The sequence below is a fragment of the Cricetulus griseus genome, assembly GCF_003668045.3.
Source record: "Cricetulus griseus strain 17A/GY chromosome 1 unlocalized genomic scaffold, alternate assembly CriGri-PICRH-1.0 chr1_0, whole genome shotgun sequence".
Taxonomy (NCBI): domain Eukaryota; kingdom Metazoa; phylum Chordata; class Mammalia; order Rodentia; family Cricetidae; genus Cricetulus; species Cricetulus griseus.
The window spans coordinates 270,660,467-270,732,555 of record NW_023276806.1 but is presented as its reverse complement, the minus strand read 5'-3'; positions in this window follow the sequence as shown (position 1 = coordinate 270,732,555).

The window sequence follows — 72,089 nt, the reverse complement described above, 5'->3', positions numbered from 1 at the left end:
CCAATGACAGTTTATGCTGGAGAGGATGTGGAGAAAGAGGAACACTCCTCCACTGCTGGTGGGAGTGCCAACTTATACAGCCACTTTGGAAATCAGTATGGCGATTCCTCAAGAAAATGGGAATCAGTCTACCACAAGATCCAGCAATTCCACTCTTAGGCATATACCCAAAAGCAGCACATTCATACAACAAGGACATCTGTTCAACGATGGTCATAGCAGCATTATTTGTAATAGCCAGAAACTGGAAGCAGCCTAGATGCCCCTCAACCAAAGAATGGATAGAGAAAATGTGGTACATTTACACAATGGAGTACTACTCAAGCAGGAAAAATAAAAAACAATGGAATTTTGAAATTTGCAGCAAAATTGATGGAACTAGAAGAAACCATTCTGAGCAAGGTAACCCAATCACAAAAAAAGGCAAACATGATATGTACTCACTCATATGTGGATTTTAGACATAGTGTAAAGGATTATCAGCCTACAATCCACACTGCCAGATAAACTAGTAAAGAAGGAGGATCCTAAGAGAGACATACATGATCCTCTGGAGAAGGGGAGAAGGTCAAGATCCCCTGAGCAAAATGAAAGCACAGGAAGAGGTGGGAGGGAGCTACGAGAATGAGAAGGGAAGAAGAGGAAGGATGCAGAGGTCATGAGGGAGCAGAAAGGTTGAGTCAGGGGAAGAACAGAAGAAAGGATATGTGATAGGTAGGGTTTTAGTTGCCGGTGGGTGTTAGGGGAGGATGGGAAGGAGAAGGGAACTGGGATTGTCATGTAAAACAATCTTGTTTCTAATTCAAAAAAAAAGCTGTGGGAAAGCTTTCTGGCATGGAAACAAAAAAAAGAAGACAAATACCAAATGATGGTGAGGATGCAGACAAAATAAAAGCCTTACTTGCTGCTGGTAGGGATGTAATCCATATTCCCTGGTGGGAATCAGTTTGGGAGTTCTTCAAAAGACTAAAAACAGACTTACCAAATGACCCAGCTGTACCACTCCTGGGTATTTACCGAAAGGATACCAAATTGATATACCACAGAGATACCCGCACATGAATGTTTATTACAGCACTAGTCAAAACACACAAGCCATGGAATCAGCTTAGGTGCCCAAAAACAGAGTAATGAATAAAGAAGGATGAAGTGATACAGCTTGCAAGAAAATAAATGCAACTGGAGATAATCATAGCAGGCAAGTTAATCCTGTATCAGAAAGACAAACATATTTTCTCTAATATGTAGTTCCTAGGTTCAACACAGATACATAAAATCATGTACACATATGACATGAAAGCAGAAAAGAAACTGTTTACAGGGACAGAAGAGACTAAAGGAAGGAAAGAGAAGTGACAAGAATATATGAGTGTGTATATCTCTTACAGATGGTCGCTGTACCAGTCCTGGTAGCGATCACCTGGAAGAGTCAGAAAGCTCAAGGAAGTTATAAATCTTTGCACTTCAGATGAAGTACACACAAGTTATCAGGGCCCATCTGTTTCATAGTCAACACTTCTCTTGACTTTTCTTTAAGCATTCTGGTGCTATTGTGTTGCAATAATGACCTTCCAAGAACAGGGAAATGGCTTCTCTGAGTTTGTTATCACTTGCTACATTACCTCTGAAACTGCCATGAGGGTCCTGCAAAGAGAAGCCTCTCTACTCCCATGGAATTGCCAACAAGTCCCTCCCAGATAAAGAGACTTGACCCCTTCCTGACTACCCTAAAATTCGAAATTATGACAACAGAGAACTGAAAGGGGCATTTAAGAAGAGCTTTCTTTCCCTCTTCTTTTTATGTATTATACTCCAGGAAAAATAAGTAAATCTGGAGAGGGGCAGATCCTGATGACAGCAAAGGTTTCTGACCTTGGACAGAAGAATTCTCTTCCTGGGATGGAGCAACTGAGTATCAAAAGCAGAGTCCCGCTCTGCTCTAACAACATGAAAACCATCACAATAAATCATTTACCCATGGAAGAATCTTTCATAAATATAAAGCTGTCAGAAGTCCCCCCTTGTACATGGAAAGGGTACCACATTACACACCAAAAAGGAACCCCGTGAAACTAACTCGGGAACAGGAAAGAAAACTCAGCACCCACAACAGGAGTTGGACAGTCCCTAAACAGCAAAGGTCAGGAAAAATTCCTGGAGTTAAGACTTTGATGTATTTCCGTTCTCTTCCTGACTGAGTATGTCCCAGGAATGCTCATCAATAAACGTCCACGGGGGTTTTATAAAGAACTCACTTTTGCTGATTCCAATTTCTATCAGGTTTTCAGAGAAAATCACCAACATGCCACTGCTCTGTAGGTGAAGAGGCATGCAGCTCCTTTTTGTCCTGGTGCTTGGTAGCTTTTCATCTGTTTACTTGTGGTATTCCATGGTTGCAGTGAGCATCTCCTTCCTGGTTAGTATATTCAGTGTCTATTCTACTTGGAAAGGTTTCCCTTCATGAATCTGTAATTAAAGAAATGTTGTGGTTTGGCATGTCCCAGCCCCAAACCACGGAAGCCATGAGGTTCGGCCTGAGTGGGGGAGCGTGGACTTGGAAATTCCTAGCAACCCAATGGCGATAAAGACCAGACACAGGCATCTTGTCATTTTTGGAGAGAGCTTTCAGTCCCATGCTGCGAACTGGAGACTTCCATTTATTCTAGGATTTTCCTCAACTGCTTTCTAACCATTATCCCATGATAGCAGAGACTATTCCCAGCACCTCTCTCTAGGCTCTCTCAACAGAACCCCCAAAACAGTCTCTGCCCAGTAGATTTGGCCCTCTGCCCAGGTGCAGGCCTATCCAAATGCTATGTTCTGTAGAGATGCAAACTAGGGGACATTCTCCACTGAGGCTATGCCATTCAACAGCAAATCAGCTAGCATCTGCAATACAATGCAGACTGGAGCTCCAGAGGTTTAGACCCTAAGAAATAATCTAATGGCATAATTTTCAGCTCCAGACAAACAAACCACTGGAAAATGTGGTAACCCCAGGGTTGAGGTTGGTGTTGTTGTTTTTTTTTGTTTGTTTAGTTTTGTTTTGGTTTGGTTTGGTTTGGGGTTTTTGGTTTTTGACATATTTCTGCTCCTTTTGCAAATGATATTGAAATATTCATGGGAAATTAGCATAAGGTGCATCCTGCTTTGTGAAGAAATGTTGCAGAACAATATCTATAACTGATGCATAAAAGATAAGTTTTCTATTTTTATACACCAAGAAGTAGACTCACATATATCAACAGTTTATTACATGAGGTTCCTTAGTCCCCAGACTTCCCCCAAAGGAATCCAGAGCACAGCATAATTAAGTGTCCTGTGATTTAAACATTAAGGTCTTTAAATTTGTATAGGATGTTCCTTCAAGTTCTTTTTCTTGTTATATGATTTTTGAAACATAGCACATGCAAAAGAAGATGCTGAAGGGGATCTTTATGGTGGGCGATTTTTCTTCTCTTACTAATAACTAAGAGTAGGTGTTACGTTTTTGTTTAAATTAGATATAAAGAAAAAGAGGAAAAGAGGAGGATGAGGCATATTAAGCAGTTTATTATAGGGAGACTAAAGAGAGAAGAGAAACAGGGTAAATGGCTGACCGCCATGGCAGGTCGCCATAAAGGGGCAGAGAGAGCGCATAGGTGAGAGAGAGAGTGAAGAGAGAGAGTAGAGAGTAAAGAGTAAAGAGTAAAAGAGAGTGAGCATCAGGGAAGTTGGGACTTTTAAAGGGAAGACTGTGCATGTGCACTGAGGTTCCACGCATGCCCAGAGTCCTCAGCAGGTTGTAATGGGTGGCAGGTGACTATGACATAGCATGTTTTCCTGTGCATGCCCTGACTGTTGTCAGGGGGCAGGGTCTATCTCTTAAAGAGATATTGCCAATCAGTATTAAAGCCTGAACCTTTCAGTAGGGAAATCACACTTGCCAGAATTATAACAAATAAAAGCTTAGCTATTATATTTTTCCTTGTTATTTATGAAGAATATAAGTGGTACATCATGATCAGAGAAACAGGGGAGATGGGTTTATTAAACTGTTTTCCTAAGATAAAGGAGACGAAATGAAAGAAAGTTAAACTTTTCTAAGACTGGATCTTAGAAGAACACCAGAGGAACAAATTGCTCCACTATTCTAGGGCTGGCAAGATTGCTGGACAGGTAAAAGCATGTGCTACCAAGTGGGATGACCTGAGTTCAATCTCCAGCTCACACTGGAGCACTGACTCCTGCAAATTGTTCTCTGACCACCACATGCCCCGTAGCAGACACAAACTCACACAGACACATACACAAACACACAGACACACACACAAGCATACCCCCACACACACACACCACACACCTAAACAAACACACCACAAAAGTAAATGTAATTTTTTTAAATGAAGTTCTACTTCTGGAGTACCTGTTTTGAGAGGAAGAAAGAAAAGTGGCAATAGTATTACATATTTTTTGCATGGAAGTTTAGGGTAAGGCTTGGTGGGGTGGGGCATGTTGATTGCATATGCTTCTTGCCAACCCCAAGTTCTATAGCTGTCAAGTTGGGGACTTGAAATTATCTACCATTCATGTACTTACATCACAGAAATCTGCAAGCATTACAAATAGGGCTTTTCTCCATCCTCTCAGCTCACTATACAATTGAAATGATATATATATTTCAAATATATTTCAATTATTTCAATATATATGGTGATGGATTCCATAGATTTCCACTGTGCCCTTCCAGTTCCTAGAGTATCCATATGAGACACAGATGCACTGAGATAGTCTACATACTGAGCTTGAGGAATTTCAATAATGATTTAAGGCAGCATAACCAACCACTTTACTATTTGCTTAAACCTGAAAGATGACCAGGGATGACTCATCTCATTTGCTGTCCCTTTCCAGAGCACAGTTCAAAGGACCTCCTTATAGCAAAAAGTGTGATCGGTCACTAGAAACCAGGGATGGTATTTCATTGCTGCCACAGGTGAGGGGAGTAAGCGCATACAGTGCCTCTGTTGGCACCTGTCACCAGTGGGTGGACAAGTCCCATGACCTGTGCTGAAGTCTACAAGCTACACAAAGCTGCCTGGCCTGAAGAGGGAGGGCTCGGTGGCAAGCAGGAGAGATTATGGTTTAGACATATGGGAAACATAATGGGAAAATTGAGTCTAAGCAATCCTGCTGCAGAGTCAATAGCATTTTCAAAGATTCATAGTATCCGTGAGAGGACTGTGCCCAAAGTCAGTTCAACAAACACAGCTGCACAATACACATTTATATCACTAGGAGACGCATGACTTCCAAGAGCCAAAGCCATTTAATTTTTTTTCCGTTTTCCATTTTCTCATGAATATATTTAAAAAGGGGAATAGCTGTCCATGTGCTGACTGTTAGCAGAAGAAAAGTTTTGTACACGGATACTCACTTTATAACCATTCCATCAAGTGTTTCAAGAGGAAGAATTCATTCAACTTAATTCCATTAATGCTTCCCTGTATTTTTTTTTTCATTCAGTCTTCTGAACTGAAACAAAGCTTAGGAAGTTCTTTCTGTTAAACATCTGACATCCATACAAATAATACAAACCAAATTAAAAGGTCAACTATGGAAAGATGTTTTCAAACATGGAGCATGAAACAAATTTGGTTAAATGATGCTTTTACCAAAGTGTGATACTTAAGGGAACAGGGATGCTTTTATCACCATGTTATGCATTTGATCCACAAGTACCTTCAAGGAGACTGGGAATCTGTCAATCAGGGTGGAAGCCATGGTGCTTTTCATCACATATAGAGAGGAGCTCATATACTAAACAATGTTGAATGAAACCGAAACAGACCATAAACTGGACTTTATAAAGCTTGGACTCTTGTAAAACTGTTTCATAATTCAACCTACCTGTGCTTACGATGGTACTGATCATCTGATAGAAAAATACTCTGTATTTTCCATGTACTTTACCAAATCTGCTTTTTAAATTAATTTTAAAAAAACTAATAGAAGGACAATTCAACCCTTGGAGACTTGGCAAATGATAGTGATCATTAAAACCAGAGCTTTCGGGGCTGGAGAGATGGCTCAGTGGTTAAGAGCACTTGTTCTTGCAGAAGACCCAGATTTGATTCCCAGCACCCATGGGGCAGCTCATGACCATCCATAACTCAGTTCCAGGAAATCCAATACCCTTTTCTGACCTCCTCAGGTCAGAAGGCATACATGTGGTACACATGCATATAGGCAGAACACTCACAAGTATAAGAGAAAATAAATAAAACTTTAAATATATATATTTATTTTTAAGATACAGACTGGTAAACAGGAAGGCATTTAAATGTTTCCTAGGAAATTATGTCCATGTTTGTTTGCTTGTTTGCTTTCTTACTTGCTTAATTGCAACAAACTCTCACTCTACAGCCCAGGCTGGCCTAAAACTCACTACATAGTCCAAACTGGAACTGAACTCACAGTCATTTTCCTGCTTCCATTCCCTGGGTGCTAGGATTACAGGTGGGAACCACCACACCCGGGTCAGTGATTTAATTTGAAAATGTTGCAGTTGTCTTTTGGAGTAGGCTAAATTTTTTTCAGCTTTCTTGAGGTTTAGTTAGCAGACAGTATGTCTTTATGATACATGACATAATGCCTCAATATGTGTAAATATTTATGATGATTAAATCAAAATAACTAACATATATATAACCCTGTACACTGATTTTTGTGGTGGAGACTTTAAGATCTACTCTCTTAGAGACTTCCAAGCGTGCCACATACTATTAATAATCACAGTCATCGTGTTGCCCAGTATAAAACTTATTTGTCCTTCATTGTAAATTGGACTTTTTGACTGTTTCTACCTCCTTTCTTCAACCTACAGCCTGTGGCACTCACCACTTCATTCTTTCAATGAGTATAAGGTTTTAAAGATTCTGCACATGAGTTAGGTATCATACAGTGTTTGTCTTTCTTTCCCTGTCTTAATTCATTTAGCATATGTCTTCCAGATTCATCCACATTGACAAATGATAGGAACTCCTTTTGTGGGTCTTAATAAAATCCTACTGTATATAACATACCACATTTTCTTTAGCCATTCATTTACTGAATGGACTCAGGTTGGTTCTACATCTTGCTATTGTACAATGAACAACCTACTGACTTCACTTCATTTGACTATATACTGAGCAGTAGGATTGTTGGATCATATGGTAGCTCTATTTTTAATTGTTTTTAGGAACTTACAGATTGGTTTCCATGATGGCTTACAAATTTACATTTTTCACTAACAATGTACAAGGTTGCTTTTCCTCCACATTATCATTGCAATATTTTTGTCATCCTGCCACAGCCTAGAATCACCTAGGATGGAAGTCTCAGTAAAAAGCCATATGGATCGACTTGGCTTATGGGTGTGTCTATGGGTTTTTTTCTTGATTTCATTAATTAATCTAGAAAGACCCTGCCTGGATTGCACCATTCCCTGTATTTGAGGCCTGGATTGTATAAGGATATAGACAACTAGATAATGCTAAGTATGCAGACAGTCATTCTCCTACCCCCCTCCTTCTATTCCTTCCAGCTGCACTAAGTTCCTGCCTTGACTTCCTTCCTCATAATGATAGATAGTAACTAGGCTTATAAGCCAGGTAAACCCTTTCTTCCCTAAGTTGCTTTATGTTGGGATATTTTATCATAGCAACATATATGAAACTAGGGCAGGCATCACACTTCTCATTCTCTCTTATCTTTTTTGGCAATAGTCATTCTAACAAGTGGTCAAGTAATATGTCACTGTGCTAGCACCCTGTTGACTAGTGATTTTGAGCACTTTATCACTTATCTGTTGGGCATTCGTGTGTCTTCTTGAAGAACTGCCTGTTCAGACTTTCTACAGTATCAATACTTAATATTCACCAAAGGTCTTTGTTAGAGGACTGGTTTCCTACACGGGCTACTAATAGAAGTGGTTGGTACAATGGATGTGATGAACTACACTTAAGAACGGGGGACAAAGGCCATCTGATCATCTCAACAGATGAAAACTGATGAACCTTTGGCAAAATCCAACAAGTGTACATAATAAAAATCCTCAAAAATTAGGTTTAGAAAAATGTAACTCAATAAAATAAAGGCCTCTAATGATAATCCCAGAGCTAACATTACATTCAAAGACAGGAAGTTGATAGATTTCCTCTAAAATCAGAAGAAAAGAACAAGGTTTCCCACTCCTACTACTTCTTTCCAATTTAGGGCAAGAAATCCTAGGAACAGCATTCAAGCAAGAAGACTTGAAAGACATCAGGCAGAAGTTAAATTGTTATAGTCCAAAGATGACATGATTTTTACATAGGAAATAAGAGGTGTAGCTTAGAATTCCAGGGGCAGACCCCATTTGGGCATGATTTTATTATCCTTCTCCTAGCCCCTTGATTTTATTGAGAGTTTTGACACCTATATTCATAAGGGATAATGATCTACAATTTTCCTTCCTTCTAGTGTTCTTATCTGGTCCAAATATTGGAGAGATACTAGCCTTCCAAAAATTAATTTGCTAGTACTCCTACCTAGCTCATAATTCTTTGTTACAAAGCCCTGGTCAACTAACACATGAACTAGTCCCTCTGAGCTTCAAATATCTCCTATGAATAGGGAGAACTCAAGGAATATCCACTCTCAAGCACATGGTGAGAATTAATACTTGGGGAAAGCATTTTGTTAACTATAGAATCCTAAACTCAGGGCAGAGACACTGTCAAAGAGACCAGTCCCAAACTCCCTTCTTTGTGACCTTTCCCATAGTTACCTGAACCAAGGAGACCAGTGGGAGTTTACATAAAAGGACATGCTGGGTCTGATATAGAAGTTGTCTTTGATATATGTAGAGATAGAATGTGGCCTGAGTTACAGCCATATCTTCTCTTGTGTACTGAAGGCATAGGAACATCCCTTAGAAGGAAAAAGATGAAGTAGAGGCCTGAAAGAAGAAGAAACATGAGGCCATGAGGACTAGGTGGGCCCAGCTAAGAGGACAACCAAGTGGTTCACTGAGCGATGTCTTCTGCCCAAGATGTTAGGCTGTGTTCCACAAGACCCACATCATGGCCTAGGCAGCTAGCTAATCAAGAAGTCACAGCCTTCGCTTAGCCACCTGTCACAGGGCAGTGGAACTGTGCAGTGTCCTGAGAGGAGAAGCTTCCCAATAGGCTAGTGCTAAGATAGACTAGTGAGTGACTAAGCCAATGAGATTCTCTAGGGGTTTCAATGCTTCCAAAAGAGCCTGAGAGCTGGGCAGTAACACAGAAGTGGAGGTCATGAGATAGCAAAACCCACAAGTCACACAAGAGTAGAGAGAAAACAGAAAGATAAAAATCACTACAGATTGTTAGCTGTTGTCATCTTTGTAGATCTCCAGACATTTCCCCAGTGCCTGATTTCTCTGTAAATAGAGGGAGACCTAAAATGTCTCCCTCTATTATGGTGTCTCCTTTCTTGTTTTCTTCTATTCTCTCCCCTCCCCACTCAACCTTTCTGTTCCCTCATGTCCTCCTCACCCCTCCTCTTCTCCCCTTCTCATTCTCCTAGCTCCCTCCCCCCTCCTCCCATGCCCCCAATTTGCTCAGGAGATCTTGTCCCTTTCCCCTTCTCCAGGGGACCATGTATCCCATAACTAATCACTGAACTGAACTGGAATCCAGTTTCAGAGAAGGACGAGTGATGAGCAAAGAGGTCCAGACCAGGCTAGTGAAACCCACAGAAAGAGCTGACCTGAACAACAGGGAGCTCTTGGTCCCCAGACTGATAGCTGGGAAACCAGCATGGAACTGATCCAGACTTCAGGAACGTGGGTGTCAGTGAGGAGACCTCGGAAACCTACAGGACCTCCTATAATAGTTCAGTCTTTATCCCTAGCATAGGTGTGGACTTTGGGAGCCCATTCCACACAGAGGGATACTCCCTGAGCCAAGACACATCGGGGTGGGTCTAGGCCCTATCCCAAAGGATATAATAGACTCTGATGACTCCCTATGGAAGGCCTCACTCTCCCTGGGGAGCAGAAAGGATATGTGATAGGTAGGGTATTAGTTGGGGGGTGGGTGGTAGGGGAGGAGGAGAGGGAGAGGGAACTGAGATTGACATGTAAAACAATCTTGTTTCTAATTCAAATTTTTAAAAGGGAGAAAAAGAAAAGACTTAAACTTCTTACTTCATAAAATAATCACTACAAAAACTAAGGAATATTACTGGGGCACATGGCTGAGTCCGCAGGGGATTTTTATAGGCTAAACTATGTGCCCTCAACTTATAGACAGAAGATCTCACTCCCTAATACTTTAGAATTTGGCTTTAATTGAACATAGAGTCCTTACGAACCTATAATCAAGTTAAAGTGGGGTCATTAGGGTGGATGCTAATGGGTCGCCATGTAACTCGGAACTGTGCAGAGGGAAAATCTAGAAACAGATACACACACAAATCTGGTAGAGATAGGTGGATAATGCATCTAGAAGGCAAGTTGCATGATACCGGAAGTGGGGTGAGAGGAACAGAAGAGGTTATCTCAGCCCTCGAAAGGAAGTAGTACCCTCACTCGGTTGTCTAGATTGCAGAGCTGTAAAACAATGCATTTCTGTGGTTTTAGCACCCTATCTACTGTATTTTTTCGGGCTGCCCAAGCAGGCTAACCAGATTCCTGGAGCCACCAATGAATCTTGCATACCTATTAACTAACCAGGAGGCTTTTCCAGCTTCTCTCTGGCCCTATACCCCCCACAGCGACCCCAAAGTCTTTGATAACCTGAGTTCCCTCTGTTCCGTGGAACCTGAAGAACTTTGTTAGCTCAGTGGGAGATTAGCAATGCATAGGAATGAGTCAATGAAGCAGCTGGAAGCAACTGGAGCTGCTGCTTTGGAGCCCTCGGATTAGAGTGGAGGAAATTTGAAACAACTTTCCTGACAGCTACAGGGAGAGGCAAGCAGCCAGCCACTCAGCCTCTTGGCAAAGCAGAGAACAGCAGGTGATGCTGGGAAACCTGTATCCTGGCAGCTTTCTGCTAGGGGCAGGCTCCAGTCTCCCAGCTATGGGTTATTTCCAGCCAAGCCCTGGCATCCAACCTGAGCGATTCCTGAAGGAACCAGTAGAGATAATCCCCTCTGCCACTAAGGGTCCGCAGTGCAGCAAGTATTTCCGACATAACTGTTATACCCGAGCAAAGATTTCTGACCACCCAAAAATGTTGCCTTTCATGGTGGACCAGAGACCAAACCAAGGCAAGCGCTCTCTGGGTTCTTTCTGCCAGCAAGCCTTCCCCAGCAGCTCCGTTTTCCCACAGCCTGGATTCACCTGATGCCTGGTGTGAGCAAAGAACTGGCAGGCATCCTGACTCAGCCATCTGTGCCTCCTCTCCTCACCAGAGTGGGAAAGCATTCCAAATAAATGATTTCGAAAGCCCCTTCAATCCATTCAAGTTCTCCTCACGACCTCACAATAGAAACGCCGCCTCGGGGACTTGCGCTGCCGGGGGCTGCTGGAGGGAAGGCTGCTGAACAATATTCTCTGAATTCGTTCAGAAACAAAGGGAAGAACTGGGGCAAAAAGAAACAGCTCTTCTGAGTTTTGGACAGACGAACTGAGTACGGAATTGCCTTGCAGGTGGTGGGACCGCATGCCTCGTTTATGGGCTGAATAAGCGTAACCAACCCATCCTGGCTCAAGGTGGCACCTGAGCATGTGACATTAACTGCTGCCAACTCCATGTTTAAATTGTATGTTTCATTTGAAAGTCGAGCTTTAATTTATTTTGTCTTTTTTTTTTTTTTTTGGTACCTTTGCCTTAAACAAACACATTTTCTTTTAAAGACTTTCTGTATGCCAGACAAGATTGTGGGGTCACGATTCATAGTGTTTTCTCTTCCAGAACATTCCTTTGAGGTGAATAGTTTTACCTTCTCTTTTCAAAGGTTTTATCTAGTTCAGGAAGGTTAGATAACTTGGCTAGGGGCACACAGCTAGTACACAAAAAGGCCAAGAATTAAATATAGGATTTTACCACAAGAAATCTTCCTGATGCTGATGAGAGGGTTCACAAGACATCCTGGTACTGATGAGAGGATTCACAAGACATCTTCTTGGTGCTGAGGAGAGGGTTCAGTGGTAAAGAGACTTTGATATTATTCCAGAGGGTCTGAGTTCAGTTCCCAGCACCAACATCAGGCAGCTCACAACCACCTCCTCTAACTCCAGCTCCAGGGGATCCAGTGCCCTCTTGTGGTCTCAGCAGACACATACACACACATATATGTGCATATTCACCCAGACACATACTTGCACAGAGACTTTTTTAAGTAAATCTTAAAAAAAAAAAAAAAAACTTTCCTAGAGAAAGAGAAGGGGGCATTTTTCCGTATCTGACAAGAGAAACCATTTTGCATGCAATGATTAACGTATCTCTATTGAAAAGATGTCTTGCTGACTCTGTTTCTAAGATAAATCAATTAGCACCCACTGTCAACTCCAGTAAGACATCCAATCATTTCCAGAATAATTCTGTAATCTTGATCCCTAATTAACATAAAGTGCATTTTGGAATTGTAGCCAATAAGATGTGGATGTGGACTGACTCTGCAAGGATCTGCTGACCCCATGGAATTCAAATTTCAGACTAAACTTTAAGCTGAGGGACTCTTCCAGAATGTATTTATAGTAGATGTAATTTTTGTGTCGCTCAACTGAGAAGATAAGTAGTTACAAGACAGAATACAAACATAGTGGTGTCTTTAAATGAGTTAACAGTATTTTATTGACTACATTGGAATCTACAAACGTTTGAACAATTAGCAGTACTTATTCATAAAAGCACCTTAATCATCCTGCCTCCAGCAATGATCAGTCCATCCACAGATTCAAGATGCCTTAGACAAAGGGTGCAACAGGCCCAGAGACATTGGTCACTGAGATGGGAAGTCCCTACCTGTCCTCACAGAGGAAGACTGAGAGGCTCAGAAGGGAAAGTGCCCTCGGCCACGCAGTCACAAGCCAGTGCCTCTGTGAGTCTCTTGACATGCACAGTCAGTGTTGTCTAGAGATGAGCAACAGTTCAGCCCAGTGATAATTCACCTTCAGCACCTTGTAAAGCATTAGTAATGGGGAGAATAGACTCAAGTACACAAAGACATAACTTGGCTTTTCCAAAACTGAATGAAAAATTGCTCTTGAATCCTTACTTTATTGAGCATAAAGTTGTTCATCTTCATCAGTTCTGAAAGAAAAAATAGTCAACTCAAGATTTCTCTCCTTGCTGAATTCTACCTCCCACGAGATGGGGCGTGGTCAGAGAAACTGACACAGGGTTAAGGCATTTGAAGGTCTAGGCTTTTCATGGCCATCCCTGTTCCACAAAACCATGTCTGACCTGCAACTCACCTCTGGAGTCTTGGACATCATTATGTTCCCAGGCTACATCAACTGATGGCTGTGCCTCTGCCTACACACTCAAGCCTCTGGCTATATAGCCCACGTTGATTTCCAGTCTACTCCCCTTTTCTCAACCTTGAGGATGCTTATTTAATCATGGCTTTCCTAAACTTTTCTTATGTATCTCCGAAAAACAAGACAGACATTTGACTGTCATCTCAAGCACTATTCTGAGTTGCAAAACTGCATTAGAAGAGGCAAAACAAAAAGGACTTTTTTTCTTTTTTTTCCCATCTAATCATTCTTTCAATAGCCTCCTTTCCTTGGAGTGTTAAAAAAAATGATGTACAACTATGAAAAATACCCTTGTTAAAATGTCCAGACATCTGTGTGCTACACTGAAATTTGCTGTGAGTAAAGTAATTACAGTTAGGGTGGCGTCACCTTTAAAAGCAATTTCATGTAAGACACATCTTTTATGTGATAGAACTCACAAAGTGAGTGGGGGAGAGTGTGTGCGTATAAGTGTGCATGTGTGCACATATGGGTGTGTGTATGAGTATGACTGGGGGGGGCGTGTTTGAAGATCTTCAAGAGAACCAAGCCATGGAATTAAAAAGGATAGAGAAACAGTTACCCAGACCCTACTGCATTGAGAATGGTATTCATATAGCTGTACGGTGGATCAACTGTGCATCAGTTACGGCTCAGAAATGTACAGAACGATGTTCTCCAATTTATTTAAGCCATAGCTTAAACAGCCTGGTTTAATTGCTCTCCAAAGTTCCGCTTGCCTAATACCCTCCTTCTTTGGTCTAGCATGGCCTGAATAGCCGCTCTAAGTGAACTAGGAAATAAGATCCAATCATTGCTTCCAAGTGGACTCCCAGCTAAATGAGATCAGATCCAAATGTCAGCAAACCTTTCCTGTCTAAGAATGAAAGCAGTTAAATAACCTCAGTAACCCAAATTTTCTGTACTTTACTGACTTTCGGTGCACACAATAAACTTCTGGTCCTTGGGCCCCAACTCTCTCCCCTACTCTGACCCCAGCCCCACCCTGCCCCCCCAAAAATAAATAAATGGTGCAGATGATAAAATCCCAGTCCTGTTATCTGTCACAGTCACAAGGCATCCCCCCTAATGGCAGGGCCCTTGTGAAAGACAGTGTCTCTTCATCGGGTCTGATGCTCTTGACGAGCTGCTCCTGTTCCCAACCACTGAATGCTGCTGTGTTTTGAACCACTGTGAATAGTGCATTGGCTGTACTATACAAGTTCTTAGGAAGCTTTGGAAATCCAAGGTGAAGCCATCATCACACATCATCACTGGCTTAAGAGGAAAACTCCGATGGATAGATGGAGCTGAGCTGATGAGAATCGTAAGAGGATTTGAACTAAGTAAGAGCTATAGCCGCAGCAAGGTGGGAGGCACTGAAGAGAAGGATGGCACTGACACTGACACAGAAATTGAAGGAAGGGTGACTCAGTAAGACACACACTCTCTTGCCCCCACCAATAAAGCCAATAAGGTGGAACTGTGGGTTAAGGTGTTTACTGCCAAGCTTGATGACTGGAGTTCAATTCCTAGGACCCAATTCCTAGGAGAGAGCCACCTACACAAAGTTATCCTCTGATCTCCACACATTCGATAGTATTCACGTGTACACACATGTACACACACACACACACACACACACACACACACACACACACACACAAATAAAACTGATATTTGTAACTTTTTTAAAAGGAAAAGAACAACAAATGCTCCTCCTCAACTAATATTTAGCACAAGTCCTCAACTGCAAGCTGTGGCGAGCAGTGCTGGCTAATTTAACAGATTTCCCAGCCCAAATCTTTTCATCACAGCTAAAAAGCTCAGACCTTTGATGAAACAGCCAAATGATAGTGGAGTTACCTCAACATAAACATAATGATACTGCTGATTCTGCTGCCCAGAACAACAGACAGTAGGATTAATGCTTCCCTGACTTGGCCACTGCATCCTGGTTAACGTGACCTCGCTCCATGTTACTATCCAAGGAAAGCTCACATCGGGTTCTCACACTCGGCTGCTAGTCAACAAATTCCTCAAGACCTTTTCGGGCTAACTTCCTTCCAGCACTGTGGTTGTACAGTTTTATTTTTAACTCCGTGACCTTTCCATTTGAATATCATTCTGTGCCCTCATCTCTGCTCAATGTCGACTTGCAGTTTTAGATCACTGTTTCAATTTTTAATTCTATCTGTTCTATATATTTGAATCCTCCTATGACTGACTCACACTTATCTGGCTAATGATGCCTCTACGTTTATCAAAACATTACAAAGCCAAGGACATGAAGAACTTCTCTCCAAGCTGAAAAGAATCAAAATTTATCAAAAGGTATCAAAGCCCCAGGTGGTTATTACTGACCATCTTGAGAGGTGGGAAGGATGCAGATATTAACAATGGTGATGGTTATGGTGATAATGATGATGGTGGTGGTGATGGCTGAGCATAGTGATGACCAGCACTTATTAGTCACAATGTGCCAACCCTTTGGCCAAGCACTCTGAGCACAATCTCTAGTTTAATTCCACAGCAGTCAGATTGGTAGTTGCAATTAATTTCCCCATTTTAAAGTTAAAGAGCATGAGAGGCTGTGGGGAGCTGCATACTTTGAGTATTATACTTTGATTATGCCTTGACTGAGTGATGGAGCTGAAAGTTTAAAAGGCAGACCATCTTCCTCCAGACCCCGTGTCTTAGGGTTTCCATTGCTGTGAAGACACACATTGACCATGGCAACTCTTATGAAGGAAAACATTCAATTGTTTATATCCAAGCCATTACAGAAATAATATTGAAAATCAGTTGGACTCCTTGGGATCTCTATTACTGACCATTCACATGCTGCTTGGACTAGAGTTTATTAGATAAGTCATAGAGAGTCAGAGTGCTTGGGTTCTCCCAAATAATATCTGAAATGCTGGACACTGACATATCCAGGCATCAAAATGATTACTCAAGCAGGGAAATATTCCTACTGAAGTCAGTGGTGTGAATTCTTCCAGTTAGATGCAGGAGCCCCAGAGTTAAATTTCATCAAGTTTAAAATAAAAAAAAAAAAAACTCATCACCAATGAGATAGTGGGTTAGAATCTCCATGCCCAAAGATAATGAGTTAGTCATGGTCTGTCGTTCCAATTGTTCTCAACAAGTAAATGAGAGAACGTGTCTTCTGAAAGGTCCATCTTAGTCTCTTACTGTGAGAACAGAAGCAGTCTCTAGCTCACCTTCTGACTGTTATAATGATCCTTGTACAATGAAGCATTACCCACGGTATATGTTCGACAACAAGCATCATCCATATGGAAGAAGAAAACATACATAGGCCGGACCATGCACTCTGCAATCAAACCTGTTCGCTTCATTGGCCTCAGCATTTCCACTCTGCCTTCTCAACTCCTCTTCTGCAGCTCTTACCACCAGGAGAGTCCAGCAGTTTGCCCCATGCATCTAGTCCCTTGTGTTAGCAAAGACATGCTATCAAAGAGGTGAAATGCTGCTTGTGTGTTGTGAGCTCACATGTGTGAGTGTAGGTACACATTCAGTTGTGAGGGTACCTGTGAGCCGACTTCAGAATCTGCTATGGGTATATTAGTCATGTTGAGACCATGTCTCTCCCTTAACTGGAATCTCACCAATTCAGCTACAATTTCTAGCCAGCAAGCCCCAGGGATCTTCTTGTCAGGCCTATCTCATTCACACACACATACACACACACACACACTTTCGTATGCAGGTGCTGGGGACCAAACATGAGTCTTCATTCTTACATAACAAGCACTTTACCAACTGAGCCATCTCCTCAGTCCCCCAAGTATTCCTCTTAAAGAAAATTGGTATTAAAGCATACAAAAAAAAAAAACCTTTGATTCTCATTCATTTCCTATTATCTGACTTTATCCCCTCCAGGCAGAATATCTTAATAACCAAATATTTGCATAATGCCTTTATTTTTATGTCCTTGAATCCAACCACATGTTTTATGATAGTTCCCATCACTCTAATAGTATCCAATCCAATTAACTCTATGTTAATTTTAGGGAACCTGGGATACTCAGAGCACTATGATGAAAGACTATAGATCATAAATGAGTCAGAAAGAAAGGACCTCTAGACAAGAAAATGTCAGAAACCTCTCCTCCCACTTCTGTCATTAGGAGAGCTGTAAGAGTAACGGGAGGAGGTGGGATTGAGGAAAAAAAAAAAAAAACATGCTATGAGGATAGCTGTGAGGGTTTACTGAGTTAGCCTTAGCAACTTTATCAAATGCCCTTTTTCCGGTGGATTTCCCATACTTGATAATGTCTCCCAGATCGTTCGTGTGAAGATAGTTGAATACATTCCAGGAGGGCTGGGGAAATGGCTCAGCAGTTAAAGAGTGTTTCTTGAGCTGGAATGGTGGCACAGGCCTTTAATCCCAACACTCTGGAGGCAGAACTATGCAGATCTCTGAGTTCAAGACCAGCGTTGTCTACAAAATGAGTTCCAGGCCAGCTAAGGCTACAAAGCGAGACAAAAAAGACAGAGAGGGAAAATGTTTGCTGCACAACCACGGTGACTGGAGTTGAGGACCTGGTATCTATATATAAAAGCTGGGTGTGTGATATACTTGCAACCAGGGAGCTGAGTGGAGCAGAGAGACAGGATATCTGACATACCCAGCCTAGCTGAAAATATGTGAGCCTCAGGTTCAGCAAGAGAGCCTACCTCTCAAAGAAACAGGTCAAACATGATAGAGGAGGACATGTGATGCCTTCCTCTGGCCTTTGAACATGAGTGCAGGCACACACAGAGAAGGGAAGGGAGAGAGGAGGGAAAAGGGGGGAAAGGTAGGGAAGCAGGGGAAGAGGGAAGGAGGGGATGTAGATTCCAGGATAGCACGAAATTGTGATAGATTAAAAGGTTGTATACTTTCACAACCTTTCTCCATGGTTTACAAGGGTTGCAACACTCTCCTCTGCTTACAAATTCCCATTCTCCCTTGAAGAAACTGAACCATCCCACCTGTGAGCATCTTCCCCAATGCAGACTAGATAGACAGGGTCAATGGCACCATGGCAATTAGAATATTTATCCACGTTAGTAATTATACAGTTGTAAATGTTTGTATAGAGGAATTACTCACAAGGCTTTGTATCTTGTTTTCTCATCATTGAGCCTAAAGCTCCCAGCACAGAATCTGGCCTCTAATAGCTGGAAAATAATTGTTTATACATCAGGAAAAACAGGTTTAAAAGCAGTTGCATATGGATCGTCATTGGGGACACAGCTCTTTGATTTCAAAACTCACACAATCTTGAAAAAAATCTAATGGAAGTCTAATTATTGTTTTAGTGTGCTATATACTTTTTGTGGTAAAAATCCAGGGTGCCCAAGAGGCGTGGGTAAATTCTCAAAGCCTGTGTTTTATCATTTACCTGCATTTTCTTCCTCATATTGTGATGAGTTGGTGGAGAAAGGTCATTGACTTAGCCTTGAGGACACTTTGGAGCAGGGTTCTCTTATTCCTTTTAAGATGTTTACAAGACTCCAAATGCTGCCCTTAAATGAACAAGCAAACCTACACTCCTCGTCTCACTGATACAGGAGCCAATTAACTTCCAGTAGAGCAGACTGATTTGCACATTTTTTCAGCTACTTTACAAACAATAATTACCATTTTATTAAAAAAAGAATATACATAAGTGTGTATAGACAACATATATATTCCAAGAAAATCCTTCTTGTAACTCCATCTACTGTTAAATACTTTAGCACAAGAATATTTGATATACTCTAATTGTCATATTTTAAAGATTACGGATTCACATACCTATTTGCATGTTGTTTCCAGTTTTCCCTCCAATCGCCTTCTAGGCAAAGAGGATTCTTTGACGACAAAGCTAGACATCCATAATCTTTATATCGTTTTCTAAACGCCTCGCTCTGACCCACTGAGCATTTAGCAAATGTACTTGAATAACTTAGCATGTATCCATGGTTCTTGGAATATCGTAACTAACTGCATTGAGTTGCTACCTGTTCTGAGAGTCTGTGGTCCTGAAAAGCTTCCTCTGCATAGTTCTGATGATGCCTCAGCTGCCCAGTTCTCCAGCCCAACACTGTTTGTCTCAGATCTGAATGGATACCCAAGGCCCCTCCATCTTTAACAGCTACCTGCTTTATTTTTTTTATGTTATTCTTTGAGGATTTCATACATGAAATGAATGAAAGGTGATTACATCCACCCTTTGTTCCCTTCAACCATCTCCAGACTCCCACGGATCCCTCACATGTCTCCCTCCAACTTCATGTTCCCTCTCTCTTTTTTTAAATAACTACCAAGCCCAATTACACTGCTTAGATTTGCTTGGATGCGGAGCCATCCACTGGAGCAAGGGCAATCTACCCTTGGCCACGCCTACAAAGAACGATTCTTTCTTCCCCAGCGGCTGTCCTCTACCAATAGCTCCTCACTTAGGGGTGGGTCCTCATGAATAATCCCACACACCCGACCTCCACGCTGGAATCAAGTGCCGGCCTTGTGAAGGTGACCACGGCTGCTGAGAGTTCATGAGTTTGATAGCCACATTCTTTCCGGAGGCAAAATCCCTTCCCTATCTTCTGGCTTGCTGTCCATCACCCAGCACTTTTGAGTGAGATGTGAGACAGTCTCTCTCTCTCTCTCTCTCTCTCTCTCTCTCTCTCTCTCTCTCTCTCTCTCTCTCTCTCTCTCTCTCTCTCCCTCCCTCCCTCTCCCTCTCTCCCTGTCTCCCTCTCCCTGTCTCCCTCTCTCTCTCTCTCTCTCCTCCTCCTCCTCCTCCTCCTCCTCCTCCTCCTCCTCCTCCTCCTCCTCCTCCTTCTCCCACACCCTCTTCAACTTGATTTGAAGCTTCTCAGATCGGGTTTTTCCCTTTGCAGAAGTTTTTGCCTTGGAGCAGTTCCCTGCTGATTCCAAACCAGAGGCAAGCAGCGCTCTCATTACCATAATCACCTCATCAGTCTACATTTTAATGGAGGCAGCTTTTTAAACCCTTTTCAAAACCCAAATCAGAGAGTGGATTTTAAAACAAACAAGTTAGCACCGCTTTAAAGTTCATTTCCAGTCATTCTCACATCCTTAGCACACATCCTTTCAAACTTCAGAAGTCATTACCGAGGGGAGGGGGCACCCTGAAGGTTTTCTGATTGACAGGAAGTGTTGTTGAGATGGATTGGTTGAAAGGATGCTTTACAGCATCTCACACGCCTGCCAAAGGATTTTTATTAGATTTCTAAACTGAACATACATACTTTGTTTTGAACCATAACATTCGGAAGCTTTCTAAGAGAGAAAAAAGTCAAACGATCCTAACTTCAGTGCAGAAGATGAAATTGGGCACCTTCAAGTAGAACCAGACTAGAGTCGGCTGGGGAGGACTTGTGCGATGAGGCTAGCACCCAAAACCAGACTCACAAGGAACTAAACTTCCCCAAAAATTGCTTCATTTGATTCCCTTGTCTAGTGCAGCTCCACCTCGTTCATTCTGTCAACAACAACAAGAAAACCCTTCTTTAGCTCCTATAATACAATCACAAACCTTGACAGGCAGCCTCCTTACAAGCCAGTGCATAGACCCTCAAACCTAGAAAAGAGTTATGGTGTTTATCTAATCCTAACTCCTCTTAAATGCAAGATTCCATTCTCTGGTGTCATTGACAAATGGAAGCTCAATCCAGCTCTATCCCCACGTTTTCAAGGAAATAAGAAAGACCAACATTTATATGGTACATTAAAGATAGCCAAGCAGTTTCAATCATACTGTCTCCCTTAAATTGTAGTGCAGATGATGACATGGAGATTTTGAGACATCGAAAGAGTTGTTACCATGGCACAGCTAGTGGATGGCTAAGGTAAGACTCTGTAAATCTTTGGACTGCAGATCTGGATTTATTTCCCTCCCTGGCTGCCAGAGTCAAATAACTCTTTTCTTTGCATGATGTTCTGTTTTTGTGAATGTGATAATGATTTGAAATTTCACCAAGGATCAATGGGGGATGGTTTAGTTGCTAAATGATTTGCCACACGAGCATGAGGACCTGCACTTGATCCCTAGAAACCAGGTACAAACCTGAGCCATGGTGGTACAACCTTATAGTCCCAGCATTTGGAAGGTGGAGACAGGAGGATACCTTGGGCAAACCAGTGTACCTTACAAGGTAAATCCCAGATCCCCGTGAGGTTCTGGAAAGAAAGAGGAAGAAAGGGAGGGAGGGAGGGAGGGAGGGGAGGGAGGGAAGGAGGGAAGAAAAGGAGATGGGAGGAGAGGAGAAGATTGCATGAAAGAAAAAAAGAAGGGGCTGAAGAGATGCCTCTGGCTGTTCTTCCAGAGAACCCAGGTTCAATTCCCAGCACCCACGCGGCAGCTCACAACTGTCTGTAATTCCAGTTCCAGGGGACCTGGCACCCACGGCAAAACATCAATGAATATCAAATAAAAACAAATAAATTTTCAAAAAGAAAAGAAGATCAAGGGAATGGCTCCTGAGAAACAAAACTGAGGCTAGCCTCTAGTCTCTGCATATATGCACATATGTGCACACATACACACACGAGTTCACTTAGGAACAAAATGTATCTCTGTGTAATTTTTTTAAATGGTGCTTACTACATGACAGGTACTAGTTGACATTTTTGTCAATATTAACCCATTTAACTCCCATAAAAGTCATTAAGTGGATGCTATTATAATATCATGTCCCATTTTACAGGTGAGAGGCAGAGCTGGACCTGGACCATAAACTCATCCATCTCCAGACTCTATGTACCACCCAGACTCACTTTTCCTATAGGCATCCCATTCTTGTCTCTCAATCAGCAGTAAATAAATCTCCTTTGGTCAATTAACACCTGTCCTAGTTAGCTTTGTCAATTTAACACAGTTTAGAATCTGAAAGGAAAACCTCCATTGAGGAATTTGCCAGGTCAGATTGGCCTGTAGCCATGCCTGTGGGGGGATTGTCTTGATTGATAGTTGATGTAAGAGGACCCAGCCCACTATGAGCAGCACCATTTTCTTTGGCAGGTGGTCCTAGGCTATATAGGAAGACTCACTAAGCAGGAGTCAGCTCAAAATCAGCATTCCTTCATGATTGGCTTCAGTTCCTACCTTGGCTCCCCTCAGTGATGGATTATGACTATATTTTGTTGTTTTGTTGTTGTTTGGGGTTTTTTTGTTTTTGTTTTTTTGTTTTTGTTTTTGAGACAGGGTTTCTCTGTGTAGCTTTGGAGTCAATCCTGGCACTTGCTCTGTAGATCAGGCTGACCTCAAACTCACAGAGATCTGCCTGCCTCTGCCTCCAGAGTGCTGGCGTCAAAGCCATGTACCACCACTGCCCATCGACTATATTTTATTAATGTTTGATTGACAGCAGCTTTTAAGCTTTGCCCCCAACCTTCCCCTCCTGCCCACATCTGGTAATAAATAGACTGAATGTTTGCCCCTTCCTCATCTCCCTGCAGCTAAAACTGATGGAATGAACTGAATGTTTGCTCCTTATTTACCCTCCTACCCACATCTGATAATGTACTGAATGTTTGCTCTCCACAATTCGCATAGTGGAGCGAAATCCCAAAGAAAGTGAATTTGGATGGGAGTGCTTTGAAAGAAAATTAGATCAGCATGGTAGGACATTCATAAATGGGATTAATATCCTCATATAAAGAGGCCACACAGCTTCCTATCTCTCTGTAAGCCATGCTAGGATACAACCAGAAGATGACTGCCTACAACCCAGAAGCACAGCCTCAACCAGAAACACCATGCTGGCACTTCAATCTCAGATGTCTAGCACCCAGGACTGTGAAGAATGTATTCTTCGGGTGATGTGCCACACTGTGTGTAACATTTTGTTACAGCAACACAGATTAAGACATTTTGGTTAAATGTCTTAGGGGACACTGAAACCATACAAGCAAGTCTCTCCTTCTGTGCAGGAACCCTCATACTGCCCCTCACTCTTAATCAAGTTCGGACGATGAGTCAGCCTCTTTTCCTGGACCTCAGGCCCTTATAGAACTAGCACCATCTTGTAAATAACAAATATGATTACTGAAACTTGCCATTCACACAAATTTATACCCACTTTCTCTCTCTGTCTCTTTTCTTTCTCTGGCTGATAACAGACAAAAATACATGTGGAACCCAGGCATTTGAAATGGTGCTGATGGCTTAAAGATGGAAGGGCTCACACAGACAGGAATTGTCAGTGGTCTCTAAGAGCAGCAAGAGATCCCCAGCTGATAGCTAAGAATTAGAGGGGATGGAGAGACTGCCACCTAAGTGCAAGGAACTATACTCTGCAAACAATCTAAATGATCACGAGGGGATGTCCTGGCCCCACCCCTCACCCTCACCCTCACCCGAGACTCCAGGGAAAGCCCAATTCTTGGGATACCTGATAATATTCTATAGCAGAAAGTCCACCCAAGCTGATACACTGCAAAGAAATGATCACGTTTCACCATACAGAATAGATTATCTTTTGAAGAGATAACAGGTTCATTCTGATCTGAGCATTACACACAACATATCCCACAGTTTCTGTCTTGGTTACTTTCCCTGTTGCTGTGATACAATACTCTGACAAAAGCAATTGGAGGGACAAAGGATTTAGCTTGTGTCACAGTTCAAGGGTGCAGTTGTCCATCATAATGGGAAAGCTGGTCATGTCACATCCACAATCAGGAAGTAAAAAGCAACAAATGCATGTTCAACTCACTTTCTCCATTCTTAAAGTCTAGGATCCCCTGCCCAGGGAATGGTCTTGCTCACAATTAAAATGAATCTTCCCAAATCAATTAACATGATCAAGATATTCCTCAACAGGCATGCTCAGAGGCCCATCTCTCAAGTAGTTCTACATTTTGTTCAGTTGACAGTTAATCCTAAGCACTGCAATACCCCATTAATATGTAATTATATATATATATATATATATATATAATCTAAAATAAAAATTATATAACTTTAAAAAATATCTTGAAAGCAATTCTATACTGCTCTTTAAAGCAATGATCTCAAGAGAATTCAAATACAATATCAGATTTTTCTGTGAGTTTTAATGTTGTTAGTGACTTTGTTACTGCTTAGTTAAGGTTACTATTGCAGTGATGAAACACCATGACCAAAAGCAAGATGAGAAGGAAAGAGTTGACTTGGCCTACACTTCCATATCAGTGTTCATCATCAAAGGAAGTCAGGACAGGAACTCAAACAGGACAAGATCCTAGAGGCAGGAGCTGACACAGAGGCTGTGGAGGGATGCTGCTTACTGACTTGCTCCTCATGGCATGCTCAGCCAGGACCACCAGCCCAGGGATGGCCCCACCCACAATGGACTGGGACCTCACCCATCAATCTCGAATTAAGAAAATGCCCTACAGGCTTCCTTGCAGCCCAATCTTATAGAAACAGTTTCTTAATTTAGATTCTCTCCTCTTAGTTGACTTTAGCTTGTGTCAAGTTGACATCAAACTATCCAGCTCAGGTATATATCTATCCCTTTCCATCTTCCAATAGTTTCTGTCTTGCAAAACAATTACAAGAGACCATTCCTCCAGCCTCACCTCCATCCCTACCCCTCACACAGATCACACGCACTTACTGCTGGTTTGATTATGATGCCCCCATTGCTGTAGAGTTTATTGCTGTGTTTTCGAACCCTTGGCAGACAAGAAGGCAGGAAGGAATCTTGGTGCTGAGTGCAGGCAGGAGGGGGAAATGCAAGAAACTCATTCTTGTTCTTGGCACTAAGTGTTTGTCAGAACCATTGCAGGGGAGAAATGAATCTGTCGGTAGCAGCATTTTCATTCTGGATGGCCCTAAACACGAGCAGCTGGGCTGAGATTGCCTCCGCAGTGTTCACAAGGGACGTTTACAGCTGTCACATCTAAGCAAGTCTTGAAAACCATTTCTCAAAACCAGGCTTATTTGAAACAAGCATCTGGTGACAAATGTTGAAAGAATAACAAAAACCCCTCTGTACTGTGGGTTTCTTGACCTTCATGTTTATTAATGTTCAACTTCTCCCCTCCCCTCTCAATTTCAAAACCTCTCCGCTAGGCAGTGCTTAGAGCAACCTGCTGGAGACCAGTGAAAGCGAGTAGGTTCCTGTGCTGCTCTGCACGACAAAAGCCAACCCATTAAAAAGTTAGCACCTCACTTGGCAGAAGGAAGCAAGGGGCACATTTGCTCAGTTCTCTGGTGGACAGTGGCTACTCTTCCATTGAACCCAATTCAAACCCTGAACACTAAATCTCCTTATGATTAACTATGTCAGCCAAGAAGATGGCTTGTGGGAAATTTTTTAAGGCACAGAAATTCCTTCATAGACAATGAAGATTTCAGAGTTGCCTGGACAGAAAGCTTATTTAAACACACAAAAACAAAACAAGCAAAAAAAAAAAAAAAGGACCTCTCCTATATTGGTCTGAGTAAAGTTGGTCACTCTTTGGTTTCTCCACCATTAAGATAATGAAATTCAACTTTATATAGTAAGAGGAGCAAAGAAGAAAAGTGATCTTTTCCTAACACTTGGGAGATGGAAGGCAGGAGAATAACAAGTTCAAAGATAGCCCGGGCTACATAGACTCAAAAAGAAAGAAAGAAAGAAAGAAAGAAAGAAAGAAAGAAAGAAAGAAAAAAAGAGAAAGAAAGAGATTGTGGGGAATAAGGTTAGGGCTGGATGTGTATCTCAGTTATCTTGAATGCACAAAGCAGTGGATTCAATGGCTATTGTTACATATTAGTGATGCCAACACTCAGGAGATGGAAGCAGGAAGATCAATAGTTCAAGGTCACCCCCAGCTTGAGGCCAGCCTGGGCTACATAAGACCCTATCTTAACAACTACAACAGCAACAAACAGAATGAAAAGTAAAGAGAAAACTGATGCTGTGCCAAGGAAAAGAAAACAAAAGCAAAGCTAACTTCTCTGTGCACTGACACCTCTAATTAACAAGTAGCAGCTGGTCCCTGGGTTAACTCACTCAACAAATGAGGGCAAAATGAAACTATTGCTCCTGACCCCACACGCACAAGTCAGAACAGAAGATATAGCAACATTGACTATCATGCATCCCATAGTAGTCTTTCGCTCCAATACAATGTCTTTAGGAATTACCTTTTAGTAACTATAACAAGCAATTTACACAAGGAGTCCTTGACCTCTAACTTGACCCCAGCTGGACTTCCTAGTAGTATCTGCAATAGGATGCAAAGGAGTTGAGCCTCCACAAAAGACACTGAAAACTCAATATGAGCATTTGCCTCAGACTATGGGCAGTTTTTCTATTTTCCATTAAAAGCATGAACCCATCCAGTGTATGCAAACACTCCCCTGTCCTTTCTCCACAGCACAGATAAAAAACACAAGGTAAACAAGAGCACAAACTTCAAACACCCAAAACACATCAGTTTGCTAAGTAAGAAGCAAGGAATTGTTATCCATGAGCTCAACAACCTTGTCTTAAGTAACAGTCAGTGTTCTCCAAGAACAACAGAACTGTTACATGTAGTTGGCATCTGACTGGGGTCTTTCTAGGTTCTTGGCCACTGAAATCAAGGCTGTCACCTTTATTTAACCATCACCATGGTCATGTAAAACAACTGATTGAGAAGGTTGAAGAATGGATGAAAGGACATTTTCATATGTATAACTGAAGGACAGATGGACGAGGGCTGCACCTTTGAGGAGAAGAGGATGTAAAATGGAGAGTAAGGTTCTGGGCAGCCTACTGGCAGTTGGTGTCCTATGTCCTCAGGCAGAGGCTCCAGCCTTCATGGATCCACTCTCTAAGGTAAAATACTATAATGCAGAGAGAAATTCTCTACTAGAGAAAAAAGAAAACTAAAATTTCTTATTCTCTACTTTTTAAAAAAGATTTATTCTGCGTGTGTGTGTGTGTGTGTGTGTGTGTGTGTGTGTGTGTGTGTGTGTGTGTCATATTTGTATTTGTGCAGATGCCCATAGAGGCCAGAAGAGGATACTAGATCCCCCATGCTGGAATTACAGACTGTTGTGAGCTGCCCAACATGGGTGCTGGGAACCAAACTTGGATCCTCTAAAAGAGCAGCAAGCACTATTAATTGCTAAGCTGTCTCTCTGGCATGCTTATTTTCTACTTTTATAATTTCTAAATCCTTTACTAATAATGATTAAATGCAAACTCTGAAATAAGCTGTTAGAAAAATGAATATACTTATAAGGGTCTGTTTTATTTTTTGTAAGTTACTAAAACAATGCCTAGCATTCAACTAGTAAATGTGCAATAAACAATGAAAAATCTAAACATTGAATTGGTGTGCATATATTTATGTTACACATACTGCAAAGTATCCTTGGGGTATATATTTTCTGGCCTCTATTAACAGGGAACCCCAAAAATCTCAATGCAACTTTAAGTTCTAATAACTTCAGAAATATAAACGCTGTAATCCTATCTCCCCACCCAAAAGAATTCAGCCCTTGAGAGTTAAATTATTTAAATTTCCTCTTTAATTTTATGGATTCAAAAAATAAATTTTTAATCCAAATGTTTTGTTTCAGTATTTGACACCATGAATAAGGCCAGAGGAAATAAAATTAGCAATTTATTATTTAAAACGAAAATCTCAAAAAGCATGTAAGAGATGTGAATAATTCAACACTCAAATTATGGGCTTGTAATTTCCTGCCATTTACACTTTTGAATCCTTCAGAACTTAAAAGGACACTGGGTTGTTTTTGAATACTGAGCCACAGTGGAAAGGTTCTCTCAGCCTCTGGTTCTCCCAGGCACTGTCAGGTAAACATGTCCAAACCCTCTTGTGATGCCGTCTTATTCCCACTACTGCTTGGTGTTACAAGCAAATTCTTGAAGATCTTAGTTTTGTGAGCTGGCCCTGTTGGAGATGCCACCCACCGGCTGTCTATACAGGACGATTGCTCTCTGGAGACAGGGGCCTGTTTGTGAGCTGAGAGGGCTAGCCTTCTTGAGGGTACATGGTCCCTTGCAAGGACAGATTAGATCTTGCAATTAGATTGCAGGGTCAGAACTTTGCAATTAGAAAAGGTCTCACTCCACTAGAAACCTGAAAAAGACCTCTTCCTTGAGTAATGACACTTTCTTTGTAACAGCCCCAAGACAACAAACAGTGCCTGGGGATCCTGTGTAGGTTTTGAACAGAAGTGCAATTCTGTAATTAAGCAACTCTATTATAACAGAGTTTTGCCCAAGGCTAGCTAAGCACAAAATCTTGTAACAGCATTATTTTTAAACGGAAGGTTTATTCTGTCTTCTTTCACTTCCCATCAGGAAAATCACAGAGCTGAAGAAAGGGGCTCGGCAAAGGAAGTGACAAAATGTGGCTGGATGAAGGAAACCCTACAAAAGCTTGTGAGGAAAGCTATAGACCAGCAGAGGAAGGCAACTCAGTGGCCAGAGTCCCTGGCGACTCCACTCTCTCTTCCTGACTTGCCCTTCATCATTCCACTGAGTTAGGATATAACTACTTTTCCTGTGAGCATATAGAAACCCCAAACATAGCTTTCTTGCTGTTCTGTGAGTGGTGTCATACGTCTCTTAAAGACCTGAAGCTTTTAGGGAACATCAGACTTTTTTTAAAACAAGCAACTTGTGGGGCTGGAGAGACGGCCTAGCTGTTAAGAACCCTTGCTGCTTCTCCAGAGGACCCAGGGGTCAGACCCACGTGTCAGTTCACAACCTTCCTCTTCTGGCCTCCTTGATCGCCAAGCACATCTTGGTACACCTACCTACATGCATGCACGCAAACACTAATATGCATAAAACAAGAACCTTTCACGGCTGAGGAGTGGTGGCCTGCCGGTGCGGCCAGGGAAGAATGTGCGCCGGACTTGCTTTAGCCTGGTAATTTTCCTCTCTAGTGAGGAGAACCGTTTCAAATTGCTTGCCGTGCCTGGGAAGTAAAAAGTGGCAATTGCAATATAAATAAAAGTTTATCGTTATCGGAAAAGGAAACATTAGCGGGGATTTTTCAAAGTGTATTATTCGGGGATGAGGGGGGCAGCGAAGGGAATAAACTCTGAACATTTAAATAAGGAACTTAAAAAGCACACTTTTGATGTTTGAATTGTGTATCATAATTGTGCATGACTATGAACTAAATAAATGAAAAAAAAAAAAAAAAGGACTTTAAGAGCCTATCCCACGTGAAGGGATGCTCTCATCCGGGACACATGGGCCTAGGCCTGGCCCAGGATGATGTTGTGGAATTTGGGGAGCCCCCTCTATGGGGAGTGAAGGGGAGAAAGGGATGGTGGGGGATTGGGTGGGAGGGGGAGTGGGAGAAGGGATTGACATGTGAAATTATAATTTGTAAAAATTAAATAAAAAATTAAATTTTTAAAAAAGCACACTTTTGATGTTTGATAGCTGAAGTTTTGAAACAAAGAAAGCCAAGGGTGGGTAAGTGTGTGTGTGTGTGTGTGTGTGTGTGTGTATGTGTGTGTGTAAGCAGTAACATCCTAACATCTTGGTTCCTTCCATGTCTCCATTCTCTTCATACCTCCTGATTTTGTTTTTCATGAACTCTGAGAATCTATTTTTGTTTGTTTTACTTATTTGTGTGTTAGAGTGCATGTGTACACAAGAAGGTGCCCAGAGTCTCACCTCGATCTCTGTCCCCCTATTCTTTTGAGACATCTCTCTGAGCCTATGGTTCCTTAGCTAGGCTGGCCAACAGCAACCCTACTGGTGTTCTTTTCTCCACTCTCCTGCTCAGAGGTCGGGTGGCAGACATGTGTGTGCTGCGCCCCCCGCCAGCTTGCTATTGGGTACTGAGACCTGACCGCTGGTTTTCATGATTGTGCAGCAAACACTCTTAAGCACCGAGCCATCTCTAGTCTTGAGTTCTAGGAATACATTCTTTCATTCACAAATGCTTCAGAGTGTAGTATTAAAGATCATTAATTCATTTTCTTAATATAGCCAGAGTATCTATACACATAACATGCACATTTAATACCAAGAATCTCATGTAATGTTAATTGTCTTGAGTGGAACAATTTCCCCCTTTTTTGTTTATGTCACATGTGTCTTGGTTATCTTAAAATTCTTTTTGTTATTTGCTAGAGGCACTAATTCATTTGTCCATAGGCTTTGAACATTAGGTTACCAATATCTTGCAACCCAATGCTATTTAACAGAACTATCCCTACAACTCTTATTAAAGCAGAGGTTAATTTAGAGAGCTTCATGAGAGTGGGGTTCAGAACTGACAAGGAAACACATGGCTTGCTGGGTGGCTGGGTTTACCACTTTAGGAAGAGCACATGGTAGTGTTGGCCCTCTGCTTCTGAGATGCACTCTTCAGTTCCAACCTTGCAGTCTTTTTTTCTATTTCAAGATAGGGTTTCTCTGTCTTGGAATTCTCTGCCCTGAAATTCTCTTTGTTTTAGGCTGACCTTGAACTCACAGAGATCTGCCTGCCTCTGCCTCCTGAGTGCTGGGATCAAAGGTGTGCACCACCGACACCCAGATCCCTTACAGCCTTCTTAAACCATTAAACATTCCCACCAGCATATCATGAAACCTTCTTACTGGGCTTTGATAAGTGTTCATTGGGTATGTTATTTTCTTAAAGGTAACACAGTCACACACACACACACAAAATTCTAATTCTATCACTCTAATTTAATTTTTCAAATTTTTCCTTGTGAATCCTTTGGTTTCCCTAAGATTAAATCTGTTCAGAAAGGACAGGAAAAATATTTGATGACTTCTCTTTATACATCTACTTTTCAGTACTGTATCGGTACTCTTAACATAGTACAATTACTAATCTGTTTATGCTCAAATTTCTTCCCAGTGTGAGAAATGAAAGCATCATTGGGTTAGTTTCCTTGCCCTTTAGACCCAACATGAATGCAATGATAGGTTAGGTTTTAACAAGCTCGTTCAGTCTTATATTGCCTGTTTCCTGTTCCATACCTCAGTCAGCATTCTCCGAGAATCGTCAGTTTTTGCTTTTTTGTTGTTTTTGCAATGTGTTTTGCTTTTTTTTTTTTTTTTAAGATTTTACTTATTTATTATGTATACAGTCTTCTGCCTGCACGCCAGCAGAGGGCATCAGATCACATTCAAGGTGGTTGTGAGCCACCATGTGGTTGCAGGAAATTGAACTCAGGACCTCTGGAAGAACAGTCAGTGCTCTTAACTGCTGAGCCATCTCTCCAGCCCGAATCGTCAGTTTTAAGCCAACAGAATTCCTAACTGCATTTTAAATGCTGACTTACACACTCACAGGTAAGTATATCTATCTCTGACACCTCATCAAAGAAAAGTTTATTCACAACAGACAGAGGCCGTTACAGAAAACCGTAACTGGTCAAAGTGAAAAGAACAACTGCCATCTACAATGGATACATCTACAACACACATCCAACAGGTACATCTGCAACCCCTATACCAGGGGACATCAGGGAAGAGGAGGCAGACACACAACCAGGAAATCCTCCGTGAGACTATCTCCTACAAGTGACAGGGAAGCCTCACCCATAACACTTCAACAGTGCCACTGCCTAAGCAAGTAGACCAACAACAGCCATGTTAACCGGAAGAGAGGAAACTCAGGGTGCACAACCCTGAGACAACAAACTACAGGAAACTAAGGGATGCCTTCCCCAGGGAGAGCTCCATAGTGGTCAGCCCTACAATAGCAACACTAAACAGACACAGCAGGCTGTATTTATAGCGTGGTGTGTGTGTGTGTGTGTGTGTGTGTGTGTGTGTGTGTGTGTGTCAAATAAAAAGAGGCCAAGAAATTTGAGAGGGAGCAAGAAGGGGAGACATGGGAGGGCCTAGAGGGAGGAGAAGGAAGGAAGGAATGAAATTATGTGATAATATTTGAATTTTGAAAAATAACCATTTAAATTTGTTTTATTTGTTGTTTTTGGTTTTTTTGGTTTGGTTTGGTTTTCTGTTTTGTTTCTTTGAGTCAGGGTCCTGGACCACACTGTGTGGTAGACTAGGCTGGCCTGGAACTCACAGAGATCTGCCTGCCTCTGCCTCCTAAATGCTAGAATTAAAGGCACACACCTAGTCCATTTTAAAATTTTTAACAAGAATTGCTGGCTAGTTTTAATGAGGTTTCTGTCCCAAGAGTCCTCCATGTGAGCAGAAGGCATGGCAATGTCATAGTAGGTTCAACAATGTTTCTATGTTAAATCTGGCCAACAGTTTTCTGTAATGATGAAATATTCTATACCTGTACTGCCCAATATGATCACCTGTGGCTACTGAGCTCTTGAAATATCACTGCTGAGACTGGGAGTCTAAATATCTTTTTTTACAACCTTTTAGTTCTTTTTAATTTCTATAGCTGCATAAAGCATTTGGTGCCCCATTGGACAGCTCAGTTCTACACCACAGGAATGCCACTAAGTTTCTTTGACATGTTCTCCCATGGAGAACTGGGGTCTGTTCTTCCCTCTCTCATTAGTCTAGATTGTTTGTACAATTACATAAAACCATCCTGGTTGTGATAAAACTTCTAGATCTAATTCATTAATGTCCTTTCAGTTTTACAGACCTTTAGTGTCCTAACTCTCCAGGTGGTTTCTGTGGATCTTCATCCTGGGAATAAATCCAGACATGCTGTGAGCTCCACACTGGAGAAGTCATACACAGAGGCAATGGACACTTCCACCTCATCCCCAATAAGTCTTATAAACCAAGCTCACAGGAATCCCCAAAACAGCCCTTCAGCCAGATTAAGTGCATCCACATATGATAGGCTGAACAAAATAATGTTCAGCCAGCCATTCCATGCTCAACACCCATTGAGCAGAATTCATAAGAATCAATGGCTGTTCTTCAATGACACAAAGTTACACCACAGACAGGGCAAACATTGGTACCTGGGACTGAGATGCAATAGTAGCAACAACACTAAAATAATAAAGCACGCAGCATTGACACTGAGAATAACCATTGGAAAGAGACTGGAAAAAAACTTGAGTTGCTTGATGAAGGGTTAATGTATCCTTTCCTATATAAATACACACAGCAACACAGATTCTCAGTTTATATCACTGGAGGTCTAAATTCAATAAATCTGAGGTGAGATTTTAGTATAGATTTAAAACAATTGGATAATGGTTAAAAGTTATTCATTAACTCCTAGTCAGCCATAATCCCCACAATAAACAATTTGAGAGGTTTAAAATGCAGAGTCATATACAGACAAAAATATTCATTGCAACATAATTTGTAATGAAAATTATAGTGAAAGATGTAAATGTTCAGGAACAGATACTTGGTTTAAAATATTATGGTAAAAACTTGTTAGAATGTCAGGCAATCAACAAAATAATTTCTATAAGAAACAACCATGTAGACAACTATTACCAATAACATTAAATATTTAAAATGCATATGAACTGATGACAACTATTAAAAATATATAGAGGAAAATGCAATTGAAGAAAATACAACAAAATGGTAGCATAGTTTATGGCTGTCCTAGTTTCCTTGGGGAGAAAAAGGATTTATTTGGCTTACAGGTAACAGTCCATCACAGAAGGAAGTCCAGGCAGGCACTCAAAGCGGGAACCTAGGTGGAGGGACTGAAAACGGGGCATGGAGGAATGCTGCTTACTGGCTTGTTCTCCATGGCTTGCTCAGCTACCTTTTTCATACAATCCAGAACAGCCAGCCAAGGAGCCGCACCACCCACAGTAGGCTTGGCCCTCCCACATGACCCATGAATCAAGAAAATGCCTCAAGACTTGCCTGCAGATGAAATCGATGGAGGTAGTTGATATTGCCTCTTACCAGATAATTCTAGCTTGTGTCTAACAAAAAAAAAAAAAAAAAAAAAAAAAAAAAAAAAAAAAAAAAAAAAAAAAAAAAGCTGACTAACGCAATGGCCAAGTGGCAAAAATAGTAATTTTTATTTTTGTTATTTTCCAATTTACTCTGCATGGTGTATGTTTTATGTTTTAAGTTGAAAAAAAAAGGGTAGAAAAAGAAAACTCTGGCTCCCAGCTACCTGAAGTCCTTCCTACATCACCAGGAGAAATGATGGTCAAACTTTTATTCTTCTATTTTCTACCGTCTTCCATGGGGAACTTGCTGTCTAGGGAGACTTCTCTGCTATTCTCAACTCTCCCTGACATTGGATCACCCATGTATCGTAGGGATTTCTAAAGGTCAGCTTCTTGCCCGAACCCCCCATGACAGCACACATTGCATTCAAAGAATGGCCCCCATCATCACCAGCAGCCAAAACTGAAGAGTGGAGGTGGGATTCGAGGGTGCTGGAGCTTTTAGAATTTGCAGGGAGGCCTGTTTCAGAAATTATAAGACCACATTCACCTGCAGAAGCCTGAAGTCCAGGGGAACCAGAGGACAACAGGAATCTTCTCACCTTCCTTCCATTTATATTAGCAACTCTGCAGCACAGTTGCCTCCTGGCATGTTCCAGGACAAAATGAAAGCTCCGTGTGGTCTCAATTCCCTTGACTCCTCCCAGAGTCACTTACCCAGCAGACTGCCTGGGTGACGAGCTGGTGGAAGACTACAGGGCCTCAGCAGGGAACAGTGGCTATGGAGAGCTGGTAGGACTGATGGTGGTGCCTGTGGAGTCTGTTAAAAGTGCACAGCTGCCTCCGGCTTGCTTGAAGAACAGGGGACAACAGGCTGCTGAGTTTCCAGCATGCTCCAGGCAACTGAAGACCAGCCTGGTGAAAATTGCTTCTCCCCTTGTCTAGACAAGCCTGTCAAGGCCCAAAGTCGGGATCAGAAATATTAACACTGTCGTCTGGGTGTGGGTAGCCCTTCCAAAACATATGGGTGGAAACTCAGTCACCATGAGGACAAAAATCCCCAAGAGAGTCTATAAAGGGAACCTCAGAGAGCTGCCTTGCCACTTTCAACCATGGGAGGACATCTGTTTATGCCACAATCTGGGACTTCCCAACTTCTAGCACTATTGCTTGTAAGATGCCCACGCTATATTTTATGATAGCAGCCCAAGAGGCTAAAATAGCTACATTTGTCCCTCCAGAGTTCTCTTTTGACAATCAGCCTACAGCTCTTTTCTTAGTGATCAAACCAAGAAGGGCCTTCAGAAGAATTCTACCCACCAGCTCACACAAGATACAGTAATCTTTCTTGAATGCGGGGCCTCTCCAGCATGTGCACCTGGAAACACCACCAGTCCTTCTAGGCAATAAAGTGTCAGACACAGACTGTGCTGCTATGGTGACCGCAGATAAAGGAGCACTCTCCAAGGACCTTCAGGAAGAGGCTTTTTGTTTGGTGTCAGTGGAGAAGAGAGAGAGGCCTCATGGAATTGCCTGAAAGCTGTTAATTCATGTCTGTTGTGTAACTGTTCAACCATTGCCAAGGTAGAGACATTAAGACAAAAGTCTTATGTAGCCCAGGCTGTCCTCCAATTTACTATGTAGCTGAGGCTGGCCTTACACCAGGTCCTCCTAGCTCTACCTCCCAAGTGCTTGGTTTAGAAGCATTTGCCACCACAAGACGCCATTGTGTGATCTTGAATTAACTGCATGCCAGTTTTTCTAACTAAAATTTAAGCCCTGGTGTAATGGGGGGACTTGACACTTTGTGCTTACACCTCTGAACCCCTGAAAAGTTCCAAGGATATATAGGAGCTTTCCAGCAATTACCAGAATGTCTGAATTAACTCATTCAACCAAATACTTAACCACAAACCTACATCCATCATCTAAGGTAGCCCTGAGTCATGTTGGCAACTACTCCACAGAGTACTTTCTGTAAAAGCTGCAGTGCCAGGATTCTTTCCAAGCTCACAATAACTGAGGGAGTGAACACGGTTCCCAACAACAGGAGGGAGAATGATCAAGAAACTATAGGCCTTACCTTTGCTTTCCTTGTAAGATCCATCCTAAAATCCTGGGGCTGCCTGAGAGCTGAGTGTGAGCCCTCACAGAACCAGGCCTGACTTCCTGATGAGATGGAAGCTGAATGGGAAAGACATGGGATGGAGGCCCTGTGAGGATGGGTGTCCACGGAGGATCCATCTATAGAAGCCTCTGACTCCATGTAGACAAGTTCTGTGTGCTATTATAGAGACTATACACCTTCTTGGTGAGAAATCCTTCTCAGTGAGAAGTCACTGGACACTGAGAAATAAAGGCAAGCTCTACTTAAGCATGTGGTCAACTGGGGCTAGTGCTGAAATAAGAGTTGATCCTGAGCAGATTTTACTATTGTATATGCCTTAGGCTTATCCATTTTATATACTCTTGTCTTCCTTAAATCTCTTTTGGGTCCTGGCCCCAGGTTCCGCTTTGAACAATTTAAACAGAAACAGGAGACTACAAGTCTCCTGGGGCAGATGGGAGGTTTACACAGTAATGATACTGCCAGAATTATTTTTTAAGTACACCAGTGTTGCTCTTTTCAAATACTTGTTACCCGGGGTCATCTTGCACATCCAGCAGAATTATGCTTTTCTCAAGGACAGAACTGGGGGCTTTATGGCAGGCCAGTATTTAGCATCAGTTGTGACCCTGCACTGGCCCCTTGAGCTGCATGCTAGAGGCATGCTCTTTGGGGATGGGCCTAATGGCTGCCCAATCATGGTGAACAAGCCTTTACTAATCCTAGCATCATAAATTTCACTTATCTCTAATAGGCCTGGTTAGCACGCTACATATCCTTGGGGTACTTTGGAGGCTGAGCTCCCTCAGCTGAATTCTATTTTGTGTGATTTAATGCCTCCCAGGCAAATCTGTTAACAAATCCTTTATAAGATCGATTCTAATACTTGGGAGTGTCTTCTACATCACTGTCCCTGTCGTCTGTTTGGAATACAGATCTACAGAAGATAAGTCACAGAGAGGTATACATGATGGTCAAAGCATTCCATTGACCACAAATTTTAAAGATTTTTTTTAAAAAAAAGATTCTGCTTCTTTTTGTGTTTTATGAGTAATTTGCCTGTATGCAAGTGTACCATACGCATGCCTAGTATCCACGGAGACAAGAAAGGGGGTGCCAGACCCCCTTGAACTGGAGTTATAAGTGGTTTTGAGGCACCATGTTGGTACTGAGAACTGAACCCATGTCCTCTTGCAAGAGCAGCAAGCACCCTCAGCCACTGAGGCAGGTCTCCAGGCACCATGAAATGCATCCTTATATACCTTGGACACATTCTCATCAATTTGCCCAATCTCTTAGCTGGGTTAAAAATAAAGCAAGAAACTATTCAATGGTACTCACTGTGGAAGAAAAAGGAAAGAACCCTTGGCTTTCAGCTTGATCCATCTGTGAGGACAGCTATCTCACTGTAGTTTTAATTTTTAATTTCCCCAATTAAAAAAAATGACATTGGGGGCTTTCAAATATTCTTACTAGATATGTGTAGGTGTCCCTTGTAAAGAAATGTGCTGGAGAAACCCACAGAAACAGCTGACCTGAGCAAGGGGGAGCTCATGGACCCCAGACTGATAGCTGGGAAACCAGCATAGTTTTCCAGAGCCCCTGAACGTGGATGTTAGTTTGGTGGTCTGGTTAATCTATGGAGCCTCTAGAAATGGATCAGTATTTATCCCTAGTACATGAATGTCCGGACTTCAAGAGCCCACTCCACATAAAGGGATACTCTCTCAGCCTAGACACATGGGGGAGGATCTAGGCCCTGCTCCAAAGGATATGACAGACTTTGAAGATCCTCCAAGGAAGTTCTTACCCTCCCTGGGGAGCAGAAAGGGGATGGGAGAGGGGGGTCAGTGGTGGGCAGGGGAGGAGGGGAGGGAGAGGGAACTGGGATTGACATGTAAAACAAGCTTGTTTCTAATTTAAAAAGAAAAAAGAAAAATGTGCAAATCTTGAACTCACTCTGCTGAGTGCTTTGGCATTTTTTTTTTGTTGTTGAGTGGTAAGACTGTCGGTAGTCTACACACTGATCATTTGCTAGATATTTTGTTCTTGGTGGATGTTAAGGTTTTGCTTTTGAAACAAGGTCTCACTATGTAGCTGAAGCTGACCTCAAACTCACTAGGTAATCTAGGCTGACCTCATACTCGCAACAACCCTCTTGCCTCAGTGTTCCAAGGCTGAGATTATAAGTTTGAGCCTCCATGCCTAGTTCAGATATCTCTCGAAAATGTTTTCCCAGCCTTTGCCTTATCAATTCATGTGTTCAATTTGTATGAGAAGTTTGGCTTCTCTTCTTAATCTTGTTTATATTTTTAATGATGTTTTGGATGTCAATAGTGTTATTTTCAAGAAAAAAAAAGATCTTAAGAGACCCTTCATATTATTAACAGCATCTGTTATATTTTTTAATTGCTATCACTTTTTGTTGGAAAGTGTCAAAAGCTGGCCCAAAGCCTTACTCAAAGTCGAGCTTCAGATCCCTGCCACCCACATCACATGGCCTACAAATTCCTATACGTCCAGCCCCCAGGAACCTGACGCTGTGCTGGGCACCCACAGACACATGTGTGCTCATACACACAAGAGCATGCACACAAAAACAACAGAAAATTCCAAAAGTTCATAATGGCTATTTTCATCACAATATTCACCTACCTCTTAGTCCAGCTATGTCTTCACTTCTGGTCTTCTAAGTCATCTCCTTCCTGTCCCTCGGCTGTCACACCACACCCACTGCTTCTGACATTGCCAGGGGACTGTTTCTAACATCCATAGGTGACTGTGTGCTTTGCTTTGCTTTGTTTTGGGGGCAATAGTTGACCTTGCCTGGAACCTCATGACTCCCCTCCCTTCAGGACTCAATTGATGGGTTTCTGAAGCACTTGCCATGATGCTAAGTTTGTTCTGTTTCTACCAAGCCCTGAAGCTTTAAATCCCAGGCCAAACTGACTCACTGTGGCTACATGGGGGCTCCTTGCCTGTGTCTCACTCAATGGCCTCCCTTCCAGGACTTCCCACACACCATTTCCTTGGCTTGAAAACAGCCCTTTTCTACCTGGCTGCTTCCTCTTCCTTCTTTAAGATGCAACTGAAGCTACTTCTACTTAGTTTTAGAACCTCCCATTAATGACTCCCATTAGCCTGACACTGGCCTTTGTGGTTCTAACTTGAGTCTCTTCATCCATCTTTCCCGCTACATTGTAAGTTCCTCTGAGAAAGAGTTAACTTTCTGCTGTAGAGCCCTAGGGCCTCACAGTCTACTGTGGTAGGGGCATAACAATCAACACACAATCATGTAGAGCAGAGAGAAGTGCCTGCACTTTTCCCTCCCACCTGAAGTAGGCTCTCCTATTGTGAAGTATCTCAGGTAGACTGCATTGTCAGAAACCAGGTCCAGTATCAACCCAGAAGGACACCAAAGTCAGCCCCATCTGGGCACAACTGTAATGCTTGCACTTTGATATTTATGTAGACAGCAGTCAGACTGAATTTTTTCCCTTTTAGGCCCTAACCTGGACAATTCCCATAAAGAGGGCATTTTATGGGTTTTAAGCAGTACAGTGACTATAATACATAAGAGTGTTTTCCATCACTACAGAACAGGTGCTGGTCTGACCATCATTGTGCTTCCAGATGCTCAATTTAAGTGACATAACAGGATTCAGGGATCATTAAGTACTTTGGTATATTCACATGGGAAAACTCACTACTCAGTGTGAGCCTCCACTGGGTTACTAACTCCTGGATGCCCTGTGAGTAACAACAGGACCTTTACTAAAGGGCTTGATCTTCCACTCTTGTGGCAACGCACACACCCTCAGGCCCACTTTCCCTCCTTTCTGCATCTGAGGATATCTAAAGGGTGTAATTAATGGGTAACAGATCCTCAGCAGACACTGAGGGCACTGCTAGTGCCCAGCCTTTATGTCTCTGTTGTTTATAAACTCCCCAGTCTTAGGTATTTCATTTTAGTACCACAGACTGAACGAGGCTTCTCAGTCTGATTTGTTTTTAATAAGTCACACACAAAAAGAGAGAGGGAAACATTTTAAGGGAGAAACATCATCCAGTACCTTTTCCAGCACACATCTGGGACAATGCCACCTGCAGGGAGACTGGAGAGGTGGGAAAGCAGATGACAAAAACCAAACAAGGCCACCTTGTCCTGCCTCTGCATCCTCCACCTTGTGTCCACCCAGCTTGAAATCCCTTACTTCTGAAGTTGGTAAGGGAAGTCAGAAAGTGGAGTTGGTTTGGCATAAGGACCTAAAACTGACTGACCCTCTTCCCAGTGGGGCAAGGTCTCGTGGGGAGAGTGGTCACTCTGGTTCTTAAAAGGCAGCTTTGGTTTCTTCATTTTGCAGAGATCTTGCATCAGGAAACGAAGACGGCTTGGCATTCCTACACATCTGTCTTCAAACGCTTTATGGGTATGACAGAAGTAGAGTACTGCAAAAACCTGCACAGTCCGGAAGCTGGAGTTTTCTAACCAAAGGTTCAGGGGCACCTGTGCACACAGGTGATTTCTCAGTGGTGTTGTCCCCTCGGGAGTTGGAAGAGGTACCATAGCTTGTTGACCAGGTATTTTCACTGAGTCGGGGGGGGGGGGGGGGAATTAGTGTGGAATTAACATGCCACACTAAGTAGTCTTGTTCCCTGTGACCATAATCAGAGCACTTTGTCGACAAGCTCCCCAGGGAGGCGCAGGACAACAGAATTCCTGGGGAGAAGTATCCCCAAGCATGAATCTCATGATGTCTCCTGCTGTGCCACCTGCACTTCAGCCACAGGGGCCACATGCTCTGCCTGTATGTGAGAATGTAAGAGCCTATAAGCACAGAAGTGGCCCTGGCCTTGGTTGACATCTACAGATGAGTTCTGGTTAGGGGATGCCCCATGGGCTCAGACTGAAGGCATGAGAAGTATCTGGCTACAGCAGAGAACGCTGAGCTCTCCTGCTTCCCCATCGTATTCTGGCCAGAGGTTTAGCAGGACCTCTGACAAGTCTCCACTGGCACATATGGTCCTGGCAGTACCCAAGAGTGCAACAGGACGCACCCTGGTGGGATAGGTCTCAGCTAATTCGAATGCAAGAAGACACAAGAATGTCACTAGGCTCTCGTGTCTTCTCAGTGTCGCTGACACGTCCAATAGTAAGAAATTGTCTTCACTCATGGCTAGGACTATAGGCAGGAAGGAGAATGACTCCAAGGACAGAGGAGCTTTGTGCAGCGATAGACGTTTTACGTTTACAGCCGGAGTGCTACAGGCCAGCAAGGTTGCGGTGCTCAAGTCTGGTTTCCTCAGTAAAGCTCCAAAGTTAAATGTTCCAGGCATAAAACTGGGCTGTGAACCCCGTGGGTACAAGTTAGCTAACAGCGGTGCAGACAGATGACAAAGTTTAGTACTGAGGTTCTGGTGGTGGCTCCCATGCTAAAAATATTGGCATCTCCAATGCTGGGGGGGGGCGTGGATTGATGAGGTACATGCAAAGACAAGATGAATGGTTGCTGACAGGCATGCAAAGCTGCTGTAGAGCTTTGCCACCACTGAGTGGCTGGGATGCAGCAAAGGTTAAATTAGAAATGGATGCTGGACCTGTCAAAGCAGGAGGAGCTCCAAACAGAGGCTGAAGCCACACCTCTCCGTCATCAAAGGAAGTTGATGAGTGGTCTTCAGGCCACAGAACAACTGTACAGGCAAGGTGGTAGAGACACAACGATGAAATGCTGCCTCTTGGGTAGAGTGTCCTTAGAATCAAGCTGATCCACAGACAGTTTGAATAAGCACTGCAGTAAGCAGAGAACCAACAACAACAGATTGAGGAGGAGCAGAAGGCGCCCTGCCCACATCAACGCGTCAGCGACAAAGACAGGCTTGGGTGTGGAGGTGCTAGCTACAAGTTAGAGCTGCTGAGAGACAGGAACTGGTAAGCCAGAAAACACAGGCGTTATAGGGAAAGTAGTTCCCACCACTGCCCATTAAGGATCTCAAGAAGAAGCTGGGCTGTGGCTCTTGGTTCAGGGGGAAGATTAAAGAGAAACTGTGTTATAAATTCAAGAGGCTGGCAGAGCCTGGGACCTTCACAGAGGATCTGCTCCCCACATAGTGGTCCAGGGCGTGTGTGAGGGAGTACACGCTGAAGCCTGGAAGTGCCTGTTCTCCCCATCCATGCCAGCTCCTCAACAGTAACAGGTTTGCTCCAACAGGCAGGCGTCAAATGCATTGCCCTTGTGCAGAAAACACAGTTTCCCAGTGCAGTTCAATTCTGGCTCCTCTGGGGCCCCTGCGCTGCAGCCCCGGTGTGGGCCTGGCCTTGGGCTGCTGGCCTTACAGATATATTACAGTCAGGTGTGTCTCAGGTTCTACACCTATAATCATGAGTGGAGTTGTCTCCAAACACAGAAACGGTGTAGTCCCTACAGTGGCTATGGGTATGTCCTGATCATGTAGGCCTGGGTTCTCTGATGCAAAATGGAAAGGAGGGACTGGACAACACACCCAAGTCTGGTTCTGGTCACTCCAGCTGACAGCCGTGTGTGCCAGCATGGTGAATTACCTGAGACATGACATGGGCAGAGACAAAAATCACTTGGAGATCATCTCTTCTACAAAGTATTGATGGTTCTAAAAGGGTTGGAAGGGCCTTCCCAAGAAAAGTCTCTTTGGAACATAGGCCAGGCTTCAAGAGCAAAATTTGGGAGGGGGGAAAAAGTCAGTGAAACCAGTTCCAAAGCAGGCTTCAAGAGCAAAATTCAGGGACAAAAGTCAGTGAAACCAGTTCCAAAGCAGGCTGGGAAATGGGCCTTGCACACACACTGGTTCCAGTGGTGGCCGTGTCTGCAGAGGCAACGGGGGACTGGCAGGTCAAGTCAATGGAAAAAAAAATGTGTCTAGAGAATGGTTCAGTGTGAAAGAGGGGAGAATTCACATACATGGGTGCAGGTGACTCCATTATGCAGGAAGCATGAGGGGGTCAATAGTAGGAGACATTGCAGCTTCAACTGAGCAATGGGAACTCAAAAGTTTCAAGATTTTTCCCATTAGGTAGACCAGCAAAAGGAGACTTAAAATGTAAACCAACGGCTCGGCTCTTCATTTTGCTTTCATTCTGTGGGTCAAGGGGCAGACAAGACTGAGGACAGGTCAGCCAAGTCAGCAAGTGACTGAAAGAATTTCAGTAGCCGAGATCTGGGGAGAAAAAAACAGGCAGGCTGGTTGGCGCTGCTGTCTGACGTAGCTTTGGTCTTCTAGGACAACATTACTGAGCCATTTGCTCTCAGCTGTCTCCAAACTCAGGTCCTTGGTGAATGTTACAAAGGAAGCCAACAAGGGCACCAACAAGGCGAGGGCAGCCCAGCTCTCTCCACAACAGTGGCAGTGGCTGTAGCAGCAACATTGAGGCTCTTTGGGACGATGAAGCCTCAGTCTGTGAAAGGTGGGTGAAGAAGGCTGCCTCAGGTCCCAGCGTGGAAAAGCACTCCTCCGGGTTAAGTAGAAAGCTGGGCAGATGGTCTACATCAAGTGAATGGCGTTGTCACCCTCTCAGGAAGCAGAGAACTGCATGAGGCTGAGCCAGAGACTATAGTTGCGCCCTCCTCACAGGAATCACTGCTTTAAAGACGCTCAGCACCTCCCGCAAGGCAAGGCATCGGCCAAGGAACTCACATAAGGCAACTGGCCTCCTTTAAGCAAGCCATCTTCACTGACTTGAATTCTAAGTTCCTCTTAAAGACAGGGGAAGCAAGTGCCCTTCCAACGACACCCTTCTGAGAGCGCTCTGGAGACCCACAGAGTGGTATAGGCCTTTCTTCCATCCCACAGACTTTGGTGGGCTTATCTCCTGGAGTTTCCCAGGGTCTTCAGCTCGGTCTCCTGGTAGCAAGAGTATGTGAATGGCTAATGTCACCGGCTTCAAAATATGACTGGCTGCAAGTGGATAACAGGGTGAGGCCTATTCGTCTCTGGGAGAACAAAATTTACACTTCTGGGTGGTACCCAGGCAGAAAACATCTGAGTAGCCACGGAAGGAAGGACACCTCCAACCCCACCCTCGGCTCAGGGCTGAAGCAGGGCTCAGCTGAGGTGCCAGGGAGCTCTGAGGTGTGTTGGGCCACAGTGGGGAACCCAGAGGCCGGTGAAAGGCGGTTGGACCACGTGTCCCTTGAAATCGATAGTGCCATCCTCCCGACCAGGAATGCGGCCTTGGAACCTTGGCAAAGAACGCACAAACGGCAATCCCAACGGACTCTCCAGGGCCCAGCGACTCAGCGCAGTTCCTGGCCGGTGTTTGGGACCAAGAGAGATGCACATGGTTAACTCTGCAGCACCAGGCACAGGGCAGCAGCTTGAGAGATCAGTACCTGTTGTCTTCGTGCCCTTTCCCGGAACACTGCGAGTCACAGCCTGAGGGGGAATACGGAATGAGAGAGCTGGAGGGCAGCCCGTTTGCTATGGGTTACCAAGATACAGGGCGTGTGCTGAGGTGTCTGGGCACACAACCGCCAACCTTTCCCTGTCCAGTGATTTACTTACTCTGAGCACCTGGATCACGATCTTTTAAAACATGCTTTGAGAAACCCTGTTCTCCAGCAACCTCTGAGCGACCCCCCTCCCCCCATAAACAAAATTGCCAACTGCACTTGTGCAAAAGCCAGACAGTATTCGCAGCCTGTCTGAAAAGCTTCAGTGGCTGTTATGGGCCAACTTTGTCCTGACAGTGCTAAATTCAGTTCTTTGATATTTAATGGGTAGATCCCTTTCCAGTTTTGCATCCAATTAGGTTTCTCTATCGCTGTGATAAACACCAGGACTCAAAGCAACTTGGGGAGGAAAGGGTTTAAACGTTTGACTTACGCCATGATGGGAGTGGGGGTGGGGGAGGGGAGAGTCCATCTTGAAGAGAATTCAGGGCAGGAACTGAAGCAGAGGCCATAGAGGCATTGGAGGCGGGCTGCTAACTGGCTTGCTGGGCTCTCTTATGTAGCCCAAAAATCACCTGCCCAGGGTTAGCATCAGCTCCTCACACATTGGACTGGACCTTTCCCATCAATCAATCAAGAACGTGGCCCCCACAGACATGCCAACAGGCCAATCTGATAGAGGCACTTTCTCAAGTGAGATATCTTTTTTTCCCAGATGACTTGAGCTTTTGTCAAGTTGACAAAACCAGCCCCAAAGGAACTCCTAGTCTAAAAAGGAATGTAGGCACTTCGTGGGGTGGCTGCAAAAGAGTGTGGGGTGGCCCACCTTCCTCCTCTGCCATAACTGACCTTCCAACTTGCTTGCCACTCTGTAAGGACAGTTGAGTGCCACCTTTCTTTCACCTAAGAAAAGTCACCAAATATTAAACAACATGAATAACAGAAGGCAAAAACTACACCTTCAGCTCAGACCCAACTTTAAATTTAGTGTGTGAGTCTATGTGCCACCAAAAAATATGTGGAGGTCAGAGAATGACTTGTGGGAGTTCTCTCTTTTTCCACCATGTGGGTGCCTGGAATTGAACTCTGTCACACTTGGTGGCAAGCTCCTTTACCCACAGATCTATTTTAGCAACCCCTCAATCCTATTTTACAGATTAGAAAACCTAGGCCTAGAAAGTTGTTATCCTATGCTTTAATTGGTGACAAAACAGGGACTGGAATTAACTGTCACCTGATGAGTGCTGTCACCTCAGAAACCATCCAGCATGGTGAGAATGGACATGATTCCCCTAAACCTGCAAATGCAATGGCCCATTTACATTTGGCCTAATTGGTGGCCAAGAAACTTACAATTACATTGTCAAAGCAATCAAAAATCCCTACTGTGGCAAAGTCAAGAACTCATTCAATACTAATGATTCACTCATGGTTATAAGGTCAGAAAATGAAGAAAACCCATTCTCTGCTTATAAGGTTAGAAAATGAAGAAAACCCATTCTCTGCTTATAAGGTTAGAAAATGAAGAAAACCCATTCTCTGCCCACCACTTAAACTCATGGCATTAGACCCATTAGCCCCTTAGTCTAGCCATCTAGGTTAATAAAGGGTCTTTTCAATAAGAAGATACCAGAACATTGGTAAATCTAAGGGTGCACCTTGAGTGAATGTCAAGCATTGTATATGACAGATTGGGTTTTCTTCCTATCAAGTACTATGCCAAGTGTACATTTAAAAATGTAGCCGGGCGTTGGTGGAGCACACCTTTAATCCCAGCACTCGGGAGGCAGAGGCAGGGGGATCTCTTGTGAGTTCGAGGCCAGCCTGGTCTCCAGGTCTCCAGAGCGAGTACCAGGATAGGCTCCAAAGCTACACAGAGAAACCCTGTCTCGGAAAACCAAATAAATAAATAAATAAATAAATAAAATAAAATAAAAAACACAAAAAAATGTTAGTGTTGCTGATAATTGAAAATGGATTTACTTAGCTGGGTATCTTTAGTTTACTGGTTCACCAAAGACTTGCAGGTAAATAGGATCCATGCCTCCCCACCACACCTGTAATGCATACAAGCATTAAATCAAAGCTGAGTCCAGCAAAATCTAATTCTAAAAGCCCTAGGGTTAAATCAAAATGAAATCATTTACATCACAAACACCTCAACACAACAAAGAGCAGCCCCCTGGCTCAAAGGAAACCAGAAGGTGGGGTTTTTCTAACCTGTCCTGTGTCCATCACAATGCCAGGGCTGTTTGTTGGTACAAAAGGTTATCATTTGTTTAAAAAAAAAATCAATTTGGCAAGTGTGCAGTAGAGACTCGGGGAAATGCACAAAAAATGAAGAGTGACTCAGAACTCAGATGGAATTATTGATTTTATTCTTCTCAGATGTAACTTAATGCACTGTATGACAGCTATTTAAAAACTCAAAAGGCCAAAGAACGAGCTCACCAGGGATGACGTCTCCACCTAGCATTCACCTGTGCTTTGAGGGACTACAGTTTCCTGGGGCCTGAACACCTCTAGCAGCAGAGTGGCAATAGACAAAGTGAGCTCTCCAACCTCTCAGATCATAAATAGGAGATAAAAAAATTTTTTTCTGCAGTGAACCTAGGCAAGTCAGGTGGGACAAGCTTTTGGAAATGTGCATGAGCAAAGGTGAGAAGGGAGGAGGCAGTGCAGAAATTCTCCAGGATGGACCACACACATTATTGCCATTAACTAGTGCCAGGCTGTAGCCAGAGATACAAATACCGAGGCTGCCTCGAGCCCCCACCTCTTTCCTCGATTACCAAAGCTCGTCCAATGCCAAATGATGCTGACAACAGAGAAATGGAAACTCCATAAGGGTAAAAATAGCAGAAAGACCGGGCTCAGAAAACCTTGGACTCTGCCCCCCACCACTGATTCTAGTTCTTAATCATGAAGTCTGTCTTCACACACATTAGTGGGATGGCTTAGTGAGTAAAGGCGATTGCTGCCAAGCATTAAACACCTGATGAGTTCAATCCCCGGAGCCCACATTGCAGAAGGAGAAATCTGAATGCTACAAGCTCTAAACCTCCACACATACACCATGGCACATGCTTGTGAACACACACAAAATACAAGTAAAAATCTGATTTAAAAAAGGAAAAGGCAGTCTTCAGAGTCCCTGATGGTGGAAAGTAAAGATAAGGGTTAGCATTAGCAGAGCCCCACCCTCAACAACCTGCATGTACCTAAGTGGCCAGGATGACCTAGAGAGATTACCACTGTTGTGGCTTACACAGTGGCAGAGTAGCTGGCTGGAAGGAAGTACTCTAAATTCTGTTCCAAGGGTGACTCGTGAAAGGAGACAAAGATTTCACAAATCCCCAGCTACCTTGTAGAAAGTCTTCACCCTAATCCTCTGTCTTCTCAGCTAACCCAGAGACTAGAACAGAAGCAGGGTGAGGGGAGGTGTTGTAGACCGGAGTGCCTGTGACAATCCATGGCTCCCGATAAAACAGCAACACGTTGTTTTTTCTCTACAATGGCTGAATTTGGATGTCAACTGGAATGAATTAAAAGACAACTTGATGGTTTCCTGATTGTTGCATTACTATGTTCAGCATTTATGTGGGCTCTGGGCTAGTCCCTTTGTGCATTCTCAAGGCAAAACCGAGTGGTTTACAGTTGGTTAGAATGACTGGGCTGCCCAGGTGTGCCTATGCTTGGGTAGGGGAACCAAATGGGAAGACCCACCCTTAGTGTGGGCAGGTACCATCTCATCAGCTGGGGCCTGATAGGAGCAGGGTGAATTCTATCCCTCCTTCTTCCCAGTGTGGAACACTCTTCTCTCCCTGTGCTGGGATGTCACACTAGAGGCGTTCTGGATTTTGGACTCTAAGATTCAGATGAGCAGCACACCAAGCTCCTCCCATGGGTTTTGGGCCCTAGACCTCAGACTTATTTTCACCATCTATTTCCCTGGCTCTGAGTCCTTCGGACTTGGATGGAACAGGCATGCTTGGTTCTGAAGTAGTTTTTGGAACTTGATAGCCTCTGTAATTGAGTAAACCAGCCCCATTAAACTTCTACTGCCCCCAAGCCGGGCAGTGGTGGAACACACCTTTAATCTCAACACTCAGGAGACAGAGACAGGCAGATCTCTTAAGAAGTTGGAGGCCAGCCTGGTTAGTCTACAGAGCAAGTTTCAAGACAGCCAGGGATACACAGAGAACCCTGTCTCAAAAAACAAAACCTTTTTAACTGACCCCATCTTTCAGAGAATCCCGACTAAATCTCAATATAAACATTGCTTGTGGGTGCTGGGAAGATGGCTTGTTGGTTAAGAATACCTATTACTCTTTCAGAGGACCCAATTTTGGTTCCCAGCACCTACGCGGATGCTCACAACCATTTATAACTCCAGTTCCAGGAGGTTTGATGCCCTCTTCTGACTCTGGAAGCACCAGGCACACATGCAGTACATAGACAAGCAAAACATAAACATAAATCTTTTAAAAATTTATTTCTATTTTATGTGCATTGGAGTTTTGCCTGTGTGAGGTTGTCAGATCTTGGAGTAACAGACAGTTGTGAGCTGCCATGTGGGTGCTGGGAATTGAATCCAGGTCCCCTAGAAGAGCAGTCAGTGCCCTTAACTGCTGAGCCATCTCTTCAGCCCCAAATCTTTTTTTTTTTTTTAACTAAGCATTGCCTGTGTTCTACAACCTCAAAATCTTTTAAGTTCTTAGATTCTAAGTCACAGGCATGATGACACTGGGGCCTTCTCAAAACTCTACCAGAGTACAAAACACAGACTAAAGCTTTGAAGGGTCAATCAATGGCATTTCAAGACTGGCATTCGCCTTGAGCCTTGCCTACCATAAAGAGGGAAAGAAAAATAAATTTTAAAATATCGGTCCTTCAGTTTCTGCATCAGACTTTATAATGTTTTAACTTTTATATTTATTATTTTGTGGGTGTGTGCTATAATGTATGTGGATGTCAGAGGAGACAACTTGCAAGAGTCAGTTCTCTCCATCCATTTTGGGCTTTTGGGGATTGAACTCATGCCATAAGATTTGGTGGCAAGCACCTTACCAACTAAGCTATTAGAAGTGACTGATCACAGTTATATACATTTATGAGATACAATGTGAAGTTTTGACATATGTAAGAAATGTAGAATTACTGAATCAAGCTAATTAACACATCCATCATCTCACTTGACATTTTCTGTAGGTATTTGAATTTTACTTTTACTTTGAAATACATAATTATTATTGCATAAAATCAATCTGCTGTGCAACAGATCTCAAAAGTCATCCCCTCATGTCTGCGGGGGAAACATTGGGTGCTTTGATCAACCTTTGTCCATCCCAGCCTTACACTCTGCCTTCTTCTACCACAGCCTACAGTAACCAGCATGATATTCTCAGCTTTTTAAATTCCACCCGTAAGTGAGTGTCTTCAGGGTTCCACTGATCATTACCAAAGAAGTCAGGACAGGAACTCAAACAAGGCAGGAACCTGGATGCAGGAGCTGATACAGAGGCCTCAGAGAAGTGCTACTTACTGGCTTGCTCCCCCTGGCTTGCTCCCCCCACTGCTTTCTCACAGAACCCAGGACCAGCAGGCCAGGGATGGCACCACCCACTATGGGCTGAGCCCTCCGGCATTGATCACTAAATGAGAAAATGCCTTACAGCTGGATCTCATGGAGGCATTTCCTCAACTGAGGCACCTTCCTCTCTGATGACTCTAGCCTGTGTCAAGTTGACCCAAAGTCAGCCAGTACTATGAGGCCATATCATATTTGTCTTTCAGTTTGTGGCGTATTTCACCTAAAGCCTTCCAGGATTGTCCATATTGTAAAGATTCCCCTCTCTTTCGAGACTTAATATTACTGATTGTGTGCATACACCACATTTTGCTTATTTCCTGGCCCCAGGCACACACATCAGTGTGCACACATGCTGTTCTAATGGGTGTGAAATTACATCTCACTGTTGCTTTCATTTGAATCTCCCTGGCAGTTAGTTTGTGTGTACATACACGATGCACGTGTGTGATGTGTTCATCTACTTGATCTTATCAATTAAAAAATCGGGGATCAAATATCAGGGTAAGAACCTGAAAGATCAGAGAAGCAGGGAGCAGCCGCAAGACGCTTTTTACCTCTACCTGTCCTCTGTCGAAAATATGGCTGAGATCTTCTCTCCGCCCTGCCTTACTACTCTGAGTCTCCTCTCTGACTACAGGCCTCCAAACCCCTGTGGTTAATTTAGATCAGCTAGTGGCTAGCTCTGCCCTCTGACTTCAAGCTTCGTTTGTCAGAAGACAATCAAAATATCACACAGCATGTGTGGGCAAATGTGCCAAGGCACACCATGGAGGTCAGAGAACAACTTGGTGCAGTCTGTGCTTTTTTTTTTCCACCTTCCTGTACGCTCCAGGAGTCGAACTCAGGTCACCATGTTTGTATAGCAAGTGCCTTAACCCACTAAGCCATCTCATCAGCCCATTTTTCTCTGTACCCGTTGGCCTTCAGTAGACATTTTGGAAATGGTCTGTTGAGGTGCTTAACCCATTGTTCACTGGGCTGTTCGCTTTCTTGTTATGACTTTCAGTATGTTATACTGTGATCTTATCCGAATTCCTGTTTGCAAATATTTTCTCCCATTCTGTAGGTTATGTCTCCACTTGGCCAGTTGCCTCCCCTACAATGCAAAGCATTTTAGTTTAATGAAACCCCATTTGTCTGCAGTTGCTTTCATTGTCTATACTTTCAGGGTCATACCCATAAAACCTCCCTATTAAGCTTTCTTGTTAACTATTACATTATTCCTACATATTTCATAAGACAATGAAGACCTAACTTGGTAATTTGCTAAAAAGCAATCCCCCCCAACTGTGAAACTTTTGAAGCTATTCATTTATGAGTCAGAAAACAAAAACATAAAAACCTGGAATATGTGTCAGAAAGAAACCTTCCCGCAGTTAATAAAACACAAAGAAACACTTCTCTGTTTCTAGCCAGGAACAAACATGCACTAATCGTATTTTCCAGCTCTTGTAGGAAATAACATTTTTCCAGAGACAAGATGTTACAAAATAGTTTTTCATCCTCAATGGAGACTGCATTTCTTCCATCCAAAGAGAATGATGTGTGTGGCGTGAATGATGAAGGTCCCACATAGGCTCAGATGTTTGAATATTTGGACCCCACCTAGCAGTGCTGTTGTGGAACCCTCAGGAGGTGGAGCCTCACTGGAGGTGGTGGGTTACTGCAGATAAGTCTTGAGGGCTGATAACCCCCACCCTACTTCCTGTTCATGCTGTGTTTCCCAACTATAGATGCAGTGTGATCAGCTCTCTCACGCTCCTGCTGCCCAGCTGTGGTAGCTCATCTTGGTTGTCAGCTTGACACACCTGGGAAGAGGGAACCTCAATTGACTTGCCTCCATCAAACTCTGGCCTGTGGCCATGTCTGTGAGACTTTTTATGGCTGATTGATGGAGGAGGGTCCAGCCCACTGCAAGTGGCATCATCCTAACACGAGTGGACCCAGGATATAATCGAGGTAGCTGGATGTGAGCCTCAGAGCACACAGGTCAGTCAGGAGTTATTCTTCCTTTGTGGTTTCTGCTTCAAGCTCCTGCCTTGAGCTCCTGACTTGGCTTCCCTAGATGATGAACTGTAACCTGTAAAATGAAATAAACCCTTTCTTCCCCGCCTTGCTTTTTTTTTGTCATGGTGTTTATCACTGCGGTAGAAAGCAAACGAAGGCACATGCCTCCCCTGCCATGATGGGCTGCATCCCCTCACGGTGTAAAGCAAATCAAGTCCATCCTTAAGTTGCTTCTTTGAAAGTCTGTTTTTTTTTTTCTACCAAAACAACTAATATAAGTGATACCTGATCATGTTGTCCATATAAATATGGCTGTAGAGAAAGTATCTAATCTAAGAAGGGGAAAATGGTATTCATGAACACAGTTTTTTTTAAAGTATTTTTGAAAAAACTTTTGTCAACTTTTTAGTGTAAATCACTGATGTATCCAAACCAAAACCAATGAAATGTAGAAAGAATACATTAAGACCAAATTGGATTTGTCCCAGAAACGCACTGTAATTCACCATGTTAACAGAATGAAGCACGGAAAATCAATGATCAACTCAATAACATTGCAGGAAACACATTTAATAAAACTCAACAGCATTCAGAGTAAAAAGAAAAAAATACTCCAACAAACTAGAAATAGAACTTTTATTTTAACCTAAAATGGGATATCTACTCAAAAAAAAAATAAAAAAAAACCTAAAACTCACTGTAAATATTCACTTAATGGTAAGATATTGAAATCTTTTCCTCCTAAGATTGAAAACATGTTAAATTATATTTAACACAATACTGGGGATGAAGGGCACAAAATGGAACGCTAGAACAATGAAGGGGGGATTGAGGTGTCGAGGGTCAAGGGGGAATGAGGAGAAAATGAAGGAGAAATGAAGCTGCTATCACTGTGGGCAGGTCCTATGAAGTATGGGAAGAATAGCTGACTGTGCACATGGTTGGTTGGAATTAGCAGGTGCTGTCAGTCTGAGGCAGCAGGATCCTGGAGGAACACTGGCCAGCCAGGTCAGCCAATCAGTGAGCTCCGGGATCAAAGAGAGATCCTGTCCCAAAAGATAAGATGGAGAAGAATAGAGGAAGACACCGAACATTGACTTCTGTTTTCTCCACACACAAGCACAGGCACACAGACCTGCACGAATTAAGAGCGCTCGCACACAAATCAAGTTTTTTATAAAAACATGAGCAGCTGCTTTTCAATGAGAAGACCTAAACTGCTCTTGGGAGAAAAGAAAAAAACAAACAAAAACACCATTAGTAAAGACATTCAGTTTGGTTAGTCATCAGGGAAAATGCAAATTTAACGCTGGTGTAACCACCAAACACTCAAAAATGACAAAAATAAAAGGCCCCCATGACACTGCACAGAATCGCATCAGCGTCCGGTAGACGATATTGAGAAGAATGGAACCATTCAAGCTGCCGTGAACACACACAGCTCAAAAGCAGGCAAGTTGTCCTGGATGTTAGATGCCTGAGTGCGGCCACCTGTGGAGAGGGAGACTAAGGAACGGATGCAAGTGGGAATTAAGAGGGCTTTAGAGGCACCACTCTGTTCTTGGGGCAATGGACTCTCATCTAGCAGGAGATTACATATCTGTGTTCATTCTATGCCGCCCCACCAAACTGCATACTCAACACCTGCGTGTCCCCCTGAGTATACACTTCACAAGCGAAAAGTTTACTGGAAAAAAGTAAGCCAAAGGACAATTGCCACCATAAACAGACTAAGGTGCAAGGTGGCAAATCTCTGATCATCTTGCAATCGTGAGACACGACTGAACAACAGATGGTGTCTGTCGGTTCGCCAGTTTCTCTGTGAGGTTTTCCTGACGTCTTACAGCCAAAGCCTCCGGGAACTGTTTTCTCCTTTAACAAAGCGTGACAGTAGAGAATGGGCTTGGTTATCAGAGGATGTGGGTGAAACGAGGGCAAACATGGAAACCTTGGTCAACGAGTAAAATGACTTTTCTATTGTTGGGGTAAACGGCCATATCCGAGGCAACGTAGAGAAGGGAGAGTTTATCAAGGGCTCACCGTGGTAACTAGAGCCCATCACCATCACGGCAGGAAGTGTGGACCTTTAAAAATGTAGAGCCAGTGCGGGGGGGGAGGGAGGGGGGAGCTGTGTGTGACGCAAGCCTTTAATCCCAGCACTCGGGAGGCAGAGGCAGGTGTGGATCTCTGTGAGTTCGAGGCCAGCCTGGTCTACAGAGCGAGTTCCAGAATAGCCTCCAACGCCACAAAGAAAACCCTGTCTCAAAAAAAAAAAAAAAAAAAAAATGTAGAGCCATTTGTAGCACAAAAGACAGCAAGGTGTGTGTGGACCAGGTTTAGCCCATGAGCCCCAATTTTCCATCCATACACCACCACCCCACCACTAGCTTGTGGTATAGAGCCAATGCTACTGAACTATGACTGCAGGCAAACTATGACTGCAGTCAGAGAACTATGGCCGTGAGCAGCAGGCAGGGCAGCAGGAACAGCTGAGAGCGCACATCTCATAAAGTCACAAACAGGAAGCAGAGCATACACGGGAAATGTCATCGGGTCTTTAAGCTCTCCAAACCTGGCCCCTGTGTCATAACTTCCTGCTGCAAGGCCACAGCTTCTAAACCTACTCCAACAGAGTCACCAACTGGGTAATCAAGTATTCGAATGTCCAAGAATACAGCAGGCATCTTATCAAGTCGGTCCCTTACAGTTAGTTAAGATCTACTCTATTGCATAGCATCGGGACTGTGAATTTCGAAATAGCTAAAAGGAATAATTTTCATAACACAAAACAATGATAAACACTTGAGATGTAATATATATATATATATATATATATATATATATACTAATTAGCCCAATTTTATCATTTCACAACATATATATGTATTGAGACATTACATTGTATTTTACAAATATATATACATATATATGTATATATATATACTATATATATATATATATATTCACCGCTTAAAGATAAAAATTTGGGAAGAAATTTTGAGACAGTGTTTCTCTGTGTAGCCTGGCTATCTTGGAACTCATTCCGTAGACCAGGCTGGCCTTGAACTTAGAGATCCACCTGCCTCTGCCTCCCAAGTGCTGAGATATGCATGTGCCACCATCACCCAGTCAAAAAAATAAGTAATTACAGAATGCTGGATATATGGCTCAGCAGTTAAGAGCGCTCACTGCCTTTGAAGACCTGGGTTCAGTTCCCAGCACCTACATGGTGTCTTGGGGTTGGGGGGGGGGAGTCACAACCACGTATAACTCTAGTTCCAGGGTATCTGGCGCCCTCTACAGGCGTCAGGCACATGTGTGGTACACAGGCATGCAGACAAACATTCATACTCACAAAATAAATAAAAATGAATCTTTTAAGAAAATAAAATACAAATTTTCAGGCAAACAAAAAAGAAGACTAGAAAATGCTGAAAATTTGAAGCTTTGGTTAGTCTTTTTCTCCAGATATCCCTGGGGCCAGATAGCTGGGGGCGCGGTCGGTGGAGGAGATGAAGGGCTGTTACAGCTCAGTTGAGAAGGGACCCCTGGAAGCTGTTGCTATAACCTTACCGTGCACAAGGGGGCGCTTGTAGCACAGCACCAAGTATAGACACTTCGGGACCTTCTCCAAGGAGTTTCAGCCCAGACAGTCCAGCCCCTACCTGAACGAAGAGCCTGTTTGTAAGTCAGCCCGCAAACAGCACCCGACCTGCAGCTGCTCACACCGACACCTTTTGGATGCACATGGCAAGCCCCTCTCTAAATAGCCGCTTTTCATATACAGGAAGCAGATCTAAAGCAGTTTCCATACTCTAAGCATCCTTCCGTCCTTAGCACAGTAAACTAGACGGCATCATACTGGGAGAAGCAACGCTCTCTGAACATGCAATGGGACTGAGCAGGTTTCTCCAAAGTCAGGGTAAAGAGATGAGTGAAAGCCAGGATATTGGCGGGGGGGAGGGGGGACAGGGAAGACAAATCGAGCGTGATGTCTACTATCCATTCTGCATAGTTTGAAAGGCGGAGACTTTCTCTGTGAATAATAATAATAAAAAAATCCATTCTGGTCCACCTTGAAACCTCAAAGTCTCATATAAAATCACAACTAAAGATTGGCACGAGAAGACAATGTGATCAGGCAAAGGAAATACCCCCACCCCCAAACCCACCCCACCACCCTGGGCAAAGGCAGGGGTCAGGAGGCAGGTGTGTTGGAGGAGAGTGGAGGGCGCAGGAGTACCCGTTCACCCCAACACCATTGGGTTAAGAACTAGAGGACATCAGTCCCCATAAGCTGACAACAATACATTCTTATGGCATCCTTAAATGACAAACCCAGTTGGGATACCAATGTGTGAGACACCTCGAAGCATGGGCTAAGTGAAGGCATAAACACCTAGGAAGCAAAGGACGCTCGCTGAAGGGGGTTGCCAGGCAGCAGGGTCAGGTGGCTTTCCACCAGCAACTCCATGAATTAGTAGGTTACTATAATGAACACTCGCTCTTTCTCTCACTGTCACGTCAACGTGGCAGAACACTCGTTCCTCCGGGGTCTATGTTTTCAAATCTTGGTCCCCAGGGTGGCACTATGGAAGGCAGCAGAACTTCAAGCGGGTGGTCCCTGGGTCACTGGGGATGCAAACCATTAAAGACAGATGCTGGACTCTGCCTTCTCTCTGCTCTCTTGCTCATGATGGAAGCAGCATTGTTCTGTAACACGTCACCCCAACACACGCACACACCATATACACACACATGCATACCCCCACACCCTCACTGGGCCACCGTAACCTGGCACACCCACCAAAGGCCCAAAGCACTGGGTCTGCCCAACCCAGTATTGGAAGCTCCAATAGCTTCCAATAGTGATGGAGAGTAGCCATTCCCCGAGCCTCCATGCCCATGACTGCCGGGCAAGTGCCCTAATTGGCCCCATGCTGTCCTTAATTTGGCAAGTGCTGAAGGACTGACTGAAAAGCCTGGCTTGTACTTGAGGCATTGGTTTCCAACTAACTGAGTCAACTTTATCAGGATGGGACATGGGGATATTAAGCAGCTAAAGAAACTGCAGCCCCGCTTGTACAGCTCAGGATGTCTGTCTTTAAATGGAGGTAATGCGTGCGCACACACAGTAGCAGCAAGGGTGGGTCCCCGGAACCTGGTGTATTGACAAGTGAGATTAGCTCTGCTTTTTCTTCTGTGAACATTTAAACAAAGGCGTGCCAAGGATAAGACTTTGAGACCCAAGCGAAGACTTTATTGGCTAGTGCTCTTCAGCTTCTGTGGCGTTCCTTTAGATAGCACCTACAGCAAATGGCTCAGAGAACTGCTGGAGGGTAAGGGATGCGCCGAGGAGAGGTAGAATCCGGAACAGAGCACGTGATCTAGGAGGGTGTGACCTGTCTTGCAGACCATTGAGAGGAAGCATTTTAACTCTGCCACCAGTAGGAGGCGCTGCGTACCCCTCGATGTTAAACCCTCTGACTAAACTAGAATGGAAATGAGAATGGAAAAATCCATCAAACGCCTTCATTTCTTTTTTTTTGGGGGGGGGGTTGCCACACCTGGGACCTTATGCAATGAATTCAATTAGAGCAACTGTTGGTTTAAAAGATGATTTGGTTTTTGGTTTTTGGTTTTGTTTTTTTAAACCAGCCAAGCCTTTCTTTAGCCAGCTTTCTTCTTAAAAAGATAATTACACTTTAAGATGGAAGGTATTAACTATATCCCTAAGTAATGGATTTTGAACTTGGCAAGATTTATGCCTGTTCCTTCCTATTTAAAGACATTCAGATCAGAAGATTGCAAAGTTAAGTAGAAATGACAATTATCCAACTTACACTTGCCTGAAAGCCTTTGGAAACTGGGAAGTACTCCAATGGGGTTTCTTTTCTTTTTAAAGAAGAATGGAACAGGATCACAGAAATTAGATGTCCAAAACTAAGAAAAGCATTCAAAGTGTGCCATAAGACTCAGTGGACAATGGCCAAAACACACTTGAGCAAGTACTTATTATGCACTTTGTTGGGTTTTGTTTGTTTAATTTTATTTCGCGTGTGTGGGTATTTTGCCTACATGTACTGTACACCACGTGATTGCCTGGTGACCATGGAGGTCAGCTAAGGGCATCAGCTCCTCTGGAACTAGAGTTCTGGACAGTTGGGAGCTGCCACGTGGGTGCTGGGAATCAAACCCCGGTCCTCTGGAAAAGCAGCCACTGCTCTTAACTGCTGAGCCATCTTCCCTCCCTAAATTTCGAGCCACCTGATAGCCATTTATCACTGCACTCACTTACACAAACCCACACATAATTAAAAGTTAAAAGATATAATCAAGGTGTGTGTGTATACAGCCTTGTTTTCTGATTCCCAGCAAGCTCAAAAAAATATAAGGATTATGCCGTGTGTGTGTGCACACACATGCATGTGTGTGCAGGTTTTCACAAATGTGGTAGGCATATATTCAGACGCACAAGCATGCGCATGCACTTGGAGACCAGAGATTGAGGTGGAGTTGCCGGGAAGGCTGGTCTCACTAGCCAGCCCGTTGTTGCGGGGACGGCTGGTCTCAGTAGCCAGCCGGTTGTTGCCTGAACGGCTGGTCTCACTAGCCAGCCCGTTGTTGCTGGGACGGCTGGTCTCACTAGCCAGCCGGTTGTTGCCCAGACGGGTGGTCTCACTAGCCAGCCCATTCTGGGAATCCTGCCTCCCACTTCTGAGGCTAGAAATACAAATGGGCCATTCTGCCCCTCTAGGGGCTGCCTACATGAGCTCTGGGGATCCAAACACCTAGAACTTGTGTTCTTGTGTGGCAAGTACATTAACCACGGCACCGCCTCTCTAGGCTTGTACTATCTCTTTAAAAAAGTAACTTTGCTTTGTGAAGCAGGGTGCCCTGTGTGCCCAGTGAGCAGCTGCTCAGGACAAAGTTTATCATTTTGCAGAAATTTCAGTTCAAAGGAAATCTAAAGCCTCGCAAAGGTGAGAAAGGAAGGCTGTAATTTCCAGTGCTGGCATCTCCAGCACCTGCGGCTAATCAAATACCTGCACTCAGGCATGATGTAGAGGTTCCTGTGATTGGCCATCTCAATCGCTGTCTCCAGGGTTCACTGTCCCAGCTGAACATGCAGGGACCACATTCATCAAAAGCTTAATTTGGGCAGAACGTGACTGTTTTTCCAAAGCAAGAGGGATGGCATTACAAAAAGAAAAAAAAAAAAAAAAAGACGACGGTGTCTTTAAAATCAAATGTGTTGTCTATGGGAATAATGGAATTTTTAAAAATTTTTACTATTGAAAGGAAACTATCCATTCTTTACGAGTGGTTTCAAATGCCCCGAAGTATTTGCTTGGCCACTCATTATATTTGTTTGTTTGTCTGCTTGCTTGCTCTGCGTGGGCACATAAAACGATCAAAAGATGTCGAACACTGTCGAAAGAATGACACACGGTGAACCATGCCTTGGGGAACTGTGAGAAAAGCTCCAGGGATAAAGGGCAGAGGGCCTTTTACCTCAGGTACACTTTGTTCCCTGGATTGTTCTTGGGTGTGATTCCATGCCTCTTGTGACAAACATTTCATTCGATTTACAAGACCTGCTTATTCTTGTTGGATGTCAGAACTCAGCTGGAGAACCCAACCTGGTGAAAGGATGTGCCAGGTGCTGTCCTCAGTGTACCCCAAATGTGGATATGGCCCTTCTGCCTTGCTTTTGTGCTTTCCCGGATATGATCTATAGCATGTGCCAGGCATTGTGTTTAAACTGGTCTGTCCTGAGATGTTGCTATTTAGTATGTGCTTACTGGCATTTCTTTGTATGGTTTTCTGAACTCGAACAGCCTTCGGCGGATCATTGCTTTGTTACAATCGTGTATAAAGTACACTGAAACTGAAGTAAGGTTGTCTACAGCGTTAGGCAGTAGTCCATCGTGTATAAAGTACACTGAAACTGAAGTAAGGTTGTCTACAGCGTTAGGCAGTAGTCCACCCCATTCTTTAAGGCCCTTAAATCCCAGGTCTCAAAGACTGATCTTCGTTTCTCTCTTTTCACCATGTGTCTGGGGATCGAACTCAGGTCATCAGACTGGCAGTGGGTCCTTTGCCATCTTGCAGGCCCTGGCCATTCATAAAAAGCATGATGCTAACCAAGAATTCAACAACTATATAACACAGAGGACGTCAGATTCCCAGTATCTGAAAAATACAGCAGCGAGTTAAGTGATGTCAGAAGTCAGCAAGGGCAAAGGTCTAGACTGAGAGTGTAACCTAGTATGGTAGTGTCTTGTCTGTTCACCAGCCCTTCCATCCAGGGGCCCCATGGGAAGGAAGAAGGCCTAGGCTGAGCTGATCACAGGCCCCTATCCCTCAGCTCCAATAATGTGCCCACGACAGATTTATTGGAGCCCTGATCCAGTATTTCCCACCTGAAGGCAGATGGAAAGAATTCCTCTCAGTCTGGGGTGTAAAGTGTGAGAGTGTAACTCAGCCCTTCCTGCAGCAATGAGGAAGAATCTAAGAAAATCAAGCCAGCACACAGGAAGAATCTGGAATAGGAGGCAGACACGAAGAGAGAGTCGATTGCTGAGTCTGGGTCACAGAAGTTTCCAGAATCGCCCCTTTTGCTAGCTCTGATGTTAACTGCACAGGGTCCTTCCAAGGTCTGGTCTTCATTTCCCCTCTTTTGTTCCCCTTAGGCTACTGACATTCGAGCTTCTGACATTAACAACACAAAGATGACTAATACAGAAATTAGTATTAGTGGATGAAACAAGCAACATAGCCTTACACAGAGGGAACTTAGTTGACACAAGGCAGAGGCCACAAGGAGCACCTCCTGTCTAGCTGGGAGGGCAGGAACTGGGTACTACTCACTGCCTGTTGTATCTTAGTGTATAGACCATGATAAAAATAATTGCTTGGTATAAAAATACTTAGAAAAAGAAGAGCATCCTTCTTTTAGCCCTCAGTCTGGTCCTAGGAGAGGAAAAATTTTTTACATGAATATGGACATATATATATATATATAATGTAGAGAGAGAGATTTCGAAGTGGATAGGAGTAAATATGGCAGGCAAAGCTAAAGTACCTGCTCTTCTGTCTGTGGCTAATAACCCAAGTCACTAAGGGTCAGACCTCCACCCAGACTATTCCACTTATTCCACTAAGGACAGCCAGGAGGGGACCGTTGTAGCATAAAGACCAGAGATAACCAGCACCCCATGACAGCTGGCCATGATGGTTTATGTAACCCCAGTACTAGGTAAGGGAGGGGAGACCAGAGGATCCCAGTGGCCCACTATACAGCCAGTCTAACCAAAACAACAAGCTCCTGACTCATTGGGAAACCCTGGCTCAAAAAATAAGGCGAGAGAGGCTCGATGCTGACCTCTGGCCTCTACATGCATGTGCTTGCACTCGTGCACACTTGTGTGCACACACAACTAAAGATGTGCCCTCTGCCCTACAGTGACATTACTCACTAAGAAGGAGAGGGTGATACCCAGGAAGGACCTAGAAATGGAGAAAGACTGAAAAACCCACCTTAATGTATTTCTCCCCAAGGAGGAAAAAAAAAGTCATTTTCCCATCGTGAACTGCAAATAATTGGGATGTAGCCAGGAGCCAGAGGACAGCTAAGCCCTGTTTTACCAGTGCTAACTCTTGCTTCAGTTGCCCTGAGGCAGGGGCCAAGGAAAAGTGATTAAACTGAGATGATGGAAGGACCTGTAAAGCCCTATAGACTTGTTTCTAGACAACAAGAAACTTCAAAGGCAGCATCCAGTCACATGCTATGGTTCTGTAGGATCTGTGGCTTTCCAAAAGTCAGAGGAGCCCCTCAGCATGAATACAGCATGGTTTCCAGTTCCTCACACTCCCTGCAAATGCCATCATCTCATTCTCCCTCGGGGCTGAATCAAATCCCTTTACATATATGTACCACATTTCTGTTATCCATCCATCTGTTGACACCCAGGCTGGTTTGGTTTCTTGACCTCAAGGAATTAATACATTGTGGAAAAAATAGTGGCTCTCAAACTTTGATTGTACTCTAGAAACATTTGGAAGAAATGATAAAAGCCATTAGTGGACATTGTAATGCCTATCAAGGTCTAAAGGCCATTGTGACCTGATTTAATTTTTTTTTTTTATTCTGTGTGAATGTGAGCAGATTGCCTATCTGTATCTCTGGCCTTCTGTTTACTCATGAAAAATGTAATAAAAGTAAACAATGACTGAGAAAACTTCTTTAAGAATAAGCTCAAAATTAATATCCAACTAGAACGTTTTGTTTTGTTTCTCTGGAACTCTCTCTGTAGATCCGGCTGGCCTCAAACTCACGGACCCATACCTGCTTCTTCCTCCCAAGTGCTGGAACTAAAGGTATGGGTCACCCCCACCGGGTTTCAACTAGATCTTTTGAGATCTTTTCTTATTTACTTATTTCTTCATTTTTGTTTGTGTGCATGCTTGCGTGAGTTTATAACATACCACGGGTGTACAGGAGCCTGTGGAAACCAGAAGAGAGCACCAGATACCCATGGAATTGGAATTAAATAGTCATGAGCTGATGCGTGTGAGAAGCCCCTAAGCTGCAAACCTGTAATTGCTCAGGAGAACAATGACAGGCAAGCAATTTCTCTAAGAACTGTCCCTCTATCATGGTCATGGAGGGAAGGACAAGGGCCAAGTAGCCAAGGCAGAGTAAAGCAATGCTGTCCCTTACTGGACCTGTGGCAGAACAAAGCCTGGCCTCCAAAGTTTTCCACTTTATCTCGCTTGTTCTTCCTGCCTTTGCCAAGTAGGAAATTTTGTTGTGGTTATTGTGTTTTCCCTGCATTATTGTATCACAGTTGGGTTGGAAATAGCTAAATTAGTCCCAGTGCCAAAGAAATTACAGTAGCTCAAGACATGACTGAGAGAAAAGCATTGCTCTGACCCACTTCTGCTGCTGCTGCTACACACACACACACACACACACACACACACACACACACACACACACCAGTTTATATTGTAAACACACAAGAGAAATGTATTTGCTACACTTCCAGAAGCTGGGAAGTCTGACATCAAGGAGTACATGGATTATATACATTAATGATTAACTTCAAGTTCCCACTAAAACACAGATGTTGCATTAAGGAAAGAAAAACCCTTGGAGTAGGTTAACCAAGAGCAAGTCCAGATTTGAATTCTCTACTTCCTGCCCTCTGCACCCTCTGTCCTCTGTCCACCTGTCTGTTTGCTGCATGAGTGTAAATCTGTGCCTGCCTAAAAAAAAGCTGCCTTTATGAATCTGTTGTCCTGTGTCTGTGTGCATCGCAATGCATGTCTGTGTGTGTGTGTGTGTGTGTGTGTGTGTGTGTGTGTTCCTGTGTTTGTCTGTCACATGAGTTATGTGGGTCTCTCTGTGTCCCTAACAATGGGTTCTTCTCTGTATTTATTGAATGGCACAGAAAGCATTCTCACTGGGAAAGAATGGGACACTTTACAGAAATCTTTAACAGATTTTACAAGGGATTAAGTCACTTCGTCTAACTTACCCCAACTGACCCAGATAACAAACTTCACTGTTTATCAACCAATATCCACACATGGTTGCTTTCAAGCTATCTGGTAGACATTAGGAAACTGCTTCCAACTTCTATATTTGCTGCTTTCAGCAAATGATATGCATGCAGAGTCTGAGGCAGGGGCATGGAAGAGTATATAATTTAATAAGATTACAGCTATGCACTAGCTGAGGTTGTAAACGCTGACTACATGGGAAATCCAAGGCAAGTAAAGTTCACTGTCACATCATTTTCTTAAAGGCAGGTTAACAAGCAGTTTGAGTACACAGTAGGATGGCAATCTTAAGTCTTAAGTGACTGTAAGGTGGCTGTGAGGTCCAGCAAAAGTACCAGGATATAAAGAGATTGTCGTGAGACTGCATCAGCACAAAGGGGCTGTTAGGTTCACTGTCTGGTGAGGGTCTAGTGCTGTTCCAAGGTAGCTGCTCATTGCTGTACCCTCTGGAGTAGAGTGCCGTGTGATCACAAGGAGGATGGCAGAGAGACAGACTCATGGGACTTCTATGTGAAGTCTCTTTCATAGGGGCTTGATCAACCCATGAGAGGAGGAGCACTCCTCACAGAATCCGCTCTCGAGGCCCTTCCCCTTGACACTATAACACTGGTGACGTGGATTTTAGAGGAGACACAAACTGTAGCAGACATAGACCCATTTTTACCTCGCTAACAGATACAGCAGTTGGGTGATGGTTTATAACACCCATCTTGAAGAAGGTGCCTTGACAATCATATTTGGATCTGGTGTTTTACAGGCAGCAGTAGAACTTCTATAAATGAAAAAGTGGGGTGTGAATTGTGGTGGCTAAGGGGTTAAGTTATGGATGCTTGTATCAACCACAGAAACCAGGCCAAGATACAAACCAAGCCAGGTCCACCAAAGGTGTTAACTAGATTATCTTTGACAGATATGATAGGAGAGATTCCTTTCTTCTTTGGTCATAATCAAGAAGACAATACAACCTCAGGGAGACAGAGTTCCCTGGATCCCCTAAGAAGCCTTCATGCAAAATAGAAGATGCATCCATTTCTCAAACCCAATGGCCTTTGTTAGAAGAGACACTTGAGTGCCCTCTGCTGTGACTTTTCTATAAGAGATGCACAGATCTGTGAGGTCAGTCTGACTTGTGTCCCTTAGATGGAACACTGGGCATCATACATGGTGAACCTAATGACAACTGTGTCTCAAAGCAACTGGGAAAGTTAGACCTAGTAATTCACAAAAGAAGTGGACATGGCAAAGACAGAAATTTTCACAGGCTTCAGGAGTTTAACTGTAGCCCAAAGGTGACCTGGCTCCCATAAGTCTTCCTTCCATTCTTCCAGTGGCTCCCAAACTCTGCAATATATTCTTCTTGTATCCAGTAACTAATTCAAATGAGATTTTGCTTCCTAGACTCAGAGGAGTCCTAGAAAATCTAGCCATTTTACAGAAACATTATCTGTCTATATAAGATTGGCTCAGACATTTGGCCTCTGTGAACACAAAATCCATGATATACAAAATGAGACAGAAGCACAAAGGGATTTGAGAGTATGCTACCTGGCAGAAGGAGGGGACTTCAAGGTGGCAAAGAAGTTCAGCGTAGAACTGGGACCAGTGAGGTGACTCAGGAAGTAAAAGCATTCACTGCTCAAGCCTGACAACTTGAGCTGCATCCCTAGAACACAATATGGAAACTGAGGACCAACCCCTGAAAGTTATCCTCTGATCTCGTATACTTGCTTGAGGCATGAGCTTGCCCACACTCTATATGAGTATAGAAAAGGAGATACTTTAGAATCAGTGGGCATAAGACAGTGGTTCTCAACCTTCCTAATGCTGTGACCCTTTAATACAGCTCCTCGTGTTGTGATGACCCCCAACCATAACGCTATTTCCATTGCTTCTTCATAACTATAATTTTGCTACTGTTATTAGTCATAATATAAATATCTGATATGCATATCTGATATAACACCCCTGTGAAGGGGTCATTCGACCCCCAAAGGGATTGTGACCTACATGTTGAAAACCACTGGCATAGATTAATGAAGGCTTATGGGCAAAGGGCTCAGGGTCCCATCCTGCCCTCTTCCACCAAGAAGAATCAGCAATGGTTAATCTATAACAAATGTTGTTGGTAGCCACATACAGTAGGAGGTCTTTGGCTATGGTTTGTCCCCATAGAAGCTAAAAGGAGAATTATTTTTTGAGAAGGTAATGTTGGTGAGTAGGGCCTTTAGGTAGACAATGTCCTTATGAATGGGTTGTCGTTCCCAAAAGATTTCCCAAAAGACTAGTTCTGTCAAGAATAGATTAAGTCTCATGGGGATAAGTTGGGTCTTAAAGGAACAAATTAGCTTTGGTGGCAACAAATTATAACAGAAATAAGACTGGCACAAGCCCCACCCCTGATGTCTCTTGATAGTGGTTTTTTTTTTCCCCACACATGCCCACTTCCCCTTTCCACTTCTCTGTTCTCTGTCATTCAGCAAGAGGCCCTTATCATGGACTCCTCTGCTTTCACAATGAGTCGAACTCAACTCCTTTCTTTATAAATAATCCAGCCATGGGTGTTTGATTATGACACCAGAACTGAGACTAAGACAACATACCATCAAGTCATTGGCAAACTACTCATTATTCTTTGGGACAAGTGAGCAAATATGGTGAGCATCTTCTTCTAATCCAAGTCAAAAGCTCTTAACTCCACCAGCCAAACACTTTGAGTGGAGACAAAAAGCATCACTTACACAAATAATAAGGTTGAAAATGAAAGAGTCAGTAGGATGTAACTTACTAATTGGTTGGCCATTGGACACGGCAAAGACCACAACGTTGCTGTATTTGGAAGCAGCAGATTACATCCGTCTATCAGAATGACCCAGTACATTAAATCCTGGCTGCTTTCTTGCTTTCCATACCTGGACTAACTCACCTGAATTTGGCAGATGATTTCCCAAAAACTGATCAAGATTCACCACATGCAAAGCCCTGTGCTAGACAGCTGAGAATATGAGTAATAGGTTTCCTGCCTTCATGAAATCTGAAGTCTAGGTGGGTAAATGAAATAGTCACATATGGTTAAGTCACTCATTAGTTCACCTACTCTTGCTGATCAATTCAACAGATAATCACTGAGTACTTACTGAGGGCCAAAAGACAAAGGCAAAGTAACTATGGTCCATACCTAATAGAAACTGAGATCTACAGAGGAAGAAAGATGTGGGATGCATTTCATTTTAACCTGCAATTGGCACTACAAAGCAAAGGGACCATGCATGAGGAAATCTGTAGTGACAGAGAACTCTGAAACACAAGGAAGAAGGACCAGAGTGGCCACACATGGGATGAGGGAGGAGACAGGTGAAGATTCCAAACGAGGGCAGGACAGTGACAGGTTGCATTAGAAGCCACCCAGGTGTTGTATGAAGAACAGTGCCATCATAGTTGCATTTCATAAAGATTAGTCAGGCAACCTGTGCTGCAAGCATGACAACTTGGGGTTGACCACCAAAACCCATGTGGAAAAGCTGGTATGGTGAAACATTCCTGTAATCCCAGCATTGGCAAGGTGAAGAAAGCAGACTCCCTAGTCCAGCTACTTGATGAGCTTCAAGTAAAATAGAGACCCTTGTCTCCAGAAAAGGTGGACAACATCTGAGGAACAACACCCAAGGTTGTCCTCTTGTACACACATACACCATACACGTGTATACCCATGAGCACACATACACACATACAAACACAGACACTGTACTGGACACGGCAAAAACAAATTTGTAAGGACAGTTGGGAAGCATCAGCTCCCCCCACGAATATCTGCTGTAAAAGGTCATTCCCATCAATACACCATCTCGCTATCACACCACAATCCACACCCACTCCTACAGATATTATCAACCCTAAAGTTAGAGGGCAAGGCTCACCAGACTCCATGAAGTGAAACTCTCGGAACATGTCTTCCCACAGCAATGGGGCTGTAAAATGCAGTGAGTTGCATAGTCTAATTTAAATATTGACAGCTCCAAACCTTGTCCCCTGGAGAAGGGGAAAGGGTCACCATCCCCTGAGCAAATTGAGAACATGGGCAAAGGGGGGAGGAAGCTACAAGAGTAAGAAGGGAAGAAAAGGAAGGATGCAGAGGTCATGAGGAAGCAGAAATTTTGAGTCAGGTGTAGATTAGAAGAAAGGGCATATGACAGGATTTTAGTTGGGAGGGTGGTAGAGGAGGAAGGGAGGGAGAAGGGAACTGGGATCGTATTGTAATTCAATCTTGTTTGTAATTCAAATATATAAAAATAAATAAATAAATAAGGAAAATAAATAAATATTGCCAGCTCATACCTATAATGCCAACATTCAGGAGGCTGAAACAGGGTTTTGTCATGGTTTCAAAGTCAGCATGGCCTAGACAGTGAGCACCAAGCCAGCAAGACCCTGGCCAAAGAAAGAAAACTAAAACACCACACAATAATGATGATGGTGATAAATCATAAATGCTAAATAAAAAAATTAAGAATCCAAGATAGTGGGAGGTTTTAAATATGGTAAAAGCAGGTGTTTTCAAATATAAGAAAGCTCTTCTACAGACACTGAACAGACATCAAGAGATTTGTTCTTAGATTTTCTTTTCTGTCATTCAGCCTCCCCAGTGAGTGAACGGATTCTCTCCTCTCTCTCTCTCTCTCCCTCTCTCCTTTCTCCCTGTCTCTATCTGTCTGTCTGTCTGTCTGTCTGTCTGTCTGTCTGTCTGTCTCTCTCTCTCTCTCTCTCTGGTTTTTCAAGATAGGGTTTTCCTGTAGCTTTAGAGCCTGCCCTGGCACTCACCCTGTAGACCAGGCCTGCCTCTCCCTCCTGAGTGCTGGGATCAAAGGCGTGTACCACCACAGGTCAGCTCAGACATTCTCTTACATAGGCAATGAACAGACATCAAGAGATAGTTTTTTATCAGGTAGAAATTTGTCTATGCTTCAGAAATCAATGAACCTACAAGGAGTAGGGAGGGTGGACCCATTGCCTAGATAAAAGAGCAACATCTAGCTGGGCAGCGGCACTCGGGAGGCAGAGGCAGGAGGATCCCTGAGTTCGAGGCCAGCTTGGTCTTCAGAATGGGTTCCAGGACAGCTAGGGCTACACAGAGAAACCCTGTCTCAAAAAACAAAGGACCAATGTATAGAGCAAGCTGCTACCAACCCGTAAACTTCCTGTGTCCACACTGGACAAGGACTCCTCTGCTGCCAGGTGTTGGTCACAAACCAGAACACCACCCAGTGAAGAGAGGAGAGGTTTCAGGGATGTCCCAACCAGGACCTGTGTGTCCGCATATGTCCAAGATGGCTCTGAATGCAGCCCAGCCCAAAAGATTAAACTTACTGGAAACACTGAGATTTGTTTTCTTTTAGACTTTCTTTTTGTTACTTTATCGTGTGGTTTTCAAGCATGCACTGTGTAGATCACGGTGTTGTGTCATAAAGCCAAAATGTTGGACATACTAGCTACTAGAACGTGGTCCCCAACACCCTGGACTGCACCTCCCCAGTGAATGAACAGCAATACACTATGCAGCAGCCCTGGCTTAGAGAGAAGGAAGGAAAGTGTATACCAAGATGACAACAGCAATGGTGGGCAGGGTGGTGGAGTGTGGTCAAACTGCAACCCTGGAGTCATGTTGGTTTTTTATAGCTACGTGATAGTAAATTCTTAATCTGACTCTCAGGTCTTCCACTTAAAAAATGATAGTAATATTATCCGCCTTAAGGTTGTCACGGAGGTTAATATTTGGTACATAATCACTAACCAGGAAAGGGTTAATTAAATGAAACAAGAGGTTTGAGTGGGGGAATGCTTACTCCACAGGAGGCAAGGCCATTTGCTATAAAGCAACCAAAAACATTTGAGAAGGAATGTCTATAGAAAAACCAATCCCAAACCCAATCCCAATCCCAGGGCCATCTTAGAGAGTTGAGTCTTAATGCAAAAACTGATGAGGCCTCTGACCATCACCTATCAGAAAGGCCTAGGGGGCAGCCGCGTGATGCTCTCTCTGCCTTCAGGATGCCTTCAGTTCCAGCAGCTGCAGGAAAAGCTGGACTCAGTCAGTAGCCACAATTCAGTGCCACATCCTTGCACTTCTTCCCCCGCCCCACCTCCCAGTCACCTGAATTCACGCTGAACATGGAGGAAGTAACTGTGCCCTCCCCAGAATGTGAGCAGATCCCTGCTCTCTCCGGAAATGCTCATCTTGCACTCAAATCTGTTTCCCAGCTGGAGATGCCTGCCTGCTGCTTGACTACTCTTAAGGATTAAGGAAGGTTGTAAGCAGGTGCTAATGGCTGCATTTACTCAACAGTTATGGGAGAAATGAATATTTTGACATACAACAACACTTCCACCTTCCCATTAACAATTCAATTATTCCCGAACCAAAACTCATCCCCACTCAGAAAGATGACTGCATTACCCACAGTGATCTAGCTTAACAATTAAGAAGGCCAGGGTGCCAGGCAGGCTCGCATACCAATGGCTTATGTATGCCTCATGTATGCTACCCTTGTCTGCTTTTCAAAAAAAGATCAGAACAGCAGGATGTTAAAAGTGGGGGTGGGAGGGAGGGCTGCCAATACAATCTCCAGTGACCTACCTAGACCCTCTTCAAAACGTCACAGTAGGCACCTGATCTGGTAAGAAACTGCGCGGTAGGTACACCTGACTGAAAGCAACACCATGGTTGTGTGGTACTTGGTTCACCCGATTGCATCTGTACCCTAACACCCCAGCACCATGAGGAAGGGAGGGGTTTATGTTTATCCTCCACCGTTATTTCTATGTCAGATTTCTAATTCAGAGATTAGAAAGAAGGCTGGCTTTGGAAGTGAGTATGCCATAAGCCAGCTGAGGGATCTATACTAGTCAGTATGAACACAGACATGTATGTGAATGAGGATGTGTTTAGGACAGAAATGAACGGGGGAAGGAAGGGGAGGCAGAAAAGTGAATAGGTTGTGTACAAGGAGAAATGACAGAGACTACCCCCCTCTCTTAGCCCCGGGAGCTTTCTTTTCCTTTGTTTTCCCTATCCTCTGGATATGCATGCAATGACTATCTCACTTCACAAAATGCTATCACACTTTATGGACATTTCACATTAGTGTCTTCTGCAAGAACCAGGCCAGCTTCCGACGTGTCTTTCCATTTCATTAGAAACATTAAGTCACCACAAGGGGTCTGTTGCCCCAGTGATGTTTTCTGGTTCCAGCCCCTCCCACCCCACCCACAGCCAAAACCCTAAGCAGTATCACTGCTCTTCAATTTAAATGATCAGCATTGTTCAAGAAATTGGATTTGCCCTTGCTACCTTCTGACTTCTCCCTAGGTGTGGTGGCTTGAAATAAAAATGGCCTCCACAGGCTCACAGGAAGTGGCACTATGAGAAGGTGTGGCCTCGTGGGAGCAGGTGCAGCATTGTTGCAGGAAGTGTGTCCCTGGGGGCGAGCTTTGAGGTGCTCAGATGCACAAGCCAGGCCCAGTGTGGCGCACTCTCTTCCTGCTGTCTGCCAATACAGATGTAGAAGTCTCAGCTACCTCTCCAGCGCCATGTCTCACTACAATGGCCCCATGCTTCCTACCATGACGACGATGGACTGAACCTGGGAACTATAAACCAGCCCCAATTAAATGCTTTGTTTTATAGGAGCTTCTGTAGTCATGGTTTCTCTTCACAGGAATAGAAACCCTAAATAAGACACCGAGTTTATTTTCACCCGCTTTCATCTTTGTGTTCACTTTTAAATAAACTCAGAAATTAGTTCAGGACAATCCAAGGTTCTCAAGTATTGTGCCCCTCAGAAAAGACTTGCTCTCACGGATGCTCCACTCACCTCTTAACCACATCCGTTTGACACCTTTCCCATGGCACACCTCTTCTCTCTTCTCTTGGTTTTCTTTCCCATGTCACATTTTGGTCTACCTGAAGGGCTAAAGCCATGGGGCTCCATATCACCCCAGTTCTTTCTTCCCCTCTGGGCTAGCATGAGGGGGTCTCCCCTCACAGGTTTGGGGCTTGGGGGACTAATGGCTCACACCTGACTTTTTAAACATAGATTCTGGGGGTTGAACTCTGCTCTTTGAGCTTGCAGGGCCA